The 72,089-nt window shown below is 33.3% G+C and overlaps 4 protein-coding genes across 4 annotated transcripts; all 4 read left to right on the top strand.

The window, feature by feature from the left end:
• The first annotated feature begins 30,552 nt into the window (after positions 1-30,552).
• LOC105333777 (myeloperoxidase) lies at positions 30,553-42,140 on the top strand. Its single transcript, XM_066072250.1, has 15 exons — positions 30,553-30,587; positions 33,116-33,261; positions 34,262-34,382; positions 34,979-35,190; positions 35,558-35,737; positions 36,067-36,112; positions 36,342-36,451; positions 36,655-36,753; positions 37,182-37,268; positions 37,504-37,829; positions 39,214-39,377; positions 39,501-39,713; positions 40,177-40,343; positions 41,083-41,185; positions 41,685-42,140. The coding sequence occupies exons 2-15, from the start codon at positions 33,117-33,119 to the stop codon at positions 41,824-41,826; spliced, it is 2,115 nt and encodes a 704-aa protein (XP_065928322.1). The 5' UTR covers positions 30,553-30,587; position 33,116; the 3' UTR covers positions 41,827-42,140.
• A 1,131-nt stretch (positions 42,141-43,271) lies between these two features.
• LOC117692254 (uncharacterized) lies at positions 43,272-44,748 on the top strand. The gene is made up of 5 exons (XM_034479696.2): positions 43,272-43,431; positions 43,548-43,644; positions 43,791-43,922; positions 44,044-44,108; positions 44,319-44,748. The coding sequence occupies exons 1-5, from the start codon at positions 43,345-43,347 to the stop codon at positions 44,535-44,537; spliced, it is 600 nt and encodes a 199-aa protein (XP_034335587.2). The 5' UTR covers positions 43,272-43,344; the 3' UTR covers positions 44,538-44,748.
• Positions 44,749-47,134: 2,386 nt separating this feature from the next.
• Positions 47,135-48,696, top strand: LOC105325337 (uncharacterized). The gene is made up of 5 exons (XM_020065959.3): positions 47,135-47,325; positions 47,478-47,574; positions 47,711-47,842; positions 47,956-48,020; positions 48,223-48,696. The coding sequence occupies exons 1-5, from the start codon at positions 47,239-47,241 to the stop codon at positions 48,439-48,441; spliced, it is 600 nt and encodes a 199-aa protein (XP_019921518.3). The 5' UTR covers positions 47,135-47,238; the 3' UTR covers positions 48,442-48,696.
• A 963-nt stretch (positions 48,697-49,659) lies between these two features.
• LOC105333776 (uncharacterized) lies at positions 49,660-52,899 on the top strand. The gene is made up of 6 exons (XM_066071212.1): positions 49,660-49,780; positions 49,993-50,362; positions 50,609-50,774; positions 51,169-51,242; positions 51,842-51,972; positions 52,619-52,899. The coding sequence occupies exons 2-6, from the start codon at positions 50,012-50,014 to the stop codon at positions 52,791-52,793; spliced, it is 897 nt and encodes a 298-aa protein (XP_065927284.1). The 5' UTR covers positions 49,660-49,780; positions 49,993-50,011; the 3' UTR covers positions 52,794-52,899.
• The last annotated feature ends 19,190 nt before the right edge of the window (positions 52,900-72,089 follow it).

Raw genomic sequence — 72,089 nt, 5'->3', positions numbered from 1 at the left:
ACATTCTTTAACATATCTACAGCTTCATGCTCAGTATCAGGTTCAATGAATAAACAAGAGTCATTCTTTATTTGCTCAATATATAATCATATTGTGGCAATATGGACAACATATATATTACATAAGTAAAATGATATTTATAGACGTTTGGCATGATACAATATCAGATATGAAATAGAGATACAGGATAACATGCGTAACAAAAACAATTTATGAAATAATGTTGCGGTTTTTAAAAGCTAAATATAGATATATCCCCAGATTACACAAATCTTTATAATTTTGGACACTTAATTTGATTAATTTATAAACAGATGATTTTTCCCAGTTATGTTTCTTAATATATTTTAATCGTATTTCTTTTTACAGAGGACACTTTAAGACAAAAGATTGCTGTTGCACTTTATGATCGAAGTTTCAAAGGGTTCATCTTTTAAATGCATACATCTTCCGGGCTATACTAAATAGATGTTTTGCAGGAGCAGTCAAAGCTTGGACTGGAAAATACTGTTTGACGATCTTTATCTTAGGATATATTAAGTACAATCATAGATTAAATACATAAAGCTTGTATTTTCTACCAGTCCAAACTAATGTACAGTGTAATTAATATACAAGAGAGAGAGAGAGAGAGAGAGAGAGAGAGAGAGAGAGAGAGAGAGAGAGAGAGAAAATAAGTAAGATTATTTTCAAATGGGTTATAATATTGGAAGTGATATTGATTTTCATCATGGATGGACAGTGCATTCATTTTGCTTTTAAAGGTGCATCATGTCTGTCTCCTATTCTATTGTGACATAGCGAAGGGAGGGATTGGGGTGTTTAGCACTTCTTATAACAATAAATTGGTTTGATACTTAGATTATCCTGGGGGCATAGTGTGTTGTTGACACATTTCTTATTGAAGTGCAAACTAATTGGAATAAATTGTTTAAATGATTAAAAACTCTTAAAATAACAACACTCTTAAAAATGTTATGAAATTGTGCTGTTACCTTTAGTAATATAAACAATTCAAAAATGAATTTTAAAAAACCTTTTTAATAAAACATGTACAATTAAAACATTTTTTTCTTAATTAGAATTATTTCTTTCTTCTTTAAAAATAAATTTAATCAAATTCAATTTCAAATATTAATTTATTCATCACATTTTTTAAAGTGAACATGCATAAATATGCATAGTAATGCAAAGTAATGCCATGTAATGCCAGCATTACACTAGTTTTTGGAAAGTAATGCATTACATTAGCATTACTTGTAATGCTAATTTTGAGGCATTACACATTACTAGCATTACTTTGAAAACATGTAATGCATTGCAATGCATTACCATTACATTTAGCATTACCCCAAGCCTGCTGAATTCTGACATTTACATTTTGGCCAAGCATAAAACACCCTAGTAAACCAATCAATTATTATCAAACATTAAAAAAAAACAACATTTTGATATAGATTAACCAGAACTTTGTGGCAGATCACATATAGAAAATAAGTTGTGACATTTGCTTTTATCCATCAATGTTAGCTAAACACGATGCACTGTAATGTCCCACGTACTTTGTTATATTTCAAGTTTCCATCGGTAATCTTTAAATGTTGATTTCACATTTCAGTGTTACATTGTAACTATAATTTTCTTTTGATTTAATTTGATTTAACACTGTAGTTGTGAATATCAATTTGTGATGTACAAAACATTATTTATATCCTTTTATCTTTACTTTGCTGTCCTTCTGTAATATTTGATCGAAAGGTATACGGTTTGTTACAATATCTTAACAGTATTCAAGTACAAATGTTTCTTGTAAATATCAAACTTAGTAAGGGACTAAATCATTATCTTTATATGCGCTTATATTTCGTATTTGATAGAGTCGTTATTGCAAACCTCCATATAATCGTATGGTGTTTGCTTTTAGAAAATCATCTTTGTAATCTGAAAGAAGAAAGACTACTCTACTATAATTAAATGACTGTTAAAAATCTAAGGTTATGATTCGTTTGCTAAGAATTGCACATTCGTTTGCACAGAATACATGATATACATCATCAAGACAAAACTATCAACATCTCAAAAGTCAAATAATGCTGATAAAAGGGAAACAATTACAGATTTGTGTAAGTAAATTGACCGTTTTTCTGTAGAGGGAAAGGAAAGTTTTTGTAAATCTATTTTTCATAGGTGAACTACGGTGGGGAATAATTTCTTATATCATTTTTATCAACTTGATACCACATAAGTAGTCATGGTGTTTTGGTGTTTTTAAAATGTCTTTACAAATCCTATCTATATTTCAATACACACATTTATAACAAAATGAAAAATAAATACCATTAGACAAAACCATCTTAATTTATCATACTAAGGCCATGCATAAATTATCACAATCTTTTTATTGTTTTTTGTTTGTTTTGTTTTAAATACCGTTCTGAATTCATCTGATAACTTAACTTTATCCAAAATATGTATTCCATCATACAACTGTCAGTGCGATCGTACATGTTTTTTTTTTAAATTCCCAAAAACTAAAGGATTACAATCATTACAAAAGTCAAGCATAACCTATACTCCTTTTCATACCAGAATTTGAAGGAATAGAATGGTTTGTTATCTACTTTTATATTAGGGTTATACAATATTGGAATGCAATGATATTTGTATACTAATATTAAATTTGAAAAAATGAGTAAATGAAAAAATCTTTATAATAATAAACTTTAAAAAAAGAAGATTAATTATAACTTTTTTGTAAGATCGAAATCAGAAAAAAGAAGAGAAGTTTGCTCTTATACATCATATAATTTACCCAAATACCATTCATCGATTTGTTGTTGTTTTTATCTATTTTTAATTGGTAACCTATAATTTTCTATGTTTATTGCACAATTTATTGTTACATTATATCCAACGTTTACCTTTTTCCCTCTTTAGTTCTCTACCGGTTTCATCGGAGAGGACTATAGCTTTTTTATTTAAGAGTGTAATTAATGAAATCAATTTGTGATATATACTAGTACTAGTATATCGCTGTCCTTCTCTAAGGTTACATATTTTAACTTGATATTCATATTAAATATTTAATTTAGATATCAAACAGTTAGTAAGTGATTAAGACCATTATCATTGTATTTGTTTCTATTTCGAATTCGATAAATTATGCTTAACAAATCTTCAAAAAATTCAAGACAAAAAATTGTATTTATTGGAAAATCATTGTTTGTAGTTTCTGAAAAAAGAAAGACTACTCTGTTATACATAACCGAACGGGATTGTTAAAAAATTGTGCTATAATATGTTTGTTAGACATGAACATGTATAGATCGTAAAGGCAAAAATATTTCAATATTTTAGAAGATGATTCAAATACGTTTCTAAAAAAGCAATGCTTTATTTTACAATACATGGGGTAGGAATTGCTTTTGTTGACCTTACTATATAATTTAAATGAGGTTAAAAATCAATTATTTATTCAAATGTTTATTTTACTATTTGTTTAAAATGAAATGAAAAAAACCATACAATTTTGTTCCATGTTTAACTCAACTGAGTTTAACCCCATCGGCGAATCTAAATCTTATTATAAATAAAATTTAATAAACTGTTGGTGGGCTGTCCTAGCTATATTACTAATCTTCCTATGTTATATACAAACTACAAAAATTGTTCTCAATACGTTGACGAAAAACAAAGTGAACATTCCTTTTAAACCGTAAAATATGGATCGGCCCCCTTTACTAAAAATAATAAAAAGATGAAGTCTTGGCGATTACAAAGTTCAAATTTATTTCGGTTTAAATTCCGGATTATATGGACTTATCTTTGGTGATCCTGAATCATTTAACACTAATAGGAAAACAATAAGTCCTTATCGACATAAATAATTTGGGTACAATTTATAAAACTTTACATACATGTAATAGTAGAAATCTGGAAACTTTTCTTCATCAAATATATTTGAACATTTTTATATAATTGTACTGAAAATTAAGCAAGAAACTATCCATCTTAATTTAATTTATCTAAAATGTATTTCAATATTATACATTTTTTATGAAGTCATGTGTCAATATATTGTTTCTTTAGGAGCATCTATATTTTTTATTGGCTAAATATTTCGATCGATTTCAAGCAAAGAATTTTTTTTCTTTTTACATCGCAATGAAAGATTGGTTTTTGAGAGAAAATGGGGCCTTTGTCACAAACACATATCAATAAGCCTTTTCCACCCCAAAATCTACCATAAAACATCAAAGGGTCTTAAGTAGGACGTTCAACGCTGTATTTCCAACTTATTTGTCTACTTTTTAAAAATGTTTATGCCTTTTATTACAAAAAATTCCCTTTAAAATTATTTGATTAAAACAGAAATGTGTATTGCTGTTTTAGTTTATGATGGTCCCAAATGTTAAAATATTGTAGAGGTTATGGAGATTTTTGGGGAAAAAAGAGGAGAAATACTCAATTGTTATGAGAGATTTCCCTGAGGCGAAAGCAGATTTTCTGTGCTTTATAATGGTCAGGATGTGCCGACGATAGAAGTATTACACAATAATTAGCCCAACAAAACGGATCAATGAGGGTGCATAGTGTTTGGAAACAAAAAAGGACACGTGTTTTTAAAATTGATATACTGTTCGTATATGTGGTTAAAGACAGTAATTTGCAACCCAACAGATTAACGGACAATTCAATGAAGTTAACTTTCCCCGGATATTGAATCTGTTTTGTGAAATACAGTAAGGCAAATCCTACTATATCGCCAGTTTAACGTAATGAAAATCCTCCTCTTGATCCGATTTTCCAAGGGGGATATTTTAGGGGGAAAGCCCATATGCTAAGATATTAAAGCTGATCAGATATGAAAAGTATTCAGAGATCCGTTTATCGTCAGTTAAAATCATATACATTAAAATGATAAAACTGATAAGATGATAATGTTAGGATTTTTACTCTAATAAAATTGTAACCTGAAATAGATCAGAAAAAATGGGTTAACTGATTGAAATACACGTTTCGTACAAGTCTCAAACAAGTCGAAAGACTGATAAAATTATAAAATCCTATATCGATTTAACTCTACCGGCTGAAACCCAGTGAACAACATCGAATGTAAAAAATTGTCTAAATCTTAAAACTTGTATACAAATTTTAAACTATAAAAAGAAGCGGAATAAATCTGTTGTGAACTTTAAATCATTTTTATATGACAAGGCATACTTATTGCAAAAAAAATAAAATACTAGCACATGGGTATCTGCGGTCTAAAATACGTTAGGTGATCTCTTCTATGCTATGACATGAGAAAAATAATAAATAATAAACATTTTATTCAATCAAAAAAATGTTTCAACGATGAACTGGGGTAGAAATATTTTACTCAGTATAACTTTGTCGTGCATATTCATACCTTTCATATAAAGATAAAGAAAATTGAATTTTTAAAGCTGGGTAAATTGCCATCAAAATGCAAACATGTCAAACTTATTGTTTAACTCATATGTAATTACAATGCATAGTTATTTCAGTTCACATTGTTTTTTGGGTTTTTTTTTAATCATATTCGTTTTCATGTTTTTCTTCTATTCGTTAGATATTATGCTTGCATTTCGTATTTCAAAAAAATGTCTGCTAATAAAATAACAGCAACAATATAATGGAAAAAATAAAGATAATTTTTGTTTTATTATACCTTCATTTTCAGAACTTTATTCATTGGGATAACTGCTATTTTTTCAATCAATTTTCTGATCTGTTAATCAACTATTATGTTCTAACTTAAATGTTCATTTAAATTATTTTTAGTGTATTTTCTGATCTGTTAATCAACTATTATGTTCTAACTTAAATGTTCATTTAAATTATTTTTAGTGTAGCAAATATATTGGACAATGTGCATTTTCATAGACGAATTAGAAAGTTTCTCATACCAAACATTTAATTCCTACTTAACGAATTTGGAAGATAATCAACGTCATTTACATGAAATTACATAAATTTAAATCAAACCATAACTTTGATTACTGGGTGAATAATTACCGTGGGTTCATGCTATTTCAGTGGTACGTGTTACATACAATAAATTCAAGTTCTCTCTTGTGTGGGATGAATTCAAAGGGAATCCACTTAGTACTTATTTAAATCGTACGTAAAGTTCATTCACATTAAAGGTTGGCTAATACATTCAATGCTCAATTTATCATCTAAAACTTTAATGTTTGATATCATCATAAGAAATGGAGCGTACAATTCAGATTCTTCTCCAGTCATATTATTATCAACGACATGTATGCGTTCGTATGATTACGTTCTCGCTATGCGTTTTTTAAAAATATTAAGTGGTAATTATAGTAGGAGCTACATAAGTAATGTAGAGAGTCCTGTATACGTAGTAATTTTCCTCTTCTAATATATCAGAGTTTCGTTCAGTTTGGCAAATTTTGAACAGCCAACCAAGTGGTCAATAATCTAATAACTATAAAATTTTACAAAGTCAAAAAACCTAAGAATTCACATTTGTCTTTTCCCCTCCTCATTTTTATGCCCTGTTGTCAATTTGTATGCCCCTGAGCTTCTCTTTGAAGAAAAAGCCATATTTTATTGCTTTTTCTTTTTATCTTTCCTTTACAATAATGCCATTATCTTTTTGGATTTTGTTGATCGATATTCTTCCGGTTGGCAGTTCAGGTGTTGTTTATGTATAGATGATTTCAATCTAAAAAAAAACCTTTATTGGACATGAATAAAACTTGATACACTGTTTATCTCTAAAGATGAACGCCACGTATAATTCATTTCAGGTAACTAATCTTCATACAAACAGTACATATGTGCCTCTGTCTCATTTTAGTCAATAAATGGATGACTAAAATGTGTTCTTTGGATGGCCGAAAACACTATCGATTGACAATATACATGTACCGTCTTGTGAATAGGATGTTTTACCACTAATGAAAAATTATGTTGACCTACATGTATGTGAAGCACCTTATATTTTTTCATCCCGTTTCTATTATTTGTTTTTAAGGTGGAATAACACACCTGGAAAAAGTCACTTATACTTACAGGACATTTTTTTGATACTAAAAGATATAATGATAGATAAACTGTACAAATGTCAAATAAGCGAAACAAAATTGCAGCTTCGGGATAAAAAATGAATATCTAAAATAATTATTTTTGTACGTTACAACAAAAGTCCCTGCGGATTCGAACTCGGGATGTATGGATCACAAGTCCGACACTTTATCTACCCAGTTATGGAGTAAGTTACATGTTTCAGTCCATAAAATCCTTTTAATAAAACGAAATGTCGTTTCGATCAGCGGTCAGCCATTTTGTGATGATGTGTTATTGCACCATAATACATTCCATTTTCAGGCTAAACAAACTCGACGGCTGACGGGTAAAAGTTTTCACAAAAACTATTTAAAATCATAACTTGACCCAACATACAGAAACGGGTTGTTCGACAAAAGACTCAGGAATAGTCTGGCATAGATAAAGACCCCCCCCCCCCCCCCAAAAAAAAAAAAAAAAAAAAGATAAAAAATAAAAATGAATAGAAAATAAACATAAAACAGCGTTAGCTGATCAAAGGTACAGTAATATGTCACTAAAGAGAAAGAACTATTTTTTTCGCAAAATGTATTTCAAACATGAATCATGTCTAGTTTGTATTATCTATCCTTCAATCTTTAAACTTCAACATTTTACCATTTAATCTTCAAATCGAATATACGTAATTTTAAAAGATAATCAATGTTTAAAACCACTCTAAATAATAAAAAAAAACCAGCAGGTAAATACATCAGTTTCTTTAAAGACATTGGAACACGCATTGTTTGGTAAAACGTAATGCGTTATTCTGTAATGTTACCAGTAGAAGTAGTAGTGATGAGAATTGGTGGTAAATGTTGTTTTCTATATTCGAAATAAGGATTGCAAGGATGTCGTTCAATGAAATACATCTTTCTATGTCTTGAATTAAGTTACTTATGCAATGAAAGACTGGAATTTCCTGCCTTTGTAACCCATCAAGTACCAACTACATGAGTAAGGCGAACTTTTGTAAGGCTGTAGTGACTAAATGCCTTATACTGATAGCTTTTAGGGGAATTATTATTTTTCGTCAGCGTTCAATACAAAAAGATTAAATTTCATGAACTTGAATATATACATGTATATATTTATACAAATTAAAATAAATTACGTCCCAGAAACTAAAACTTTTAGGATGATTTTACTGTCGTGTCACAATGTTTACCATACAATCCAGTATATCTTAAGAATTCTAATGTTACAATCAAACAGTTAAAAACATACTAAAACAATGTTTATTATTTTAAGAGACTGATTTTGCGCATGATATGAACAAGTTGACAAACATTTAAATCCTTTTTTTTACAGGAGTGCTTTTAGATCTTTCTTTAGATGCATACATGTACCTTGACACCTTGCCGTGCAACCAGGAAAATCCTAACAATAATTTGATAAGATAATTTATTTGAATTTGAATATTACATGTAGGTATCCGGCTGGAGCCTCGGCTGCATGTTTTTTGCATATAGTCGAGACAAGAGACAGCATTACATTATCAATAAATTACGTTATTTATAAATTGTTTACTTGTTTGCTTGAATGTGCGTGTTGCTTTTTTTTTTAAACCTTCCGACAAATGAACGGAGAATGAAACACCATCCCGCCCATTCCCTGTTAATGATACATAATAATCGTGGCGATAACTTAAAGTCCTTAACTTTTTTCCTACAAAATTGTAACATTTTCATGTAGTTAAATTGTCCAATGTTTGGATGCTGATTAGTGTTCCGTGTCGCTGGGTTTCTGATAATGAACAAATTCGTTTGAATCCGGAAACAGCATTAAACGGAACAACATTGGCTTTATCTGTTGTCTTAAGCTTGATAAAAAGGGAAATCTATGATGTTTTCCATATAAAATGCAAAATATATTCTTGGTGTATTGAGCCTCCATCCAAAATATCAGATATCCACGAGACTAACTGGTTCATGTATTTACTAACACTGATAAAGATAAGAAGAATGCAGTCCTTCTATAAGACAAAATCTATCTATACTACTAAAATTATGATTTTTTGTGCTTTAATACCAGTCAGTTGGGTGAGAACTGTCAATTGTTTTGTATACAGTACCGATCAGACCTAACCTAACAAAAAGTAAACCCCAACTAAACCCCGGGTTTACCAGAGTGGACCCAGAGTAAACCCAATGTAAACCGAATGTAAACCCAGAGTGGACACAGAGAGTAAACCCCATCAGAAGTATACCCCTGAAAGCAGACACTACATGTGTCTATACAAGGGGCAAGGGTTACAGACAGTTAGATGGTAAGACTAAATACAGGTCGGCTTCACACCTCATTGCGTACAGTTGACCCCAAAAGCAATTCTCAAAAGGAAACTCAAAGTAAACCCACAGTAAACCCAAAGTAAACCCCGAGTGGACCCAAATTTTCAAAAAGTAAACCCAGAGTAAACCCAAAGAAAACCAATTAAACCCGGGGTTTAGATGGAGTTTACTCTGGTGTTAGGTTGGGTCTGATCGGTACTGTATTATTAACATTTAAATTAGCTTAAAATTGCAATCTGGACTTATTTGTGTTTCTACTACCGTTACTAACCTAATAATCAGCAAAATAATCCTAAAATCCGGAATTTTAGCGGGAGAAAACTTTGTGATCCCCAAGACCTGAACTTTTGTTTTATATAGATTTAAGTAAATGGAGCAAATTCACATTTTAGGCATCTTTGCTAGACAAAGATGTTTGATCCCCTACTTTATTCAAGGTCGTTAAGATAGTAGCGGACCAAAAACCTTTGGCTCGCGAAGAAGCATTTCACGGGTTTAGGGTCATGTTGCTGCAAATCAAATTATTTTATAATTATTTATTTTTTATAGATCAAATGACTAGGAGGAATATAGCCTATGTAGCACACAAATGGTTAGTTTCATAGAGGGTCGAAAGTTTTAGGATTAGCTTTACTTTGGCCTCAGAACGTACACTGATACATAGTACGGACGTATTTTGCATTGCATAAAGCGGCGTTAATGGATGTTTAAACGAGTCCTTGACGACACTGTTCTGTTCATGCACAAAACTGTTTCTAATACGTCGTTATGGTACGCATATGTTAACTATGTGAAAACATGAGTTGATTTTAAGAACTTTAGCAGTTGGAATAATCTAACATAAAATTACTAACATTTGATAAAATATTGTTCATGTATTTACAAATACACGTTTTTAATTTCTAACTATAAAATTACTTTATCAATAATATTCAAAAGCAAAAATGAATGCTCTGTCCAACCATGATCTCTGGAAGCTAGAAAATATCTTCCATTACTATAACCAATTTGAAAATAATTTCTCTCTCTCTCTCGCTCTCTCTCTCTCTCTCTCTCTCTCTCGTGAACCTATACATACGTTTTAAGTGTGTGTTTTATATTTGAAACATTTGCAAAAACTCTTTATTAAGCTTTACTTTGTTAAAACTTATTATTGAATTTTTACAAAGCAATAGTAATGGTAAGGCCTTACTTTAAGTTATGGTAATGAAATGCACCAGAACTCAAGAAAATTAAGCAATGGTAATGGTAATTTAATGCCCAAATTCATGAAGAAATGGTAATGTAATGCATTACTGTAAAATGAAATTCGCCCCAAGTCTGTTTATGATATTGCAAAAGTGAGTTTGTAATCCGTAATCGGCTTCGATTTTAAATTTCAAATGCATTTAGATAATACATCACAGTTATCCGAATATACATTCATGAATATAGACATTACATAAAATGACATTTATATAGCTATGTTCTTTAAAAATAAATATTATAATGAATGAAAAAGTTTCAAGCTGAAGCTAATTATCAAAAATACTAGGTATACATTGACATACATGTTCTAGATATTTTAGTAGAAAAAGATTTGATATTTTTTAAGTTTATAAAGTGCAACAGACATTGGAACATAAATGCCATTTATCGATTGTACAAGTTTTCTTGCAGTTGTTAAAAGGACTAAAATTGAACGAGAGGCACACAGGCCTTGACGATAACGTGCATAACAAAGCCGTGAGATGTACCCATATTTGCAGTTTGCAAGCATCATTAAAAAAAGAGTAGGGATGGGGAAGTTAGACGATTTATTATCTTCATCTTTAAAGTAAAAAAAGACCTGTTGGCCTTTAATGGTCAATATTATATAAGCTTTACAGTTTTATATATAATGCACACAACATGCATACAGGTTTTTGCTACAAGCATTCAATATCCAGGAAATAAAAAAAAATTCAGATGATATTGATAAGGAATATCTCATGATTTTCGATGGATAAGATTTTTATCAAACAAATTGGCGAGGGATAGAAAACACACAATTGGTTGGGTAAAAAAAACCCATATACTATCGCAAATCATGAGATAATTTTTTATCATATATTTTTTACCACGTTTTTTTGTTAAACCACAATTTTTTTCTGTACAAATTATGATTGTGAGTCGCACAACGCATTTACTACAAGACGTCAAAAACTTCACGCTTGGAAAAAATTTCCTCGAAGATTAACAATCATATCTTTTTCGAATATATTTTTTCAATTTATGAAAAAATAACATTTAACATTTACGACACTTTTCAACTGAATTATGTTTTCAGCTTTTTTTTATTTTTCGTCAATCAACCGCCCTGACCTTCGTAATGTTTAATTATAACGTCACGTTGGGTAATGGAACTCAGTGTAATATCAAAAAATGATTACATGAGTGCTATCCACCATGTATTTAGGTAAACATGTGATAAAAAATGATATTAAAGAGGTAACCAATATCAGTCATCAAAATAGCATACCCTGTATTGTAATCTTTTTATTTTAACTTTCAGACGATTTTCATTTTCCATTCACTATAAACTTGGTTTTAAAAATCTTAAGTCAAGAAAGGTAAAACCTTTTTTTTTTCTTTGAAAAAATTTTAATGATTAGTTTGAAAATCAAAAGGAAAACAATTTTTAATCTGTACCTAAATTAATCAAAATATTCCACATATATCATTTAGCATTATAAATTTCCATTGAAAATATTGTTTATTGTTTGTTTTAAGAAATATTTCATTTAATTGAAAGAGTATGAGATAAATCATATAGTTTTATAGAGAGTGTTTTCCATCTCATTAATGAAGAACACAATTTATATTGATTTAGGTTCAAACAAAGATTACCATAATGTTGAGGGTTGTGTGAAAAAAAACCCAGATTTGAGGCTTGTATTAAAGTGGGTTTATAAATGCTATTTGAATAAAACAAAATACACATGCTGTTTGTCAGGTCTTTCTGATTAACAGCAGGGATATATTCAAAATTTAACTTAATTCTTGTAAACCTTTTAGTACTTGATCAGCGCCGGTGTTTCACTTCACATTTGAAGTTGGTTAATATATGTACATTTGATACTCGTTTAATAAGATTTACATTACCTTAAATGCCTGATTTAATATCTAACGAATGCAGGGTTAACTATATCTTGGCCCGACAGCTCATCCGACAAAAAAACCCAAAGCAAATGAATAGCAAAAAATATATAGGTTACCCCCCCCCCATCCCCCCCCCCCCAAAAAAAAAAATCCCAAAAATGGAAACACACGCGAAAAAGACACATCTCCTCCTAAAAATAAGAAAATAAAACATTTGAATAACAAGCAACCGGTAGGTAAACATTTTGTGCGCAAAATGTATTTTAAACATTGTATCTTTCTAAAGGTTTACCGGTTTTTTGATAATGCTTAAAGTGGACAACTTACCAACTCATCAATGAAGAACACAATTTACATTGATTAAGGTTCAAACAAAGAATACTATAATTTTGAAGGTTGTAAGAAAAGATATTTAAGTTTGTACCAAAGTGGGTTTATAGATGCAATTTGAATAGTACAAAATACACAAATGTATTTCAGGTCTTTTTTATAATAATCAGTGATATATTCAAAATTTAACTTAAATTCTTGTAAACTTTTAGTACTTGATCAGCGCCAATTTTTCATTTCACATTTGAAGTTGGTTAATATATTCAATACTCATTTAATCAGCTTTCAATTTCACTTTAATGTCTGATGTAATCTTATGAAATGGATAGCAAAATTCAGATAATTGCACAATCAGATTATTTTTACCTGCATATGATCACATTCTTTCATATTTTTCAATTAAATATAAACATGTTAGGAGCTGCACTATAAATACAGGTATTTCCGTACACCTGGTAATCTTCCCCATTGGTCAATAATCTAAATGCTATCAACATTTCATAACCGGGTAATGAGAAATTTGTTGCCCCCTTTGGATGCTTTGCAAACATTCCGCTTCCTTTGAAAACAAAATCAATATATTTCATTACATTTGGTCGCTCCTTTAAAAGAGGGCCATTATTAGTTGTTTTTTTTTTTTGCCACTATGCCGTTCGGTTGGCTGTTCATGCACAATCTTAGGAACCTTTTCAGGACAGCAATAAATCTTTGTACTATTGTTATCTCTATGGAGAAGATGATCTTCCCACATAATCTATTTCCAAATGTCAAAGGTCACTACTCTTCTTGTGAATGTGATGGAAACCTATGTTACTAAGGCCTAAATATGTAGACGTCGCGATTTTGATTTTGCTTTCCAGTACAGTCCGTCATCAGCAATAACAAAATAGACGACTTGGCCCGACACCAAAAAAGTTTTCCCGACAAAAGAACCAAGCGAAAACATAGCAAAAGATAGACCGCTCATACCCCAAACAAAAAAGCCAAAAAGATACACGCCTACAAAAAATACTTTAAAAATTTGAAATAAATAACAAAAAGGACTATGTGCAGTATTGTGCATTTTTGCCCCCAAAATAGAGTTTTATGAAGAGCTTTCAAAATAAGATAAAAGATTGTTGAAATCTTATTCAAAATAAGTGTGAAAAAGTTATCACCACAGTGCCGTCAAAATGTAGAAATGACGTCATGAAGATTGTCTTATTTTGATGAATTGATTTTTGTAGCAAAATAGGGTGTTTTTCGATGGCTTTTCAACTGGGTAACATCGAGAGCAGGCTTGCTCGGTTACCATCTTTCTAGTATGATGTGTATACCTATATGATAAAAAAACATATGTTAATTTGTAGTTAGCAGACCTGTGCTCTATTCTTCTGAATGCAAAATGAAAAGAAATCAAAGTACTGAAGAACTGACGGAAGTTGATTTTGTCGATGTCGATTTATTTTAAAATCAATGATATGCAATTTTGCATGACAAGTACATGTATTTTCTAATTTGAATTACGCTTATTTCTATGAAATGAATTTTTGGACTTTTTCGACAAGAATGTCGAGAAACCCCCATATGAATAATGTTAAATAATATTCAAAGATAAAATTATTTCAATCAAACTATGTATCAGTGATAGAATTATTTCTCGGACATTGTATGGATCCAAGCAATATTGAACTCTAGTCTCGTTCAACCAAACGCTCGGCTGACACCGTAAATCTCCGACAAGGATTTACGGAGACAGCCGAGCGTCGAGTTGAATGAGACTATATTGAACTCTGGTGTAGGAATACATACAACTACAAAAATATTTAAATTGTTCGTACCATTTAAAATCTTATTATTTTCAAGGTATTTATAAATAAGTTTACTTGAAAAACAATGTTTTAGCATACATTACATCGAATTCATCAATTATTTTCCAGAACTACGTCTTGTCAGCAGCAATTATTTGTGCTGAGGTCCAAACACTGTTTCACTTTCGGTTTGTCTGAGTAACTGCATAGGAGAGTTGATTAAAATCAACTCCCAAAAATGAAAATATTTCATTTGTTTATAAAATGAGTGGAATTGGGTCAATAAGGTGATGACATCGGTAAACAGCAAATGAGCAGTTATAACTCAAACCAAAATCAAATTGATAGACAACCTCCGTACAATGATTTGAGGATTTGATTTGTATACGATACTAACAGTAGGGGCATATATTTGACCATACCAAATTTAGTCCTTTGAAAAAAAAAATTAGTGTATTTCAGGAGTTGTGTGGTTTACGAATTACTCTTCAGATCTGCTTTAAGCTTTTTCATATGATTTTTTGGTCCATGCAGAAACTATTATTTAGAAAAGAAAAAATCAAAAAAATTTAGCCTTAAAATTTTATCATTTTCCTATATCTTTATGGAGAGTACTTTGTTTAAATGAGGAAAATATAGAATAAAATGGCCACGACAATTTGGCAATGATTCGACAAGAATTTTTATTAAAGAGATTTTTTGTGATATTTATAAACATATTGACAAACCTAATAATTGTTTTTGCATTTTACAGTTGTGCCTCTGATCTTTTGTTAGATGCATATCTTGACGCTTTGCCGTGCAACCAGGAAAATCCGGTCTATGATTTGATGTACATATGCACCTGACGTCACGTCCGCATGTTTTCAGCATGCTATCGAGACTAGAAACAGTGTGGCATTATTCACCTTGTTTATGCCAAATACGTTTGATTAAATTTGATTGCTGCCTTTAAAAAAAACCAAAAAAACTTGCAGATAAGATTATCAGATCCCGATGTAAAATAAAATTTACCCCACCCCACACCCACACCACCAAATCTACCATCACAACAAATGTAGATCGCCACGTGTACTCGTATGTTTTAACTTTTCTCCCTAGCAAGTCATGAAATTCACTTGAGGTGAGGATGTCCAGTATTTATATGTTTATAAGAATTCGGCACTTCTGCTATTGATAAGGCTGGTTCGAAACGGGAGAAAAAACAAAATGGGACAACACTCGTCTGGACCTACCTAATATCTTTATCATATGAAACATGTATGATATCTCAATTTTGATCCTCGGAATTTTATGTTTATCAATATGCCGAAAACTGGCCTTGCCATAGCATTGTGTTTAACTGGAAAGTCGCCTCTACAAAGGAAGAACCCCATGTTTTTTTAAATATCACGTTGATAAATTTGTCGTCCTTTGAGGATCTTAAATTTTTTTCTATGTAACTTTTGGTATAGCAACAAGACAAGGGAATATCTGTGATCGCATGCTTTGATACTCCGAGATCCGCACCACCGGCCATCCTTTGTTTACATCGCACAGCGGTCATCCAACATGCAGAAGGATAAAACGTACGCTCAACTAGGACCCCAGGTCACCTGCTTATTCACAACTACCAAATCTGTGCACTCCGCTACAAAATGTAGTGCATTGCAACTGCAAAGTGAAACTAGAATAACTAGTACCACTACTTAGCATTTAGAAATGATATACAACAGGCAGAAATGTATTTTTATTAAAGAATACCCCTCTAAGTATTGGATGTACGCTATAGAGGATAAAAAATTGAACATTGACTGTTATTTGAAAGATATATGATATACGTTATATAGACATAAGGTGACCTGTGGTCCCCCTAAGGATATATAAGTTAAATGTAACACAAAATCCTCCTCATTTAAATATCAAAGTACTTCACTTTCTTACTCTGTATACGTAGGTGTAGCCTGTAGAAAGAATTAGTTTCCCTGGACTGGATTGTCACTCATCAAATTAAAAAAAAATATTTAAATTGCTAAAATAAACATAGTAAATACGGACCTTTTGTGAATTGCATCCAAGAAATAAATGAAGACGAGCAAATCGTCACCCCTTTACCCCCCCCCCCCCTAACTTCCTTTGACGACAAAAAATAAGGAATAAATGGTATCGAAATGTGTACCGTTTTTGCTTATTTATAAAATCAAATCTGAACTTTTGTGTTCAGTAGATTAGAGTATAATTTTTCACACACCACATTTTTAACCTGTTGTCTCCTTATAAGTTATGCAATCTCTGGTCTCCCCAATGATGTACAAAATATGGCGAACTCTGGTTTACGTATTTATTATCATCTTAAGTGACACATGTTCCCTCTAACAATTATGTTCTTCCTAATAAACAATATAAATATAGCGCATGATTTTGGTCTAGTAAAAAGACATAAGATAACCTCTGGTATCCGTATTGATTTTCAAAATATAACATTGATTTAGAAGCTAAAGTGACCTCTGGTCTCCTAATAGACATTGGTTTCTTTACAGTGGATGAATTCTGCATGGTAATTCTCCATCTTGTAAAAGAAGGTGGCATCTGGTCTTTGTATTAATGAACAATTTACTACAATAATTTAGGTCTAAAGGTGACCTCTCATCTCCTTATTGATAGTTCATAAAATTTTATCCCTAGTCTCTCTACCGTGGATTACTTTGGTCTCTCTACAGTGGATTACTTTGTTATCTCCACCTTATAAAATGAAATAAGATGACCTCTGATCTCCTTCTTAATTAACAAAATTATTACGACACATATATATATACAATACCTAAAACGAACTCTGGTTTACCTACAATAGATGATATTTTATGATTCTTCATCTTGTAAAATAACATTAACGGATCTCTTATCACCGTATTGATTTACAGAATTGATAATTATACTACATCAATTTCTATCATAAGGTGACCTGTGGTCTCCTTTTGGATATTCCACTTAAGGTGACCCTTGGGTCCCCTACAGTAGATGACTTTTTTGAATCTCCATCTTGTAAAATGACATTAAGTGACCTCTGGTCTTCGTTATTAGTTAACAAAATATAACGACATAGATCGATTACCAAAGGTGACCTTTGGTTTTCCTACAGTGGAAGGCTTGTTGGGAATCTCCATCTTTTAAAATGACATTATCTGACCTCTGGTTAACGTATTGATCTTTGAATTAAATCTAAACCTTTTTGAAACTAAGGTGACCTCTAAATTCCTTTTAGATATTCCTCTTATAATGACCACTCGGTTTCTCTACAGTAAATGACTTCAGGTAAATGTCTTTCTTGGAAAAGAAGGTGACATCTGGTGTTCGTATTTATCAACAAACTAATACATTGATTTAGGACATATCGAGACCTATCATCTTGGTATTCCATTCAAGCTGACCCATGATCTAACAAATGGATGACATCTAGTGAGTATACATCTTGTTTAATGACATTTGGGGACCTCTGGTATCCTATTGATAAACAAAATTATTGCTTCATTAATGTAGGACATAAGGGGACCTCAGGGCTCCTCATGGATATATTACTAAATGTGACCTCTGCTCTCCCTACAATAAATGACTTATTTGAATCTACATCTTGTAAAATGACATTAGGTGACCCCTGATTTCCGTTATTAATGGACAAAATTACAACGACAGACATCACTTTCCAAAGGTGACCTTTAGTGGATGGCTTCTAGGGATATCCATCTTGTTATGACATTAGCTGACCGTTTCTATATTAAAATTATTTTATTGATGAAGGACCTGAGGTGACCTCTGGTCTCCTTATGCATATTTTTACTTCAGGTGACCCCTGATCTCCCTACCATGGCTGAATACCTATCATGTAACTGACATAAGGTGACCTCTGGTCTCCCTATAGATAAGGAAAATAATTATTTAATTGATAGGGGACATGAACTGACCTCTGTTCTCCTTATGGGTGTTTTTGTAAATGACATACGTTGACATCTGGACTTCATGTCATTTTAAGAAAATTAAAACTACATTGTCTTTAGACCCAGGTTGACGTCTGGTAGCCTTTTAGATATTCACTTAGGGTAATCCCTGGTCTTCCCACTGTGGATGGTTTTGGTAAATCTTTACCTTGTATATTGATATTTTGTTAAAACTCAGGTCTCCATATTGAATCAAAGAATTGCAACGTCAATCTAAAACTATTGGTGACCTCTGGTCCCCTTATCGATTTTTTACTTGAGGTGACCCCTGGTCACCCTACCGTGAATAACCTTAGTGAATCTCCATCTTGTAAAATAATCTGAGGTAACACCAGGTAGTCAACGAATGGATAAAGACTGATTAATCTCCATCTGCAAAATGCATCTGCCGACCTCCAGTTTCCGTATTGATTTACAAAATCACTACGACATTTGTGTAGGAAATACATGTAAATAGGTCACTTCTTTTTCTCTCATGATATTTCAATTACTACAGTGGATGACCGGTAGCTCTCAATCCTGTAAAATGACATAAGGGGACCCCTGGTCACCCTAGAATGGATGACCAATGACTCTCCATAGTGTAAAATGACATAAGGTCATGACTGGTGACTATCTGTCCTGTAAAATGACATAAGGTGACCTCTGGTTACCCTACAGTAAATGACCGGTGACTCTCTGTATTGTAAAATGACATAAGGGGACCCCTAGTCACCCTACAGTGGATGACCGGTCACTCTCCATAGTGTATAATGACATAAGGTGACCCTTGGGCACCCTTCACTGGATGACTGGTGACTCTCTATCCTGTAAAATGACATAATACAACAGTGATAAAAAAAACTTACTTTACCTTTGGTCCCCTTATGCATATTTTAAATAAGGTGACCCCTGGTCTCCCTACGTTGGATGGCTTTGGTAAATGTTCACCTTGTATATTGAAATATTTGTTAAATCTGGTCTCCGTAATGACTCAAAGAATTACAACATCAATCTAAAAACATTGATGACGCCACTTATTCATTTTTCACTTAAAGTGACCCTTGGTTATCCTACAGTGAATAACCTTAGTGAATCTTCATTTTGTAAAATGATCTGAGGTAACACCAGGTAGTCAAAGAATGGATGAAGACTGATTAATCTCCATCTGCAAAATGCATCAGCCGACTTCCAGTTTCCGTATATATTGATTTACAAAATCATCACGACATTTGCGTGTAGGCATATATGTAAAGAGGTGACTTCTCTTTCTCTCATGATATTTCACTTAATGTGACCCCTGGGCACCCTACAGTGGATGACCGGTCCCTCTCCATCGGGTAAAATGGCATAAGGTTCACATAATCATAACGACATTTATGTGGGAAATACATTAAGGAGGTGACTTCTCTTTCTCTCATGATATTTCTGTTAAGGTGACCCTGGTCACCCTACTGTGGAAGACCGGTAACTCCCAATAGTGTAAATAACATAAGGTTACCCCTGGTCACCCTACTGTGGAAGACCGGCAACTCTCCATGGTGCAAAATGACATGAAGTGACCCGTGGACATTCTTCAGTGGATGACTAATGACTCACCATCCTGTAAAGTGACATAAGGTGACCTCTGGTCACCCTAGAGTAGATGACCGGTGACTCTCACCTTATGTCATATAACATGATGGAGAGTCACCAGTAATCCACAGTAGGGTGCTCACGGGTCACCTTATATCATTTTGGAGAGTCACTGGCCATCCTCTGTAGGGTGATCAGGGGTAAAATGACATACGGGGACCCCAGGTAACCCCACAGTGGTTGACCGGTGACTCTGCATTGTGTAAAATGATATAAGGTGACCTGTGTCATTTTGCACGATAAAGAGACACGGGTCATCCACTGTAGGTTGAACAGGGGTCACCTTATGTCATTTTACACGATAGAGAGACACTGGTCATCCTCTGTAGGGTGACCAGTTGTCACCTTATGTCATTTTACGCCATGGAGAGTCATCGGTTATCCTCTGGAGGATGATCGGTGACTCTCCATTGCGTAAAATGACATACGGGGACCCCTGGTCACCCTACAGTGGTTGACCGGTGACTCTCCATTATGCAAAATGATATAAGGTGACCTGTGGGCACCCTGCAGTGGATAACTGGTGACTCTCCATCCTGTAATATGACATAAGATGACCCGAGATCTCCGTATTGATATAAAGAATTAAGACAACAGTGATAAAAAAAAACTTAGGTTACCTCTGGTCCCCCTAGGCATATTTCATTTATTCATTGCGTAAAATGATATACGGGGACCCCAGGTCACCCCACAGTGGTTGACCGGTGACTCTGCATTGTGTAAAATGATATAAGGTGACCTGTGGGCACCCTGCAGTGGATAACTGGTGACTCTCCATCCTGTTATATGACATAAGATGACCCGTGATCTCCGTATTGATATAAAGAATTAAGACAACAGTGATAAAAAAAACTTAGGCACAATACATCTGGTCCCCCTAGGCATATTTCATTTATTCATTGCGTAAAACGACATACGGGGACCCCAGGTCACCCCACAGTGGTTGACCGATGACTCTGCATTGTGTAAAATGATATAAGGTGACCTGTGGGCACCCTGCAGTGGATAACTGGTGACTCTCCATCCTGTTATATGACATAAGATGACCCGTGATCTCCGTATTGATATAAAGAATTAAGACAACAGTGATAAAAAAAACTTAGGCACAATACATCTGGTCCCCCTAGGCATATTTCATTTATTCATTGCGTAAAACGACATACGGGGACCCCAGGTCACCCCACAGTGGTTGACCGACCCTGCAGTGGATTACTTGTGACTCTCCATCCTGTTATATAACATAAGGTGACCCGATATCACCGTATCACCGTTCCCAAGTTGAATCGTCCGGATAGGTGAAGCGTCCGGATATCTGAAATGTGTCTATTGTTGTCATGAATGATAATGTATTTGTATGCAATGGCTCCCAGTGTTGATACTAGTTTTTTTGCCTTTCATACCATATAGCAACACATGCTAGAGTGAACATTTTTAAGAGATAAAGAACTCTGCTTTATTTTATTATTTTGTCATGAAATATTAACCGGACAATAATGATAACCGAATCTAGCTGAATTCTTTCTTTCCAAGTGTGATATGTGTGTGATACACTGTTGTTCGCAATTTTCCAATTTTTGAAAGTGATTTGGGAAGTCAGTGTATTTATACAAGCTACTCATGAGGGTCTAGCACGTAAAAAAGGTATGAAACTTAATTGACAGGGGTAATCTTTTGTACTGAGTAGGGTATCATCAAATTTTACCGTCCGGTTAAATGAAGCAAGATTAGTAGTAAATTAGTGTTTTGTGGTAAAAACAGACCGTCCGGATCCGGAACGCGAAATTCCGGATAAATGAGACAAAATAACGTATAAAAAATCTGTTCCCAAATAAAATCGTCCGTAAACTGAAGCGTCCGGTTATCTGGCGTCCGGATATCTGAGGCCCCACTGTAAAAAATTAAGACAACAGTGATAAAAAAAACCTTAGGTTACCTCTGGTCCCCCTAGGCATATTTCATTTATTCATTGCGTAAAATGACATACGGGGACCCCAGGTCACCCCACAGTGGTTGACCGGTGACTCTGCATTGTGTAAAATGATATAAGGTGACCTGTGGGCACTCTGCAGTGGATAACTGGTGACTCTCCATCCTGTAATATGACATAAGATGACCCGAGATCTCCGTATTGGTATAAAGAATTAATACAACAGTGATAAAAAAAAACTTAGGTTACCTCTGGTCCCCCTAGGCATATTTCATTTATTCATTGTGTAAAATGACATACGGGGACCCCAGGTCACCCCACAGTGGTTGACCAGTGACTCTCCATTGTGTAAAATGATATAAGGTGACCTTTTGGCACCCTCCGTGGATAACTGGTGACTCTCCATCCTGTAATATGACATAAGATGACCCGAGATCTCCGTATTGATATAAAGAATTAATACAACAGTGATAAAAAAAACTAAGGTTACCTCTGGTCCCCCTAGGCATATTTCATTTATTCATTGCGTAAAATGACATACGGGGACCCCAGGTAACCCCACAGTGGTTGACCAGTGACTCTGCATTGTGTAAAATGATATAAGGTGACCTGTGGGCACCCTGCAGTGGATAACTGGTGATTCTCCATCCTGTAATATGACATAAGATGACCCGAGATCTCCGTATTGATATAAAGAATTAATACAACAGTGATAAAAAAAAACTTAGGTTACCTCTGGTCCCCCTAGGCATATATCATTTATTCATTGCGTAAAATGACATACGGGGACCCCAGGTCACCTACAGTGGTTGACCGGTGACTCTCCATTGTGTAAAATGATATAAGGTGACCTGTGGGCACCCTGCAGTGGATAATTGGTGACTCTCCATCCTGTAATATGACATAAGATGACCCGAGATCTCCGTATTGATATAAAGAATTAATACAACAGTGATAAAAAAAACTTAGGCACAATACATCTGGTCCCCCTAGGCATATTTCATTTATTCATTGTGTAAAATGACATACGGGGACCCCAGGTCACCCCACAGTGGTTGACCGGTGACTGTGCATTGTGTAAAATGATATAAGGTGACCTGTGGGCACCCTGCAGTGGATAACTGGTGACTCTCCATCCTGTTATATGACATAAGATGACCCGAGATCTCCGTATTGATATAAAGAATTAAGACAACAGTGATAAAAAAAACTTAGGTTACCTCTGGTCCCCCTAGGCATATTTCATTTATTCATTGTGTAAAATGACATACGGGGACCCCAGGTCACCCTACAGTGGTTGACCGGCCACCTCTCATTGTGTAAAATGATATAAGGTGACCTGTGGGCACACTGCAGTGGATTACTTGTGACTCTCCATCCTGTTATATAACATAAGGTGACCCGAGATCACCGTATTGATATAAAGAATTAAGACAACAGTGATAAAAAAAAAACTTAGGTTACCTCTGGTCTCCCTAGGCATATTTCATTTATTCATTGTGTAAAATGACATACGGGGACCCCAGGTCACCCTACAGTGGTTGACCGGTGACTCTACATTGTGTAAAATGATATAAGGTGACCTGTGGGCGTGACCATGCCAATATAAGGTAACCTCTGGCTTTGGTAAATCTTCACCTTGTATATTAAAATATTTATTAAATCTGGCCTCAATATTGACTCAAAGAATTTCAACATCAATCTAAAACCATTGGTGACGTCACTTATTCTTTTTTTTACCTAAGGTGATCTATGGTTATCCTACAGTGAATAGCCTTAGTGAATCTCCATCTTGTAAAATAATCTGAGGTAACACCAGGTAGTCAATGAATGGATGAAGACTGATTAATCTCCAATTTGCAAAATGCATCAAATGACTGGTGACTCTCCATACTATAAAATGACATAAGGTGACCTCTGGTCTCCCTAAAGATAAAAATTATTACTCCATTGATTTCAGACCCACGTTGACCTCTAGTCTCCTTGTGAATGTAATTTGATATTTAGCCTTTTTACAGTGATTGACTTTTGGTGAATATCCATCTTCAAAACTACATTAAGGTGACCTTTGGTCTCTCTATAGATTCACAAATTATTACCTCATTGATCTAGGACCTTAGATGGCCTCTGGTGTAATTTTGAATAGTTTACTTAAAGTGACCGTAACTCTTTAGACTAACAAAATTATTTTATTGGTTAAAGACCTAAGGTTACCTCTGGTCACCTAATGTATATTCCACTTAAGAGGACCCCTTGTCTTCCTACAGTGGCTGAATTATGTTGAAGCTCTCCACCTTGTAAAATCTTGTAAAATGACATAAGATGAACTCTGATCTCCCTATAGGTGAACAACATTTTTATTTGATTGATTTAATACCAAAGGTGACCTCTAGGCTCCTTACAGTGGCTGACTTCTGGTGAACCTCCATCTTCAAAAATGACAAAATGTGATCCCTGGTCCTCTTATAAATTATTAAAATTATAACAACATTGATAACGGACCTATAGTGACCTCTGGTCTTCCTTTGGATAATCTATTTAAAGTGACCCTGGATTCTCTACAGTGGATGCCTTCTGGTGCAGCATTCTTTACACATTTTTTAAAAGATAGAGTTGGGTTGTGAACGTTAAAACATCAGGTCTACCTTAAATTTTAGAAATTATGTTTTAAGCTATAAACTATATCTTTTTGTAGAATTTTATTATAAAGGAGATCAATATAATATAAAAATGATCACGATCATCGAACCTCCTTAATATGTGCCCTCCAGTCTCCCTAAAGATTAACAAAAAATTATTACTTCAAAGATCTAGGACCAAAGATGAACTCTGGTGTCATTATAAATGGTTCACTTTAGATAACAAAATTATTTAATTGGTTACCTAAGGTAACCTCTGTTCTCTTTATTGGTGTTCAAAGTAAGGTGACCACTAGTCTCCCTACAGTTGCTTCTGGTGAATTAATCTCTATCTTCAAAAATGCATAAAGGTCAGACCTCTGGCCTTTTTTTGGATTTTTCACTTAATGTGATCAATGGTCTCCCTATATAGATTAATAAGGTTATCATTTCATTGTTTAGGACCTTGGGTGACGTTTGGTCTCCTTATTGAAGTTCCACTTAAGGTTAAGGTAGTCTCCTACAGTGGCGAACTTTTAGTGATTATCCATCTTCAAAAATAGCATTAGGTGAACTTGGTCTTCCAATATATTACCAAAATTATAACAACACTTGATTCAGGACCTAAGGTGATCTCTATTGATATCGTTTTTATAATGATCCCTTGTTTCTCTACAGTGAATGGCTTCTGGTGAATCTGTATCCTTAAAAATCTATAAATCTCTAGGCACGTAGCATTGTTTTTGAAAGTGGGGGGGGGGGGGGCAGAGTCATCCAAAAAATCTTAAAACTCTTGACAAGCAAAAAATAAAAGTTCCTCAAAGTCTTCAAAATCCTAATCCCTGGGGGACGGGGGGGGGGGGGGGGCAGCCCCCCCCCCCCTACTGGTGCTACGTGCCTGGACCTCTAATTTCCTTATAGATTAATTGAATTCATAGGTCCTAATATTATATGACCTCTAGGCATATTATGAATATTTCACTTAAAGTGACACCTGCTCTATTAATTACCGAATTATTTTTTCTCTCTTCATATTTAGGACCTAAGGTAACCTCTGGTCTCAAACAAACATTCCACTTAATTTAACCCCCGGTCTCTCTAAAATGACTGACTTCCAGTAAATATTAATCTTGTAAATGGTCATAAGATGACCGGATAACATCTCCCCATTGATATTACACATTAGGTGACCCCTGGTCCCTTCAGTGGATCACTTCTGACGAATCTCAATATTGTAACTTTTGTTTCCGTATTGATTAACAAAATGATTACGACATTGTTTAGGACGTAAGGTGACCTGTGGTCTCCCTATGGATATAGAAAAAAAAAAGAAGATTTACATTCTTATCTTCACTTGTAAAAGAGTTCCATTAGTGCTCATTAATACACTCATTTTGGAGAACTATTTTCGGGTGACCCAAGGTCCTAGTTGAGCGTACGTTTTATCCTTCTGCATCCAACATGCATCTAATAATAGCAGCATGGAATGTCGCGTGGCATGTTTAGTTGTGTAATCGCCAATACACCCTAGACTTCACTGATATTGTAAAAGTTTGCCATTTGTTCTGATCTCGATTAAGTAAACCAAAAACTCGACGTTCTTTTGCAAAACCTGGGATCTTGATAGAAACTTAAGGATACCATGATCTTGCTATTTTTATAATTCGAGCGTCACTCAACATGAGCACTAGGGGCGCTTACAAAAAGATCATGAGATTTGGTGCATCCCTAATAAGCGCTAGCGCATGCGCTTAGCGCTTAAAAATGACAATATTTCATTTGTTTGCAAAATTAGTGGAATTGGGTCAATAAGGTGATGACATAGGTAAACAGCCAATGAGCAGTGATGACTCAAACCAAAATTAAATTGATAGACATCCTCTGTACAATGATTTATGAGGATTTGATTTGTATACGATACTAAAATTAGGAGCATATATTTGACCATACCAAATATAGTCCTTTGAAAAAAAAAAATTAGTGTATTTCAGGAGTTGTGTGGTTTACAAATTACTCTTCAGATCTGCTTAAAGCTTTTTCATATGATTTTTTGTCCATGCATAAAATATGATTGAGTAAGAAAAAATGAAAATATTTTAGCCTAAAAATTTTATCATTTTCCTATTTCTTAATGAAGAGTTCTTTGTTAAAATGAGGCAAATATAGAATAAAACGGTCCATCTTTTTTGCAATGTTCCGTCAAAAGTTTTTATTTAAGAGATTTTTTGTAATATTCATAAACATATTGACAAACCTAATAATTGATTTTGCATTTTACAGTTGTGCCTCTGATCTTTCGTTAGATGCATATCTTGACGCTTTGCCGTGCAACCAGGAAAATCCGGTCTATGATTTGATGTACATATGCACCTGACGTCACGTCTGCATGTTTTCAGCATGCTATCAAGACTAGAAAAAGTGTGACATTATTCACCTTGTTTATGCCAAATACGTTTGATTAAATTTGATTGCTGCTTTTAAAAAACCCAAAAAAAACTTGCAGATAAGATTATCAGATCCCGATGAAAAATTAAATTCACCCCACACCACACCCACCCCACCAAATCTACCATCACAACAAATGTAGATCGCCACGTGTACTCGTATGTTTTAACTTTCATCCCTAGCAAGTCATGAAATTCACTTGAGGTGAGGATGTCCAGTATTTAGATGTTTATAAGTATTCTGCACTTCTGCTATTGATAAGGCTGGTTCGAAACGGGAGAAAAAACGAAATGGAACAACACTCGTCTGGATCCACCTAGTATTTTTCTCATATGGAACATGTATGATATCTCGATTTTGATCCTCAGAATCTTATGTTTTTCAATATGACAAAAACTGGCCTTGCCTTAGCATTGTGTTTAACTGGAAAGTCGCCTCTACAAAGGAAGAACCCAATGTCCCAATCTTTATGAAAGGAGAAGCCAGAAAGACAGCATGTTTATTCATATGGTTACAATATACTTTGAATGTTTCCCGCAACCCCATTTTATACTGCCGTACACTGCGCCACAACATTCGAACCTTATATGCAAATGAGATCTTGTCCATCCATAATTATGACTTGACGCATATGATTTTGGTCAGTAGTAAACGTTCACTTATATTTGTGACCTAGAGCATGGCAGCGTTAAGATCGTAGCTGCTACGTAGGGCTAGGTAGTTGAACGGTAAGATAGCCTAGCCTAAATATTTTATGCTAAGTATCAAATTCAAGATGGCCACCTTGGTAACCACTTTGTAACCAACTTAAAATCTATAAACTTAGTGATATTTTGTTCATTGTTTTTAATTTCATACATTTTTAGCGGATTGGTAGTAAACCTTACACATTAATTTGTAAACAATGAACATATTGTGTTCTACGTCTAATATATTAATAAATTATGTATGCATTTAACGAGGAATTTTAATGGGTTGGGGGGGGTGTTCTAAAAACAGTCTTAAATCTGAAATTCTTACTTTAAACTGTGACAAAAATTGTAGTGAAATTCGACCTAAAGAACAGAACTTAGAGATGCGACACACTTAATACCGACGAACTGGTTTGAAAGTAGATAAAAAAAATTGTATTTTTTTCAGTCAGCTGCAACAAGAAGAATTTTGCATGTTAATGCAACGTACGTGTAGATATTAATATCCATTTCAAATTATATTTTTCATTGAAGCCCGTTTCTCAGCCATGCTGTTTTTTATTTCAAAGTTACAGAATAAGTGAAAAATGCAATTAAGAAAATATTTCGGCACAGTATATACAGTATGAACAAAAATATGGTTCTACACATTAAGCATTGTATCATTTTAATGTGTAAGTGTTAATTTCCGCGCTTGCGCGGGGTATAATCTGGTTTAATATAAAATGTTAACTATTTTCTTGATTTAGAAAGCCTGCTTCCGAAATATCAGATATCCTTGAGTAAACTGGTATTACCTGACATTGATTAAGACATGACAAGATTATGACAACGATATGTTGTACCATCGTTCACCGGAATTTGCATTTCTTTTCTTTTTTTAAATTATTAATATTAAAATGATTTTGATAAAAACAGTAACCAAGAACCCAGTTCAAATTTCAAAGAGGGGAACAAAATTCAGTATGCAATGCATAGTATTTTAGCGGATCAAGAACTACAGCTTAAGTTTGAAAAGAAATATTAATTTAAAAATCCCCAGAATTAACCAATAAGAGTTATTTCACGGGTTAGAAAAATAACAATCGGATAAAAAGCGAAATTATATTTATTATCTTATAAGGAAAGCTTTGCAACATCATTATTTGCATTTTTAGTTTGACACTACCTAAGCAAGCATTTCTACTTATTGTAAAAATCATATAGACCCTTATTATGTAACATGCATTTGATGCATGCTTATACATGTATGCAACGCTACATTGTTTTAAGTACATTATATTTTTTGTATGCATTAAGGTTTATCAATTTAAAAATAGATCTTTGAAGCGCAATAAATTTGAGAGTCTAGACCTTCTTTCCTCTGTTCTGAAGAACAGCGTTTACCCTTCCTTTGCAAGACAAAGTTTTAAATTTGTTTTAAACGTTACCGATACTAGAAACAATATAATTAAAGTAGCTTCTACATCTGTATGTCTCCTTTTTGTTTTGTTTTGTCACAATTTTTCGATTCTGTTTGTGTTTATTGCATCGTCTGAAATTTCTGATCTTTTGTGGAAAGACACTCCCATATTCTTGATGCTAGAATGTGTATGTTTATAGTTCTGCATTGAGCATGCATTGATGTGTTTGAATAACACCTTTAGAACAACAGGAAGACTTTATCAGCTTATCTGTACATTGTTTACTTGTTTTCTCGTGCAAAGAAAAACTTGCAAATACCTGTAAACAGAAAAAAAAATCCCCATCAAAATAAACGAAAAGTATCGATACGTACATCAAACACTTAGTTAAGAGGGGAAAATTTAAGATTTATGAAAAATATAAACGAAATGACACTGACTCAGTCTGACTACCTTATCCGCTGTTGGCTTCGTCGAGTTATACCTGTGCATCGTTTTACGTATCAAGTACCCAAAACATGAACTGGCCCAATATACATTAAAAACACATCATTTAAAAAAAAATCTTTTGCGTCATTTTTGCATTGTTTAATATGCATGAAACTATACACAGTTGAATAAGCTCAAAACAATGATACAAAAGATGTATAAATATTTAAAGTTGACAGGAACTGTAATTTCTATGCAAGAAAGGTGAATTGTAAAATTGCATTTTATTTTGTAGTCATATATTTTGGAAGAAATTAAACATAAAGAGACTCCGATTGGAGTCGATTGATATAATTGCCCTCTTGTACAAACACTGATTTGCTATATATCATACTGTACAAAGAAAAATAAAATAAAGTCTTAGTCACATACACTTAAAAAATGATACCGAAAGAAGATTAGTTGTTTATCATTTATTAAATGAAAATTATAAAAATTATTTTCAAAAGCGTTGTATTATTGATTTCTAACAATATTATTGCTCGAAATCTAAATATTTAACAACCATTCCTACGGCAAGATTCATCCCGGACTATTGTATTCGGTTTACTGAATATGCACTTGATAATAAAAATGATATTCGATCCCACCAATCATTTTCTGTAGCCGAATTAAATATGTTGTCATAAAGCAAATAGAGCATGTGAGAGGAATTTCGGTCTTTTTTTCAATTCGGGTTTTTTTTCTGTATTTTTTGGATGTACATGAATATAAATATCCTTACACAAAAGAAACATTTCATGATTCAGAAACGTACACTACAGAAACAGTTTGAAGAAACTAAATAAGGTAAAAGGTAAGCCATTTTATTTACAAAATTATTAATACCGTTTACAATATATATCTAACGTGATTACGATCATAAGATAAAGCAGCTTTAAATTTCGGATTTTGACTTGACCACATGCATGTGTATAACGCCTCTCATTTTTTGCATTATTCCACGTCTTGCGTCAAATAATTTTTATAAGACCCCCGTCTTTAACATTAATTGTTTTCAACAATTTAGTTAAGGGGGCTGAATGGTCGTGGCCATTTTAAAGTTATTTTTTATCTTCTTTAAAAAAAGAGCTCTATATAAAGATAAAGACAAATAAGGACATTTTATTCCTAATACATTTGAATTTTTCCTTAATTAAAAAATAGTTTAATGTAAAAATTGTTATGAGTAAAATTTTAATGCATATCTGATGGTTAATTTATTGAACACCTTACGTCATTACGACCCATTTAAGTAACTGTATTGTATTGTATTGTTTATTGGCTAAATTCAAGTGAATTATAAGCTGTTGAAACATATGTACATAATTATAAATATATAATGCTACACTCTATCCAATCAAAATCAAACAGTTCGCTATTGACGTTAAACAATATTCTAAAAAAATATTATTCATACATGTACATTCATAGGAGGAGAGACCCTATAAATCAATAAATCAAATGATTATAATAATGATAATAATGATAATAATAGTAATATTAATAATAATAGTGATAGTAATAATACATCAGTTGGATGTACTAGTTATCCGACATCCCGTTTTTTACCTGCCTCACGCAGAAACATTGCGAGATGGCACAATTGTTTGCGATTATGAATGGCAAGGAGTTGAACTAACTTAAACATTGAAGGACGAGACCAGTAATATTTTTTTAAATACAATACCCGTAGACTTTTATAAAATGGACAGATAAGTATGAAATGGAATTCATCCTCGACTTCACCTAAATTACAATATCTACAGATACGCATCGATCTGACAGTTCCATTATAACGGCCTATAACTACCGTGAAAGGGAGTTCTATTGTTACAATATTAAAGGGTCATGGTCACGATTTTGGTCAAAAATTATTTTTCCGATTTTATTGTTAACAATGCTTCAGTAAGGCAATCTTAATAAGCAACTAAAATTTGAGTGTCATTTGCTGAGTTATAAGCAAGTTACAGAGCTTACAATTCTTTGCTATGTAAACAGAGCTTTTGTTTACATTTTGAACGTTGAAGTGAAAATTACAGTTTTAGACCTAAAATGAACGTTTTAAACATTAGGATCATCTCAAATTAAGACATCTCTTCCAATGATTAATTGATTCTGATAAAATCAAATGATCTGCTTCAAATATGACTTCTTTAATTTTTAAATGTCGGTTTTCTATGTAAAAACGAATACACTGTACTTTAAGGGAGTATTTGTACTAAGTCTTTGTAAAACTCTTTATTTTGTTTAATTCGGTAAACGTTGCCATTCGTATCAAGGTGTAACAGGTGTAAAATCCATAATCAGGTTAGCCTGTAGGGCGTGATGATAGGTATCTTATAAATATTTGTAGTCGTATAAAGGAGTATACCTTTTAAAAGAGGGCTGGATAACAGTGTTTTAGATTTTATTATTTCCCTCAGAATAAGTTGAAATATATGGACTTTCTAAAAAAAAATTATAATAGTTTATAGCTATACATATCATATAAAAAAAATTAACATGTTCGACGATAAGCGTATCTTATTGTGACAACTTAATGAAAATTCGATTAACCAAAAAAAAACCCTCTGAAATTATATGTAGGCGATTAGTTATGTTTAATAGCGTCGTATTTTTACAATATGTATGTATATTTATGATCAAAACTTTATCATAACAGAGATTCTATAGAAATTGGTTAAAGTGCATGCGTATAGATAGCGTATGTTTATTTATGTTCATGGAGAAATGTGTTATTAAGTCCAGTGATGAGCCTTTCGATGCCGGGTCAGAAATCTAAATAAAATGCTACTACTGACCACGGTGCGTCAGATCATTAGTATGCACTAGGTCGTTGTTGGCTCTTCCGTGGCGTGGCTAGGACAAGTTGGAAACCCGGATTCTCCACCACTATATCATAACGATTTCAGTAATATTTTATAAACAAAACAAAAATCTCTGAAAATAAAATACTAGTATTGGTTGAACCCTCTGAATCTATTAACTTTACTTTTGAGAATGCGCGAAAGTGTTTTAATTTATCTTACCTGTATAAAAAGAGAAGGCAGAAAGACAGCTTCCAGATGACTACCGGAGAGCTGTGTTTCCCGCACCCTCATTTAATACGCACGGACACTGCGCTACAACATTCTCCTCCTAATAAGTAAATGCGATCAAGTGCATATTAATGATCTGACGCACCGTGGTCAGTAGAAGCATTTTATTTAGATTTCTGATCCGGCGTCGAGAGGCTCATCACTGGACTTAATAACACATTACTCCATGAACATAAATAAACATAGATATTGAATTCATTTCTTAATTAATCATTAAATCATTAGATAAACAGATACTTTTCAGAATGAAGTACTGCCACCTGCTAATGTTGTTGGTGAGCATTATGACGACACATGTTGAAAGTGTCGACGAAATTGATGACATCATCACTGAGGCAATTCAAAAAACATACGACGAACCTCTGCGAAAAACCTGTTCAAGACCGGAAGGTAAGAACATGTGTAATATAAACAATATCTAAACAAAAATATACAGGGAAATTTTCGCCTCCGCTTTACTTTTGCCCCTTTCTCCTTTATTGTTAGAGGGCAAATTCAAAACTGAGCGAATTTAAAACAATTTTTTCACTGCTGTGTTAATCAGAAAAAAAAATATCCATTTTTAACTGTTTCCGGGCGAATTCTACACGTGTGACAACGTTTTCATATGTAGAAAGACAAAAATAACACAGTATACAAGATGTAGATTATACCTTGATATAACTTCACATGGCAAAGAGGCGCTCATGGTTCTTGGTGTCGAATGACTGTATCCAATGAACTGGCATTTCTAAAAGATGAATATTTTATTACAATGAAATTGTTGACTACATTGATGCTAACTGTTTACAGTTTTATTTTCGCCATTCTAGACTTTGTAAAACTTTGTCCCGTCTTGAAATTGCCCAAAGTCATTGCAACAGGGATAACTTTGTCTCGTTATAAATTACCCAGTCTTAAATTCGCCCTCTGACATCTATTGCAAAAGGGGCAAAAATAAAACGGGGACAAATATTTCATAGTATATAGTTTAGTTATTTGTCATTGTGTAAAATTATGCAAATTTTTCTAATGGTTTCTTTTGAGCATTTTAAGTTCGTTCCTCTTATTAATTGTAAACTATGACGCAAACTGGCATAAGTTTTCAACTGTGTTGTTTCAAATACAGAAACTCATAGGTGCACTGATTTTCTATTTTACCGGGTTGAATGGGTAGTGGTATGTTACCTATATGGAACATTGAATATCTAGTATGTCAAAAACATAGCTAACACGACAAAGTGAAAAGAAAAGAAAAACAAGTAAAGCAGCATTTTCCCCCATTTAACCCTTAAATTATAACGAGCTACAAATTAGATACACCAAATACCAAGAAACTTGCCTCTACTACCCTAAAAACTTACCAATGAGTGTTGATTACCCACTGTAATGTAGCTCTCTTTTCCCCTAGTTTCTGAAATACCTGACACTGGGAACGGATTCGCCTTTCTCCAGCAGCAAAGAAACGACGAGGACAGCATTGCTAGGGACGGCTATAAATACGTCAACCTCATCAAGAACATTATCGACAGGTAAATCTTTAAAATTACAGGTAAATCTTTCAAAAAAAGTTTTTATTTCAGATCAGTTGGAGTAAGAAATAGTTGTCAATTCGAAACTTGGTTCAAAGTTAGGCATTTTCGAAACATGGTTCAAAATTCGACATTTTCTACTTAACCTTTGTAAAACTCAAGGTATGTCTTGACAAATGAACATTTTTAAGAAAGAGATTTTTGATAATTTTTAGCAATGTGTATGCATGCATCGAACATAATACCGATAAGATAAACGAAATACTTTTTTTTTTTAATTTTAGTATTTATATAATGCCAAAAAAAGCGTTATGTAAAGAAAACAAGTTTTAAAGACACGTCAAAAATACACCTTAAAGGTTTACATTGTCATGTTTTGCCATGAGAAAATACACTTACATGTACATATCAAACTTATATTGAAAACAAATCTCTTCTTGTTAAGCTTTTTATTCTCTTATTTATTTTTTCATATTTAAAAAGAATTATTTCAATGAAAACGGAAACAATTGAACGCTGTACATAGTGCTCTCGGATACTACGATTTCCATTGTCTTTTTCTCTTGTATAATAAACCCAAATACTTTTTTCTGCAGAAGTGGGCTCTCTTTCACTGATCTGTATGGAAACTACAATTATCAGAAATCGTTCTATACGCAGCTCTGCGATAAAACAACCCCTGCCTGTGATGACTACAAAAGATCAAAGTATAGAAGCGCCAATGGTGTTTGTAACAATCTCAAAAATCCAACATGGGGCGTGGCTCTGCATGCGCATGCGCGGTATCTACCGGCTGTCTATGATGACGGTAAAAATATAAAATTTCACAAAATAAATTTTTCAATGCTTTTATTTTGAGCACAAAAGGCAAAAACTAGTACAATATATAAAAGTGTAATACTTAAATTTGATAAATATGTATTAGTTACATTTACCACGGTGCTGCAAGAACAACAGTACAGAAAACTGCTAATACATAATATTATCGATTATAATAATAATTATTATTCTTCTATAATAACATTTCGAGATTCTTTCATATCCCAAAACATAACTTCATCCATCTATCGTTCAGTTCGTTTCGGCAGTATTTGCTTAATGTACCATGAAATTCAGATACATGAAAAGCCAAGATTCATACAAATATCCATTGTACATAAATATCATAATTCAAGGATACAACATACCTCGCCAGACAAGTAAAAATGGCGGACAGCTCCCGAGTCCACGAGTGATTAGTAACAATGTGTTGTCGGGGGACGCGGAAACCCCGGCCGACGACAAGCGGAACCTGATGCTGTTTACCTTTGGTCAGTTCATTGACCATGACCTGACCTTCACTCCTATAGCTATTGGTGAGCGAATCATAACTTTTAACCTTTACTTGAACCATCGTGGCTATGTTTGTTTAGTTTCATCATCGTCATCATCATCATCATCATCATCATCATCATCATCATCATCATCATCATCATCATTTTCTTCGTCGTCATCATCATCATCATAGTCATCATCATTATCATCAACATCATATCCATCATCTTTTTTTAAACATCATTAATAAGTTTAAACTTTTCCAAGATATATTTTGAATTATCAATACCATCAACAATGACAACACAATTGTCTTAACATAGGAAAAGACTGTGTTAATCTTTATACTTTTATTTTTAATGACTCGCAGGAACGGACGGCGAACATTTAGATTGCTGCGGGGACGATATTGCAGAGTAAGTTACAGAATATAGCTTCAAATGGTTTTTTCGGGGAAAACAGTTCTTTTTATTCTTAGTAATTAAAGACGAAACAAGAAAATACCAACGCAGAAATAAAAAAGAAACCAAAAAAAAAAAATTAAAAAAAATCATATTCTAAATGTAATCAAATTCAGATCTTCAAAATAATACAGGGAAATTGTTAAAGCAATTAATGAGCCCTTGCATGTTGTCTTGATTTCAGCCCAGAATGTTTTGGGATAGAGATTCCCGCCGACGACCCACGCTATACCCACACCTGCATGGACTTCCCCCGGTCTATCCCGGCTCCTTTCAACAGTTTCTGCTCTATAGGTGAGTACAATAAACGGCTAACCAAAGTTTTTTAAAAGGCAGTAAAAAGTAAAAAAGAAATTTATATGTGTTTCTTTATGTGAATACACAATTACTACTAATTACATAATACATCTCATTATTATTACTGCAAACTATAATAGTGATGAGTTTGCTTATAAATGCATGCTGTTTAGGTGTATACTTTCGTTTTCTACTTTCAGGTTACAGAGAACAAGTGAACCGTCTGTCTTCTTACATTGACGGAGGGATGATTTATGGCGACACTAAATCATTTAATGAAAACTTGAGTGGGAAATTGGGTAACTGAATACAGGATTGAAATAGAGCTTCTCTCTCTCTCTCTCTCTCTCTCTCTCTCTCTCTCTCTCTCTCTCTCTCTCTCTCTCTCTCTCTCACCTTCAGAAAAAATCATTATAGAATATCAAGTTATAGCTTTAGTCAATTTAACATTAAGTACTAGTATCCATACTTATACAGCTGTTTAAACAATAGTCAAAGGAATTAATAATAATACCAATGAAATTACATTAAACAATATCTAAAGGCTTCTGAAAGTGACGTTTTCTTATTCTCAATAATTACATGTCAGTGGACAGACATTGCATTCAATAACATACAATGTGTGACCAAAGGCTCTACCTATTCATGTCTCTATTTACTGAAATAATGAATCGTCTTACATTCACATGTAAGTAGAAGTTGTAAAGCTAATCACACTCTGTTTCAGGATCTCTCAGGACCTCGGAAGGCGATTTACTTCCTGATGGAGGCATTTGTAATATCCATCAAGCAGGCGATTTCTGCCAACTTGGAGGTACGGCATCGTAATAATAAAAGAAAGCTTTTTTAAAAGAAGACAACTATTTTTGTGCATGTAAACAACTTGTCTTTGCTACTAAGAATCCGCCAAACTCAAAGCGGTATCATCTGAGTTGTACACAAACTACACTGTCATATTTTGCCCTAGTAAGTGTGAAATATTTTAAAAGGTAGTTTAATGTTTCATTTGCATAGCTATTTCAGATAGTCTTTTTAACCTTTACTTCCAGGCGATGAAAGAGTGAATGAAGCACCGTCTTTGAGCGGACTCCATGTTGTATTCCTCCGCCTACACAATATCATAGCGGAAGGAATAAGAAAAGTAAGAAACTGCAGAAGTCACGAGATCTTCTTGGAGACGAAGAAAATTATGGGCGCCATTATTCAGCAAATTACCTATGGAGAATACCTTCCGGTCCTTTTGGGAAAACAAATAAGGGAGGACCTCGACTTGGATTTACAATCACGTGGTTTTTGGAGAAAATATGACCCGGATGTGAACCCTACCGTGAAAAATGTCGTTGCCACAGCAGCACTCCGGTATGGACATTCACAGGTATTTTATGCAAAGAGTTTTTATATTTTTACCCTTGTAATTATAAATTATAGTCAGTACATATTTGGTTGAGAAAATCTTCATTTAAATGAGTCAATAACAGTGCTGGTGATTGATGGGGGTTAGATATTGTTAATATATTTTCTTTATTTTTGGGTCAGCAGTTTAAACAATAAATTGCTCTGCTGTTAAATGCCCATAACTTTCCTGTCAGGGTTGTTTATAGTTTATATCTCCCATGGACAATATAGACATGTTCGGCTGATTTAAAATAGTTTGAACTGTAACATCTAATAATTATATTTAAAGATATAATAACGAAATGACTATACTCACTATACTATTATGTAATAATACCAATGAAATTACAACAAACAATATCTAAAGGCTTCTGAAAGTGAATCAAAATGTCGTTTACAATTGTATAAATCTTCATTTGTTCCCACTGTTGTTAATGAATGGAATGCGCTTTCAAAGGATGTCCGTGAAAGCGACTCCTGATTTTTTTAATTATGGTGACAGATTTTTTAATATTATTCATACTAGACTTCGTCATAATTGTGTACTAAATAGTGATCTTTTTCGTTGTAATATTATCAACAGTCCACTCTGTTCGTGTGGCAAGCTCGAAGACACTTATCATTATTTTTTCACTTGTAATAAATATAAAGAGGCCAGAAATATTTTGCTTAATGAAATTTTCAATATTGTAAATTTAAATATTGTTAATACTCATGTCCTACTTTGGGGCGACAACGCAATCAGTGTCAGCGAAAACAAACATTTATTTTCTCTAGTTTATCGTTATATCAAAAGTACAAAAAGATTTAGTTGATGTTTGTACACTATTGAAAACTTTTATATTACTGTCATATGATCTGTTGACCTTACATGTTGTGCATACATTATTTTTACTGTATTATATACTTGTATTGGGAGAGGGCGGTCTAAGTTTTTGAACTTGTGCCCAATCCCTGTTGTAATTTTTGTACAATAAAAATATGTTCAAATCAAATCAAATCAACATCTAATAAAAGTAAATGAGCATTAAGATAGCACCATATCGTCCCGGTCATTTTATAATTTTCTACCTCCGGATGAAAGAGAGAGTGATAAGTTGATATGTATTTAGAGCAGCAATTGTTCTAACAACGCATCTTTATTGTGATAAGATATAATTGTAATTTTTTTCAAATTATGTATTTTAATAAAAGGTGTTATATGTAATACGAAACAACAGTTGTTGACAACATACAACGTCCTTAAGTTCGTTAGCAGACGAAAGCTAGTGATTTTTTTTCTGTAATATATGAAATTACAATGATCTATCTGTGATCTGATGCGATATTAATTAGTAGTATTCAATGAATTTCTATTTTATTAGATACCCCCTGAGTTTGGCTACAAGACTATGCAGTTTGCAACAACCCAAACTTTTAAAACGGAAGACGTTTTAATGGACCCCCACATTGTTGTCACGCAAGGCGGAAGCAACATTCCGGATTTGGCGCGCTTTTTATTAGATACTCCTGCTAGGAAAATGGACAGGTACAAATCCAATCGCATAATTTAAATTTTCAGTTGTTTTTTTTTTTGCATTTCATTCATTTCAAAACACGAACCAGTGTAGCTTTCTTCAATGTGGTTAGAGTCCATGCATATGATTTTCAGACAAGTTGAGGATGCAGTGAGAAATGAACTTTTCCGTGACGTGAATGGATTAACCTTTGACCTCATGTCCTTTAACATCCAGAGAGGAAGGGACCATGCCCTGCCTTCCTACAATGCATGGCGAGAATGGTGTGGACTTCCGGTAGCCCAGAATTTTGCGAATTTAGTGGACCATAGCGCTGACGTCAGGACTAGACTACAAAATACTTATGAGTGAGGTTTACTTTGGTGATTTATATCAATATATTGGTTTCCAGTTTACATTTTAATTAACCTTTGTTAGATATTTCTTTACACATTTCATATGTTTTACTTGTACACGTAGCATACATTGTATCTGTATCACTCTGCCCCCTTTTTCAAAACAATTTACACCTTTTTTCTAAAGCATTTAAGTCTAACTTTTTTGGAGCTATTTCAAACATTTGTATTTGCATGAAAATCTCTCTCTCTCTCTCTCTCTCTCTCTCTCTCTCTCTCTCTCTCTCTCTCTGACAAATAGAACGTATCATGTTGTTAACACACTAGAGTACTGTTGATGAATTCACACTTTACGATTTGCGAATTAAAGTTATGCAAATGATTATTCTTTTCCTTTTTATTATAACTAAACAAAACTTACATCCAAAAGAAACGTTTGAAATTCTATATATGACGTTAAAAATTTCCATTACAGTGATGTTAATGACGTAGATGTGTTTGTTGGCGGAGTCACGGAGACACCTCGTGATGACGCACTTGTCGGGCCTCTCTTCGAATGCTTGTTAGGGAGACAGTTCCATGACATTAAGTTCGGAGACCGATACTGGTACGAGACGAATGGAGTAGAGGGATTCCCAAGGCGTAAGTACAAAGTGATGAAAATCTTTTTGAAAGAGAAAAAAATAATTTTCAAACTGCTGCTGTTGGTTAAAGATGGCTGGATGGTTGTGGTAATTTTTAAACTTATGTCTATTTAAAGGGGGCTGGGGTGACTGTCATTTTAGACACTATTGATCTCCTTTAAAAGAAGAGTTCCATATAAAGATAATGGAAAATGATAAAATTCTATACTAAAATATATGAAATTTTTCTTCACCAAATAGTAGTCGACAGCTTCAGAAATCATGCACATATAAAATGTTTCAGCTTAAAACTGATGGTTTTTATATTACATTATATTTTGAAACCCCCCCCCCCTCCTCCAACCTCCTTTATCTAATATTTGTTTAAAAATACAGGGAAAATTGAAATATCAAAGCTAAAATACATGGAATTTTTCGTATGATTAAAATATTGGAAGGTGTACATGTATCTTTTCGGTAATTTGTTGACCATTCAGCTTACTTGAATGACAACCTTTACATGCAGAGTTCAATTGTACTTTGTATCTGCTTGTTCATAATTCAAACTTCTCTTCTGAAGATTTTTAAAATTTAAAATAAACTTGTTTTACCTTGCGAAGCAATATAAAAAATAGACAGTATATATAACTCATAAAGGAATGGAAGTCAGTCATCACGTGCAGTGTCAAAGCAATCTGTTTGTTCTGAGTCATAGTTCTTTTACTATCTTTAAAAGTGTGAGAAAACTATATTTACAGGACAGTTACAAGAGATACGAAAAGTGACTTTATCGAAGATTCTGTGCGAAACCCTTGGTTTGGAGATAATTCAGAAGGATGCTCACTCTTTAACGAGTGCAGAGTGAGTTTATTGCTTGATTTCAGTAGAAAAAATTGGAACAAACTGAATTGTTGCACTATAAAGAAAGTAAATTACCATTGCCTCATTTAAATTAAAGCAAAGAAGATAAAAGTTGGAAAGAATTATAATATATTTAAGCTTCCATATAACCAGGGACGTATATGCTAACATATAGTAAAAACGTCCCTGATATAACTTCCTTGCTTTTATATAGGATAACAAGCAAGCAGACGAACCAGTTCAGAAACGAATTTCACTTTCAACGAATTTTACAATAACACATATTTTGGCATGCCAATGTCCCTTACGTTATGAGCAATGTAGAAACCAAAAACAGTCGAACACACATTCACATCTTGCTGTTTATTTTTTTTTACAGCAATCATTGTCGTGAATTATATATTAAACAGCACATTTACAGCTGGTTGTTTTGTTTACAGCAATCCTTTAGTGAGTTGTATGTTTAACAGCACATTTACAGCTGGTGTTTTGTTTACAGCAATCCTTTAGTGACTTGTTCCTCCCTGCCATTCATCGACTTTTCTCGCTGGAGACACAGAACTTCCAACGTGGGTGGATGGATATGGAATAGAGGTGCCAAAGGGAAGGACAAAGACAAAGGCAAGGGCAAGAAACCGTGATTTAGAAACCCTGAAACTCGTTCAAATTGACACTTGTGTTATATAAATGATTACATGTTTTGTATAACAGGATACTTTATGAGAGAAAAAAATACTTTCCATGGGTGTTGAATTTTGTATCATGTTTTACTTTCATTTGTAATTATCATTCTTCATGCTTGTATGGTTTATTCCATAATGGATCACTTTCAATGTATCTGCTTGAATATTCTATAAACAGGATAAATGTTATTGTTCATCTTCGTCTAATTTTTATTTTTTTTACTCTTATTACTTGAACATATATAATTTGTAAATCAAACCAACTGATTTTTTAAATAAAATATTGATTTTCAAATGGATTTCTGGGTTTTTTGTACTGCCTGTTGCAAAGAAAATAAACAAAGGCGTAATTTAATGTAAAATAAATTACTTAGCTTTAAAATTTCATGGAAGAAGATGATATCGTTACAAAGAAGAGTCATCAACGTATAGTATTACTTTTCATTTAAGAAAAAACACCCTTGATTTATGATTGTTGATTTTCTGCATTAGATCGATGTTGCTGTGACTTTATTTTCTCTTGGTAGCCATTACTAGTCAACATGTTTGACTCCAATAATTATGAAAAATATTAACTATAAAGAGCTAAGAAAAATGTATTGCATTCCTAGATGTTTGTATCATAGGGTCAATAAATAAATACGAAGAAATGTGCATAGATTAGATTCATTTGGTTTTTTTATTTTCTAAATTACATATTATTACCAAAGGTAAACATATTCTAACAATAGTGTTATTTAATTTGAAATTTAAAAACAAATTTAAAATTTTTAAATTTCAAAGAATTATTCGATAAAAATTTAAAACCGCAATTTTAATTGAAGTCACGTCTATTGTTTTTTTTTTATATGCAAGCGATAATCTCTATGATGTCGAATGTCCTATTTCTATAATAAACAAAATTTAAACATAAAGAAATTGAGGTTTGTGGTGATAACCTATCTACCAAATTACGGCTGTATATTGTTTCGTAAACAGATATCATCTATGAAAGATAGATACAATATAGTCGGCATTAAAACTGGCTAAAAAATGGAGCAGCGAAAGGTGGATAATAACAAATAACAGTACGGGTAACACCAAATGAATACAAACTGCATGTAAAAATGAATGATGATGCAAACATATTTAAACTTCAGTTCCCATATCTCTATACAGACCTTGCATCTAAAGGAGTGAAATGTAGCCTAAAATGACCATAATTATAATCACCCAGGCCTCTTGAATGGCAAACAGAAAAAACCGGCAACGTGTAATAGAATCCTATACAAAGCAGGACGATGCATGTAGGAAAAAACTTAATCCGGAAAACAGGAACTTTTTTGTTTGTTTTTTCTCTTTATTCGTGACGTCGTCTTGCCGCGCATCATAATGACATGACGTCACAAACGTTGCAAACTATTATCGTTGTCAATCGACAGATAAACAGACGCTCTTATTGGCAAAATCAATTGCAAGATTCAAATACTGATCAAGATGGAAAAAGGAAGATTCGAGGCACGTTTGCGCTTACTGTTGGTGGACTACTTGTCCTCCACAAACACACGGACAATGACGCCTGTGGTATGTTTGCTATTTATACTTTTTGTTGTTTGCTTACATGTACACAATCTGAGATATTGATGTCGAATTCTGGGCTTTAAAATTTTTTTTTTTTATTTAATGTTATTGTTTTACAGAGGAAACACATTCTGCAGCTGGTGATGTTTCTGTATGGAGAGGAGAATTTTGATCAACTTGGTAGATTCTCTTACTCCAAGAACAAAGAAGTTGCTGGTATGTAAATAATACAATGCTCAAGATTTCATTCTAATCTATGTGACCCGATTCACCTTTTTTTTTAAAGATAAAATTATGATATATCTTAATTCTAACTAGCTAGTAATTTGATAACATAATGATGATATTTATTTTAATTTCAGATCAACAAAGGAAGTACGTTATGTTCGGCTTTCTCTTTATGAAGGCGTTGAAGAAACACACGGTGACAGAGACGGACTTGACCACCCTCCAGAGGATGTGGGGGCAGCACCTCCTGTCCCTGGTCAACAATGGTATGCTACTTGTTCATTAATTCTTACTTGATTTGACATTGATTTTGATTGTAATTATAAAATCGTTATCAAATAGAATGTGTTCGATTTCTTATGCATGTTTTTTAATTCTTTCTGACAGAAATGACAAAGACAGCTGAAAAATACGAGAGAATTCTTCATAACAGCGAGGAGACAATCTTTAACGTATGTATTTAATTGCACGTTAAATACTTATAATGTCTTAAGTTTCTAAAAATGCATGTACTATCAAATTCAAATATACCTATATCTATGGTGATATAAACTACTTTTGTCGGCAATGTTTCATTTTTTTTCTGTTTGATCGTAATTTTCCGACTATGCTGGAATTTAAAGAAATACATATTTATAATTGGATGTTTCTCCATTTTGTAGATCAAAAGATTTCAGCGACATCTGGAAAGAACGGAAGCAAGCGAATCAAATACAGATCTAGAGAACCTATCCATTGGTCACGTGACAAAGATTAAAGTCGGCTCCTTTCGCTTCAGAAGACCCGGATTGGTTGAGAGAGTTATAATGTCACTGAAGAAAAAGTTTGGCCGAGGAGATTCAAAAGACTTTCTGATGCCGAAGTTCCATGGCAGTCAGTAAATGTTGCGTTTTAGTCACTTGACTATTTGGATCTCAGTGGTGGCGTTTTAGTCACGTGGCAATTGAACTTTGTTTTTGTTGTGGTGCTTTAATCACCTTACCATGCATTTTTGCACGTTAACGTTAAGTTAATGTGGCGTTTTAGTCACTTGGGGGTGGGGGTTGTGGCGTTTTAGTCACTAATAAAGTCACTTCAGTTATCTGTAAATTGTGTTTTCTTGCTTTTTCAATGGTTATCTTATTATTGAATTTTATGAAAATTTAAAAGAAAATTGCTTGCTTTGCATACGTGTAAATCTACTAAAATTACAGCTAAACACAGTTATAAAATAATTTGTTTAACAATGAAAACTTAATAAAATTAATGCTCTATTGTGTTTCGGTATAATATATGAACTACAAATTTGAATTTTAAAAACAAAATAATATCAATGGCTTGTCTTATCAATCTGTTCGAGGCGTTATCAATTTATGGGTACTAATATCTTCTTGTCATAATTTTGCGACCTATTGTTCTGTTTTCTGCCACATACTATTAAAATAAGCAATTATTATGAATTGTCAACTTTCAAATATTATAATTTGCTCGTGCACGTGTATAAACGTTTTCTTAAACTGCAAAATGTAATAACTTTTCTTGACTGTAATTGTTATAATTGTAATGTATTGCTGCTTTGTTTCAATCTCATAATTTTAATTCAATGAATTACATACAATGTATATTTCAAGTAATATCTAAAAAATACGACCTACATGTATGATAGAGAAATCCATCATTTTGCAGACATTAATAACAAAAGATAGATGTATTGTAATTCATGATTGATACTGCAGTGTTAAATATGAAATAAAAATAAAATGATATTGAAAGGCATATTGGACCAGAAATCAATTGATTTAAGGTACAAATGCACATGTATTAAACGACTCCTGACCCAACTCCCCACCGCATACACTTAATATTCAGCCAAAAATTACTTTTATTCAGTTATTGAGTTTACTCTCTCTCTCTCTCTCTCTCTCTCTCTCTCTCTCTCTCTCTCTCTCTCTCTCTCTCTCTCTCTCTCTCTGATTTATATTGGGATATTTTTACATCTCTTCTAAATTCGGTAGTACTCGGGACACCTCGCGCAATTTTTCAACGTTATCATTCGGGCTTATTAATGGCTGATGCAATCCAGAACCCCCGTAGACTCTTTATTTTGGGATGTGTATTGAAACCTGAAGCGGTAGATGGGGTGTTTGAAAACAGATAATCTGGACATTTTTCATATTAATGGATGAAAGTAGTTTGAGCATATAGGTATTTATTATTATCGAAATATCAAGCGAAAAGTGGTGGAAGCAAGAACTCGGGACAGAGTATAGCTGAGACCGAATCCTTTGGGGTACTGCTATCCCCTGACGAAATCGAGTTTTAAAAGTGGCGATATAGGCACCGATTTTTGGCGTAAGGGCGCTGTGTTGACCCTACATGTATCATACATGCAGGTTCCGTAAATTTAGATAGGGGCTCTAAACGGTGCCCAAACTAGGAGGTATGCCATTTAGCTGAGACCCGATTCTCGGGGATACCGCTAGGTGTCCCCTGACGGAATCTGGTCTCAAAAGTGGCGATATAGGCGCCTATTTTTGGCGCCAGGGCACTGAGTTGACCCTATGATACAGGTGCCATACATTAAGATAGGGTCTGCATTAGATCGGTACGTTATTGCTGTGACTTTATTAAGGTGTTAAATCTCTATTTTTTTAAAGATGTGGTCTCATAACTGCAACAGTGTATGGATACAAATCACTTGAATAACTCTCTCTGTGGCGCAATGGGTGTAGCCTAGACCTACCGACTCGCAGGTCCCGAGTTCGAATACCGAAGGGACTTTTATTTTCATGAGTAATTGTAAGATTTTAAAAAGTTGATTTTTTCTCCCAAAATTAATTTTTTTTTCCTGTCATTTTCAATTCGAACACATGCTGGAAATCCACATTTTTTTGTAATTTAGAAGAATGGACTTGTATGCAGAACTTTTCCCAGGTATGTGGAGGACCCTTAATATCCAAGAATTGTTCAAAATTTAAATCTGCAAAATGGAAGTCACGGAGGATGCCATATTTTGTAATATGCAAACAATAATCTTTATGGTGTCGAATGTCAAATATCTACAATAGAGAAGAAATAAATAGAAACTTAAACATTAGAATTAATTGAGATTTCAATTGTATTGATAATCTATATGTACCAAATAATGGTTGTATATTGTTTCGTAAACAGATCATCTATGAAAAACAGATATAATGTAGTCCTCATTTAAATTGGCTCAAAAAGATGATGTCGCTCGATGTCACGGAACGAAGAAGCGAAAGGTGAATAACTCATATCTTTATACATAACTCTTCATATAAATGAGTTAAATATAGTCTAACAATAGCCACATTCATTCAGACCTCCTGATTAACAAACACGACTAACCGGCAACGTGTTATAGATTCCATACAAAGCAGGATGATGCATGTGGAAAAAAAACTTAATCCGGAAAACATGAACTTTTTTGTTTGTTTTTTCTCTTTATTCGTGACGTCGTCTCGCTGCACATCATAATGACATGACGTCACAAACGTTGCGAACTATTATCGTTGTCAATCGACAGATAAACACACGCTCTTATCGGCAAAATCAATTGCAGGGATTCTATTACTGATCAAGATGGAGAAAGCAGGGTTCGAGGCTCGGTTGCGTTCACTGTTGGTGGACTACTTGTCCTCCACAAACACACGGACAATGACGCCCGTGGTATGTTTGCTATTTATACATTTTGTTGTTTGCTTATGAGTTTAAAGACCTTAACATTGGTTCATCGCATTGCATATACACAATCTGACATATTAATTTCGAATTCTGGGCTTTTAAAATTAATTCTTTTACTTAATGTTATTGTTTTACAGAGGAAACACATTCTGCAGCTGGTGATGTTTCTCTATGGAGAGGAGAATTTTGATCAACTTGGTAGATTCTCTTACTACAAGAACAAAGAAGTTGCTGGTATGTAAATAATACATTCAAGATTTCATTGTAATCTAGATGTGACCCAAGTTACCCTTTTTTAATTCACGATTTTTCTTAATTCTAATGGGCCAGTTATTCATTATAACCTGACGATAATTAATTTTAATTTCAGATCAACAAAGGAAGTACGTTTTGTTCGGCTTTCTCTTCATGGAGGCGTTGAAGAAAAACACGGTGACAGAGACCGACTTGACCACCCTCCAGAGAATGTGGGGGCAGCATCTACTGTCCCTGGTCAACAACGGTAGGTACATGGTTTAACTCTTATTCAATTTGACATTGATTTTGATTGTAATAATGAAATTATTATCAAAAAGATTGTGTTCGATTCCTGATTCGTGATTTTTTTTCTGGTAGAAATGACAAAGACAGCTGAAAGATACGAAAGAATTCTGCATAACAGCAAGGAGACAATTTTTAACGTATGTATTTAATTGCATGTACAATACATATTTATATCTTTCAAAAAATGCATGTAAATTAATATCAAATTTGAGATATCCCAATATTTAAGGCGTTATAAACTATTTTTGCCAGCATTTTTTATTCTTCGAAGAAACTTTTAAGACCTTAATATTAAACAAAAAAATGCTTATCATAATTGGATGTTTCTCCATTTTGTAGATCAAACGATTTCAGCGACATCTTCAAAGAACAAAAGCAAGCGAACCAAATACAGTGAGCCTATCCAAATCCATTGGTCACGTGACAAAGAGCAAAGTCTGTCCGTTTTGCTTCAGAAGACCCAGAGTGTTTGAGAGAGTCACAATGTCACTGAAGAAAAAGTTTGGGCGAGGAGATTCAAAAGACTTTTTGATGCTGAAGTTCCATGACATTCAGTAAATGTGGCGTTTTAGTCACTTGACTGTATTGATCTAATGCAGTTATTGTGCCGTTTTAGTCACTTGACTATTTGGATCTCAGTGGTGGCGTTTTAGTGACGTGGCAATTGAACTTTGTTTTTGTTGTGGTGCTTTAGTCACCTTACCATGTATTTTTGCATTTTAATGTGGCGTTTTAGTCACTTAGGGGAGGGGTTGGGGTGTTGTGGCGTTTTAGTCACCACTCACCAATAAAATCATTTAAATTATCTATAAATTGTGTTTTCTTGCTTTTTCAAAGATTAATAATATTTTATTGTCAAATTTTATGAAAATTTAAAAGAAAAATGCTTGCTTGGCATACATGTATATTCACTAAAATTACAGCTAAACATACATGTAATTATGAAATTAATGAAAACTTGATAAATTTAATGCTTAATTGTGTTTCGGTATATGAATCACCTTTAATTATAAAAACACATTTATATCGGTGGCTTGCTTTATTAATCTGTTCGAGGCGTCATCAATTTGTTGGTACTAATATCTTCTTGTCGTAATTTTGTGACCTGGGTTTGTTTTCTGCATCAAACTTTTAAAAATAAGCATTGAATTTTCAACTTTCAAATAAATCATAATTTTCACGTGCACGTGTATAAACTTTTTTAAAACTGAAACTGCAAAATGTAATTAATTTTCTTGACTGTAATTGTTATAATTGTCATGTATTGCTGCTTTATTTCTCATCAATGATAATTCAATGAATTACATACACTGTACCAGAGACATAAATAACACTATTGTCTCTGATGTACATTGCATATTTCGGGTATTACCTACATGTAGGATACAGAAATCCATCATTTTGCAGACAATAATTAGAAAAGATAGATTATTGTAAGTTAATACTGCAATGTTAAATATAAAATAAAATGATATTGAAAGGCAACTTGTACCATAAATCAATTATTACAATATGTACATATATATCATGTACTGGGGCATGTACAGTCACGTACATGCATGTATTAAACGACCCCCCCCCCCCCCCCCTCCCCAACCGCAAACACTTAATACACAGCTAAACATTACTTTCATTGAGTTATTGAGTTTGCTCTCTCTCTCTCTCTCTCTCTCTCTCTCTCTCTCTCTCTCTCTCTCTCTCTCTCTCTCTCTCTCTCTCTCTCTCTCTTCGAATATAAATCCGGAATTCGTTGATTCAAATCAGCCGGTTTTTCATATTTAGTGTACTTGTACTACTTCCTGTTGTTTTTCGACCGGGATTTTTAACTTCCACTTATAGCCTAGAACTGCGTATTTATCTCATTTGACATTGATAACTTGGATCTTTAGAGTGAGAGGTAAATCTTACTGAATTAAGTTTATGTTTTACCCTGCTTCCATAGAAGTGGGTGTTGCATGAAACGTCGATACTTTGTACTGGTGATAAAATTTCTCTCTTACATAAGTTAGGCCTAACCCACGCTTCAATCTACATTTATATATACAACAACGTGCGCGGGAGAGTGAAAGCTACTTATTTACGTGTGTTTGTTTTTATTTTCTTTTAAAGAAATAGCATATTAAAAAACATGCCAAAGAGGAAATCTACTGAAGTGGGGAAATCCCCTAGTTCAGGTACCAAGAGACAAAAGACAGCATCCTCTGCAGAAACAAAATCAAAAAAGAAATCTCCAAGAAAGACAACAACACCACGGAAATCGGCCTCAATTAATACGGCATCACCAAAGGAAGTTGTGAAGAAGAAAGCATCGCCCAAAAAATCAGCCTCAACGAGAAAAACCTCTTCAAAAGCAGCCAAAGGAAAGAAAACCTCACCGAAAACCGATGATGATGATGATGAAACTGATGGTAAAGTTTCTTCTAGCAAGCAAAAGAAAACCTATCCTAAACTTGTGGACCCTGCAACAAACAAAGAAACGGTAAAGAAAGATTAATTAAAAACAATTTGGAAACTACAAGAAATAATAACATTATGACTATTTGTATTTTTTTATCTTTGGTCAATGTACATGTATGTAGATGATGTAGGAAAATAAACAAATATCATTAAAATTTCCCTTGTAATATATAAAATTTAGTCAACACGTTTGATAATCATTGATTTCTATCAGGCATTAAGTACATGTATAGGCATTGAATTTTTTGCTCCACTATTATGTCAACAGGTTGGCCAAATTAAATATTCAGCAAAAGAACCAACCAGAAACAAGAAAGGAGAACTTGTATTTCCTGATTTCCCAGAATTCCATCCAAACATGACACCGAAGGAAGTTCTCCAAGCAGGCAGTTTTGGAGGGACTTATTTTCGTCCAATCTATTCATCTGTTACTGGTATAGCTATTTAATGATCAGTCAATCTAATTAAACTAAAACACCCCAAAATGACATTTTATTTATCCAATGAAGTAACCACTGTCAAATTTTGGCTGGTAGTTCCCTCAGAGAAACCTAATTGCCAGTGTATTGAAAAAAAAAGAAGCATGCATACAGATGCTAATTATCCCCTCGCGCAACCTGTTGCAAGGGGGATATAGCATCGCTGCTGTGCATGTGTGTGTATGTATGTGTGTGTCCATTTCAGCCCTTTTAGCAAAATTCAGAGAAAACCCTCGTATGCATGTGTATCAAACTTTGTACACTTCATAAGGATGTTTAAAGGACAAACATTCATAGTTTTTTATATGGTACACTATATGTAAATTTACATGTTATTTTAATTTTTCAGGTAAACAGTACAAAGACGAGGCGTTCCTAGAGCTGCCTAAAGATTGGACAGAAGGACTAAACATCAAGAAAAAGGTTTGACATAAAGCTCAAATGTCTTCATTTTTCTGGTCTTGAAAATTTTAAATGTTACATGTACATATTTTTCTATGTATCTTCATACTAGTACATTCAGTATTTAATTTAAGAAGTTTTACTTTTGATTACACAGTAGACAAAAGATATTTTCATATGAAGGAAAATTGGGCAATAAAATAACTGGCAAAACTTTTTCTGTATATGCATGTACATGTCAGGGTTGTATCTACATATGTAAGACCAGGGGGCGGGGACTTGCCCCACCTATAACGCTTTCACTTTTTTATTTCTTCCTTCTACTTCAATTTTTAGAGACAACCCTGATATGTATACAGTACAAATATTTGTTTTCCCTGTCAACACTTCATGTATTACTGTATACATTCTTCTTTTCACACGGTGTAATTTTAGCCTTTCTACACTTGCAAACAGTTTGACACATCTTGAATTTGCCAGACACAGTTGTGTTTAAAGAAAGATACTATGAGACAATGGTACTCGTCCAGCCTTAAATTCGCCCGCTAGCAACGAGGGCGAAAAATAAAGCTGGAACATATATTTCCCTGTATACAGTATAATGCATTGTGTCTTTGCAGGTAACTTCCTCCAAGTACGACGAGGGGGTGAACACCTACAAGGTCAAGTGTGGGGGAAGCCTGGAGATGTGGGAGGAGAGTGGCTGGATCCACAAACAGGACCCCTACGGCTGGTTCCAGTGGTACTGCAGGTAAAAACACACAGGTGCTGCTCAGGTGTGATAACAAGTTGATGTGCTTGACTCGTTGTGTTGAAATCAACAAGTTTTAAAAGAGAAGTAAAGTAAAAGAGAAAGTAAAATAGATTTAAAAGAGAAGTATTTTGATGTAGGTTAAAAATAGATAAAGAATCACAATATTGCCACAACATTATGTAGTATAAATCTAAAAAAGAAATGGATAAAGTATTGCATTAGATCCAATATTATTATATGTAACAAGCAGCTGTGGCATTTCTCTATCCACATGGCACATGTAATGGAGATTTACAACTCTTTATAGGAGTTGCAGCATAAAGTGGCTTACCCTGGCTTGAATTAAAAGTTCCAATCCATCAGAAAACTCTGAATTTCATTTTCATGATAGCATACACATATTTTACATCATGACTGCATGAAACAAGCAGTCATTTATACTGTTAGCCTTTCAGGTACATGTATTAAGTGAAATCACAGTATGAGTAAAAACACTTGCCAGAATGCTAGTGGTTAGAAATAAAAGACATGCATCTGAAATTCCTATCCATGTTCTTGATGTATAGCATATTTTGATCAAATCAATTCAAGTATTTCAACTTTGACATTTTCATGAACATGAGTTTTCTCCCCTTTTGTCCAGATTCTACAGAGGTCGTAGGTCAGCTGATGATGAACGACAGGTGGGTCGGTGGCTCCGTTGTGCGGGCCCCACAGGGCGGTGGAAGAACAACCTTATCATGAAGTGTTACCGGGGCTGGGCCCAATACAATGACCCCAACATCTCTCCCGTGGTCAGACAGACCCTGCAGCACTGAGGGTACCGCCTGACGGAGGACAATTATCAGGCCAAAGTCAAACAGTTGACGAGGAAGAGAGTTGTGTAGACAATCCAGAGAGAGAGAGAGAGAGAGATATTTTTGTGGATAATACAGAGGTGTAGACAATCTATGAAGAGAGATTTAAGGGAAAATGTGGTGTAGAAAATCCAGGAAAAGGGAGAATGGTGTAGAAAATCCACTTAGACTGTGAAAGGAGAAGGATGTTTTCCTTATGTTGTGAATGAGATGGATGGTTGGAAGGGCATTCAACGTTTTAAAAGTGTATTAAAATGAACCAGGGACAATTAACATCCACAGAAGAGATAATGATCGGATTATTCATTGTAGAATGTCCAGAATGATCCTTGATCCTACTGAGAATAATGTTAGTTAGAGATAGAAATAGGTAAAAATTTATTTTTGTTATACCATATACCTTGTATTTTTGTAATACTTTAGTGTCAAGAAATTAGAATATAGGAATTTCAATTTATTAGTTTCATGTGCATATAATGTGTATTCTGATTGTATACAGGTAAAACTGGTTGTTAACATGTCATTTTTTGGTTTGCTTTATTTAAAATCTAATACATGAACTATATACAATCATGGAATAAATTAAAAAAAATGAATGTACAATAAATTTATCAAAACATTGATTATGTTCACTAACTGTACAGGGTATTTTTATATTATATGATTAAAAAAAAATCAATGTTACAGGTTGTTTTAAATGAAAATGTTTAAATGATATAAATAAAGCTTAAATTTTGCTCTTGGATTGTATACATTTTCATGTGCATTATACCATGATATTCTCTGATTTTATTGGCTTTAATTTTATGTACATCAGAATATTTTATAAAAAATACATGGATTTTTAACCAAACCTATTATCAGTATTAAACATTTTATAAATGCATGTTATAGTGATTTTTATCACCACATTTTATTAAGTTAAGTATTTTTAGCTCACCTGAGCCAAAGGCTCAAGTGAGCTTTTCTGATCACAATTTGTCCGTTGTCTGTCGTCGTTGTCGTTGTCGTCGTCGTCGTACACTTTTCATCTTCTTCTCAAGAACCACTGGGCAGATTTCAACCAAATTTGGCACAAAGCACCACTAGGTAAAAGGGATTCAAGTTTGTTCAAATGAAGGGCCACGCCCTTTTAAAAGGGGAGATAATTAAGAATTATTGAAAATTTGTTGGTATTTTTCAAAAATCTTCTTCTCAAAAACTATTAGGCCGGTAAAGCTTAAACTTGTGTGGAGGCATCATCAGGTAGTGTAGATTCAAGTTTGTTCAAATCATGGTCCCCGGGGGTAGGGTGGGGCCACAATTGGGGGATCAAGTTTTACATAGGAATATATAGAGAAAATCTTTAAAAATCTTCTTCTCAAAAACTATTAGGCCAGAAAAGCTCAACTTTGAGTGGAAGCATCCTCATGTAGTGTAGATACAAGTTTGTTCAAATCATGGTCCCCGGGGGTAGGTGGGGCCACAATTGGGGGATCAAGTTTTACATAGGAATATTTAGAGAAAATCTTTAAAAATCTTCTTCTCAAAAACTATTTGGCCAGAAAAGCTCAAATTAAAATGGAAGCATCCTCAGGAAGTGTAGATTCAAGTTTGTTCAAATCATGGTCCCCGGGGGTAGGATTGGGCCACAATTGGAGGTTCAAATTTTACATAGGAATATATAGAGAAATCTTTAAAAATCTTCTTCTCAAAAACTATTAGGCCAGGAAAGGTCAAATTAAAATGGAAGCATCCTCAGGAAGTGTAGATTCAAGTTTATCATGGTCCCCGGGGGTAGGGTGGGGCCACAATTGGGGGATCAAGTTTTACATAGGAATATATAGAGAAAATCTTTAAAAATCTTCTTCTCAAAAACTATTTGGCCAGAAAGACTCAAATTAAAATGGGAGCATCCTCATGTAGTGTAGATTCAAGTTTGTTCAAATCATGGTCCCCGGGGGTAGGTGGGGCCACAATTGGGTGATCAAGTTTTACATAGGAATATATAGAGAAAATCTTTTAAAAATCTTCTTCTCAAAAACTATTTGGCCAGAAAAGCTCAAATTAAAATGAAAGCATCTTCAGGAAGTGTAGATTCAAGTTTGTTCAAATCATGGTCCCCGGGGGTAGGTGGGGCCACAATTGGGTGATCAAGTTTTACATAGGAATATATAGAGAAAATCTTTTAAAAATCTTCTTCTCAAAAACTATTTGGCCAGAAAAGCTCAAATTAAAATGAAAGCATCTTCAGGAAGTGTAGATTCAAGTTTGTTCAAATCATGGCCCCCGGGGGTAGGGTGGGGCCACAATTGGGGGATCAAGTTTTACATAGGAATATATAGAGAAAATCTTTAAAAATCTTCTTCTCAAAAACTATTAGGCCAGAAAAACTCAAATTAAAATGGAAGCATCCTCAGGAAGTGTTGATTCAAGTTTGTTCAAATCATGGTCCCCGGGGGTAGGGTGGGCCACAATTGGAGGATCAAGTCTTTAAAAATATTCTGGGGAAAGTTTTCGGTCCAAAACTCAGTACTTAGTGTGAAAGCACACGTTATGAGATTAAAGGTAGATTTAAGTTTGATGAAACCATGATTCCCTAGAGAATAGTGGGGCCACGAAATGGGGAGGGGGGGGGGGGGTTAGGAATAGAGAAAAATCTTCTTACAGGTACAACAACAAAAGGGGCTTGGTATTTACCAAAAGATAAGAGGTGGATAAAAATTGGCAGATTTTCAATTTTTTTTTAGCAAGATCTACTGTACCGGTACTCAGTTGTCAAGATATTTTGATACTGTAATGCTAATTTGATCAGAATTAAGGCAATTGTTGCTCAGGTGAGCGATGTGGCCCCTGGGCCTCTTGTTTAATTTAGTTTTTTCTTTTTTTCTAATTTGCATTTGAACAACTGTATAACTACTGTAGTAAACTAATTATGAAATGAAGTAACAAGGAAAAACATGTGATAAGAGGTATCAATTTAGTACTCATATTTTTAATGTTAATTTTTTTTTCTGTGCTTCTCAGGTGTTTGTCTTACGGGTGTGTTTTTCATTGTCAATATTCAGCATTCAAAAATAATAAACATTAAAATTGTCAAGGCCAGTATTGTTTATTTACTGATGAAAGGGAGACAACTTTCATTGTTTATGACTGGTCCTTTAGGTGCGCTGATTGCTCTTTATATCAGTTGCCTCATAGGAGGATTTGATGACCATGATATCAAGATGTTTTTAGCAGTAAAATTTTGTTACAAGACAGTACAGTAAATGTGTACCTGATATGCATATGTCTTCGTTGTTAAACCAAATATTTTGGTAAAATGCCAATTATATATTTTTTTTTAATTTACATAACCATAATTCAATATTTAAGGCTAGCGATGTAGTGTATTTATATACACTGTGTGTTTCCATAATGATAGTAATATTTCTGTGGTAACATCATATTGAACTATTTGTAACAACAATATGATAATTTTATAAATTAAGCTTTGATTAGTGCATTTGTCGGAAAATCTTTAAAACATCATCCAAACAATCTGATGTAATCTAAATTCTTGAGTTTCAGGATGATTGCAATTAAAAATGTCACTTTGATATTTATTTAGCAGATATTCAAAGTATTATGACTTGCAAATATTTGTAATGTTTTATATTTGAGAAAAAAAAATATCATTTATATTTTCTGTCGACTTTTCCAGTCATAATTCCAAATGAATCGAACATGTACGTTGATTTTTCAAGGATCAATAATATATGATTACTAAAATATTTTGCAAAAGGAATGCAATATCTTGATGTTCAATGCGCTGATCTTGGTCGATCAAGGCGTTTTACACTTAATTTTCTGTAATACTGTTCTGTTGAAAAATATATATGAAAAATATACAGGGCTAGTTAGAAAGTTGAAATTTATACAGAAAATTTCTTTAAAAATTTTGAGGTATTTTTGTATGTTTTACTTTTTGATTTATGAGTAATTTAAATGAATAAAGATGTGTTGAATTCCCTGTTGTTGAATGCATTCATGAGTTTGATTCAAACAACAAAGTTGTTGGTGATGTTTTTTTTATCAGTGTAATTATCAAATATGAAATAAGAAAATGCTGTTAAGAAACTCTAAAATTATAATACAATGTCATTAATGTATACATCGCATCATCTCTGTTAACAACGCCTTTAACATATCAAAACCTATATTATTATAACAATGGTTACCATTAATAACCAAACTTTCACTGAACAACAATCCTAGCGATGCATACAAACCCATCATATGGGTCTTCAAATTTGCTGCTTTGGAAAAGTTAAATCTCTAAATCTGATTGCAATGTCCTTATATCTGAATCTTATCAAAAAGACGTTGCTACAAAAAAACTTAATAACAAAAAAAAAATGTTTGCTTGGATTAGAGAATGCATTTCAGATATATCAAATACTATATATCCCCCATATCTTATATAAATATTTCGAGTTGATCTAATTTTGAGTGAAACCCCAGAATAAGAGATCCTGTGCACATGGTGTCATTAAAGAGTTAAGACGAGGAAAGACTTTGCAAAGTAAAAGAAATCTTCGTAATGTTCCAACAGTATGGAAACAACGACATTTTTTCTACAATGTACCCTCCAGTTGGTAATCTTTACAACTTCTTGGAATGTCACAGGTAAATGAGTACAAGTAATAGGTTGACTGGTATTGCAAAATTAAAGAAATAACTTCAAAACTACGCGAGAGAAAAACTTTCAATTAATGACGCAACAAACGAAAGTATCGTTTTTGCATAGCAGTTTTCCCCTAGCTTACTGTAGTAGCTTTCCCCCACGAACAATTGGCTGTGAAGTTGTCTTTCTCCCCGGACAAAATACTATCTATACATGTGGTAGATTTTTCACCCATGGCAGGGTTTCTCTCTACGTATTTGGTTCAGATTTGATGAAAATATGAATGAAAAATCGGCATTAAAAGCAATGTTTTGTACATACAATGTACATACTAGTACACATGCTACATTCGTCTGTTTACGTTAAGGTATACGTTTACTCAGAATGAAAAAAAATTCCACTGATGATAATGAAAAAACTCGATTGTGTGTTAAAGACCTATCATTGTAGTGCTATTTTCCACTTTCAAAAAAGTAGGTCAATGACCTACTTTTTGAGATAATGGCCAATGAATATTTTTTGAAAATATAAGAAAAGTCCCAAAATTTTTATACCATGATTGAAATTTTCTTAATTGTGAAAATAATGGAAATTGCTTAACTCTTTTAAAAATGAAGTACAGTTTATGAATGGCAGTGACACTGAACAGACACAAAGCATTAAGTTTTCATCCACAATTTTTTTGAATATTCCAGTCCGAATTTCCTCTATTAGTTTTCAAATTCCTACCCTTTTTTGATTCAATTTTACAAAAAATTGAATGATGATAATACTAAAACCTTTATAGCTTTAAACTAGGCATATTGACCTTACTCTGCTGGTATAAAAGTTATATGAGGTCAATGATCAAAATTTTGAGATATGGTGTCTTTTATCGTTTTTAAACATTTTTCAATATTTTTGTAGTGTGTGCCATTCAAATATCTAAATGAAAAAGTGAGATAAAACCAACAGAAAATATGCAAAATTATGTTCACTAACAAATAAAATCTGAACTTTGAATATTACAGTACTACCAAAAATATTAAAGTGAAAAACAAAATCTTAAAATCTTAGTCCGAATTTCCTCTGTTTTGCTAAAAGTCCAACTTTGTTTGAGCCTAATTCCATGATAAAGTAAAAATATCGAATGGTTTGTCAATAATAATTCATTTCATAAATACTTTTAGTGTTTAGAACAAATTTTACTCATGACATTGAACTTTTTAACAATCCGGATTTTGAGAACTCAAACCCTGAGTAAACGACGTCCTTAAGTTGCTTTTTGCTGATTAATTTTTTATTTCATAATTTTATATAGATAACATTTAGATATGGTTTATGGAATACTTAACTTACATAATAACTTTACAGATCTATATAAAACCTTAAAGTATAAAATGTTATGCAGTCACATGCATTGACGTGTTCTGAATTTGATAATGAATTTTTTTTCTATAATTTTTTGAATAATTTAAAATCTACAGTATTTAAATAAGAACGTTTCCAGCCCATTCGTCCATCTGCTCGCAGGCTAAAATTGAACAAAGACTGGTGTGTTGTGATCGTCTTTTTAGATGCAACAAAGAGGTGAGGCTTTAGATAACATTTTACGACACCCTTGCTAGAATGCTTACAGTATCGTCATCCTAATTTATTCTAAATAATTCAGTTTAAAGATTATTTTAATTTGAAATATCACCGATATTTACTGTATACATGTTGTATGTAGCAGATATATTAAAAATATTCTATTTTGAATTTGATACGTAAATGCCTATAGTATTCCATACAATGTATACCAGAGCAACAATGAATATCAATTATCTTTTAAGGTGTTTTTTATATTCATAAATCAAAATGCTTTTATCTGTTAGTAGATTCATAAATCAGAAAATGGTTCTTAAAAGTCTATTCTACTACAGTTATTGCCGAGATCAAAGATATGCCGCGGACAGTTATTCTCCGATATACCACGAACGTTATCAGTAAATTATCAGATCAGAAATACCTATTTGTTTCGTACTGATCATGAAAGTACAACTTCAAACCGTAAAAAGTTTTATAACTATGTCAATTTCACGTGTTAGTTCCAGTCAAAACGATGTGTATTGCCTCAAATGTTTATTTTTAAAAGATCAATGCGGCTGTTCCTAGGACCTCCCTAGCACATTTTCACTGCGTGTTTTTACTTAAAATATATAACATATAGTAGCAATGATCGAATTAAATTGCCCTTAAAATATAAGGAATTTGATTCAAAGATATTTTATAAATAAGTGAAGAGTATTAAAAATCCAAAGAAAAATTCTGTCGTCTGCATCCGATTCCTTTGATCGATACACATGTAAACATGAGTAACAAAACCGTTGGGGTTACCCGGAACAGCCGTCAAAATGACCTAGATCGACTCTCTATAAGAGAAACGATCTGAAGAAATACTAGGCTGTTAGTAGAATAGAAATAAAGTTCTTGTTATCGTGAATGTTGTAGGATAACCTCCTCGGTCTCGAAATGTTGTTTAAAATATAAAAGCCTCGGCTAACGCCTCGGCTTTTATATTTCAAAACAACATTTCTCAACCTCGGAGGTTATTCTGCAACATTCACGAAAACTCGTACTTTATTTCTTAAATAGTTAATGAAATATCATAGCCAAGCTATGGTGCAAAGGAATGCGATATATTGATGATCTACGTGCTGATGACAGATCAAGGCGTTTACAATTCATCTCTGTAACTCTTCTGTTGAGAAATCTGGATGCCATACATGCCTATTAAGAAATTTACCATGTTCTACATGTAAAACTATCAAAAAGTTACAATACACATTTTATAAAATGTCTTAAAATTTTGAGGAATTTGATGTCTGTTTTTCCTTTTAATTTATGATTAATGTAAATCGATGAAAAATGTGACGAGGTCACTGTTAGTAAGTTTAATGAGTGAGTTTGATACACACAAAGTTATTGTTGAACTAAACTAAATTTTACCAAATACTGTTAGGAAACTTTAGAATTGAAAACCGTCTGGTTATATGATAATATTATTTATATACAGAACACAACCGCTCTGTCAAAGTTGACTATTGATTATTTGCTTTCAATGAAACAAAATCTCATTAACCATATCAAAAGCTTTATGTACCATTGTTAACTATTAATAACCAAACTTTCATTGAACAACAAACCTACCTGTGTTTACTTAAGCGCAAACTATGGCTCTTTAAAGGGGAGTCCTTTTTACGAAGTTGGTCATTTAGACGTTGCTACAGAAAACGTTATGTCAGAAAACATTTGCTTGCATAAGAGAATGCATTTCAGATCAAAGTACTGAAGTACTGACGGGCCGGGAGTTGATTTTATCGATTATCATTTATTTTAAAATCAACTTATCCTGCATGGCAATTAATTTCCAGTCTGTATTTGAATTAGGTTTTTTTATTATATGAATTTTTAGACTTTTCCGACGAGAACTTCGAGAAACCCCATATGAATCACGTTGTGTAATATTTAAAGATAGATTTCAAACTATGTATTAGTAATCGAAACAATTCAAAGAATCGCATAGATCCAGGCACTATTGATATCGAACTCTAGTCTCGTTCAACAAGACGCTCGGCTGTCTCCGCTAATCTCCGACAAGCAAGAGAGCCTATATCTGCTTGTCGGAGATTTACGGAGACAGCCGAGCGTCTGGTTGAACGAGACTTTATTAAACTCTGGCGTAGGAACACTTGACACTACAAATACGTCTAAAATGAAAAGCCAGTTGGGATTAAAATCAATGTTTTGTAAGTAAATATACCCAGGTTATAACCGGTATATACCTACATTCATCTGTATACGTCAAGTTGCTGAATTTACATAATTATCTAATAAATGTACAAGTTAAAGTAAGACATGTTATGCAGTCAGATGCATCGACGTGTTCTGAATTTGTAAATGAAATTTGTTTCAAAATTTCTAAATAAAACTTCGTTTTAAAATATTTAACTAATCTCGTCACACGGCCACTCGTACGTCATTCTATGTTCGTGTGCAGTCTTGTCGAGGCTAGGTCTTTGCTTAGGAGAATCATTAAAAAATAAAAGGAATGTTATGTTAAGACATGTTTTTAACATGTATGGTTATGTGTTTAGGTGCAAAAAGAAGCTAGGCTTTAGATTACACGTATATATAATAATAAACGAAAGTTAAATCTAACTTACATGTACTATAGATTAAATTGATTTTAATATTTTATCCAGTTTTTTTTTTCTTTTAAAAAAGACCATTGAGATATCATCATGTTGATAAACGTGTGAACATAAATAAGTGGACGTATTGGATGGATAAATAATAGGCGGATCAAAATGTGTAGTACCAAATGAATGTTTTTCTCTTAATATGTCTTTACGGATATGAACAGTTTTCTTATCTCTTCGATCAATTTTCTTCCCTAATTCTGAGGTGTACTTTACCTAGTTCGACCCAGTAGGACATCTTTATCGCCTAGCTGCTGTAGATAATTCAAATTTTGAGGAAATCAAATTTTGGTTTTAATTCATTTTTTAAAGAACGAATTCACTTATTTTTTCATTATTTGCAAAGAAAAAACAAAAGCGCACCTGGAACTCTCTCAAAAATTTGTGTTTTTTAAAAGATAATTTAATAAGGCAATGAATCTACACAATAAGTTTAAATGGACCACTTTAAAAGAATTTTTTCTATCATTTTTACTTTACCTTACGTAATGTAATTACCATATAAGTGTAAAATTTTTAATGATTATAAACATTTTCGATCCAAAGTATTATCAATTTATAGCATGTTATAGGCACAGTCTCTCAATGTTCAAGACAGTTAATCTAGTCCGTGACAAGCACATGCTTCGCGGTGAACGTTTACCATATGATCACCATCTGGTTATACTCTGAAAATTTTACTTAATCCTTAAAATACTAAATGACAGTTATTATAGCACTGAATGATTTATTTTTGACGTCATCGTGTCAATAACTGCCGTCAGGTGAGCAGACAAATTGAATAACGCGCGTTAGCGCGTTATGATTATTTGTCTGCTCACCTGACGGCAGGTATTGACACGATGACGTCAAAAATAAATCATTTAATGCTTATATTAACATTCCCTTACTGAAGAAATCAATTGTTTACTTAAATAAATCGACATAAAGTGCAGATCACGGAGGGAGTAAATTAGTAACAGCAAGAACAGCTGATTTGTAAAACCGGTTTAAACTGGTTACCACAGAGACTTTTGAGATGAGATCGACGAGCATGAAAATATAATCCATGAAAAATAACTATTGAAATGTTGCTTTTAACACTAAAGTCAACTTTTTTGTTGAATAATTATAAAACATGGTGTTTTGACAACATTTACGAAATAAAATTTTTAACCGATAACACAGAAATCACTGTTTGAGAACTACTTATGTAAATTACTTGTAAATTCATACGCAGTAAATAGGTGTTGCATTTAGAGGCATTTGAACATTACATTACGGAATTTAATGGAAAAACACAGTAGAATGTAAATATACTATTTTCCGTGTGATGAATATGAAGCTACTACATACATACACATATAGAGTATTAGTGGTGAGTAACGTTTTTCGTACCCCCTCCTTTTTCAACTTTTTATGAATGTCAAAGTAAACTGTATTTGTTAGCAGGTTAGCACCTGAAATGCTAGTGATGTAAATCATCCGAAAACATCTTTGATATAAAGATTGTGATCTAAGATGTCTGTTTATTTTATTTGTGACCTATGTTGCATGCAATTTCTTGTAAATATGGGGGCCCCAAACAGAAATGATAATTTTCCTGAAATTATTGCTAAAATTTGGCATGGAAATTGATTACTTTAAGAAATCAAGCAAATATTTATAGTTTTAACTATTATTTACTTATGATATAAAATCAGTATGAAGTTAAACATATGTAGTGACTATAAAAGTAATATCCATGTTAAAGTTCAAAAACCTTGCTTTACTTATGGCTTCAAATGCCAGTGCATAATGAATACAAAATGTAAAGATTGTTACAAAATTTTGGAGTAATCAAATTATAAGGCTAATAATAAAGTACTAGTAATGCCATCTGTCCAAAACTTTACATACAAATAGACATACATTTAATGTCTCATATTAAAGTAAAAAAGTGGTCACATCCCAAAAGATTGAGAGATGATATGACATTTATATTTAGCTAATTTTAGGCAAAAATTAGAATAATTTTTTCTTGACTTCTATGAAATATAAGCTATACTTGCCAATTTTTTTTATTTTTTGATAGAAATATCAAAATATTGTTCAAATATGTTTTTCATAACGATATGAATACATCGCAGTACACAAATGTCAAAAATAAAATAGTTCCATTAGTAACTAACGTTAGTAATAAATAATTGTTTTATATTACCACTGTTTATTGCGTTCCTAAGCTGTTAAACGTGATTAAGATGTCCCTACCCGCAAAAAATCACTTCCCTATGTCAGAGAGAGAGAGAGAGAGAGAGAGAGAGAGAGAGAGAGAGAGAGAGAGAGAGAGAGAGAGAGGGGGGGGGGGCATGACTAAAATGTTCTTAGTCGATGACTTCTTATAAGTAAGCAAATTCAGAACGTATTTCTAACGAATGAAAATAAGTTTTCTTTTTACCTTTTTTGATCCACAACTTGCACTCAGTTCAATCGATAAGAATAAAATATACACAAAATAAGGACCATGACAGTTATGGATTATAAATTACTGTATTGCACTTCATTATTGATCATGCTCATAAAATTATCATTAGAATAAATACTAGTATATAATTTAAACGAACCATATTTGCAGTTTCTGTCAGCAGTGTATATGCATGTAAAATACATACTACTTTATTAAAATAATTGACTCGAATTTTTGGGCTTTAATAAAGAAATCGGAAGAAAACTGTCTTTTGTTTTATATATTTTAAACATCATTGGTACTTGAATATTACCAATTTGTTTTTATTTTTTAATTAATCAAGCTTCGCTAATTAATAATAAACGAAAATTCCTCAAAATATTCTGGAAATCATCTGGAATTTTTGGATTTTACAACCTAGCACATTACAGTCACGCTAAATCACGGAATGATCTTTAGTTTATGTTTCCTCAATATCACAATCACGATAAACCCAGAAACGATCATACAAATACGTGTACATTTTCATAGGAAAATATATATTCTGTTTATCAAAGAAAATACAGGATATAACTCTAACACAGCGAATTTACTGTGAAAATTCCAAAGAGTTCCGAATGTAAACATGGTGTGTAACGAAGCGTGTAAAAAATGTTGCTGAAAAGTGTTGAATGCTTCAATAATATGAATTAAATTTAAGATGAAAGGTATTTACAGCCTCAAAATGGTTTGTTATGTAATGGATAAATAACGTGATAGCGTTGAATAGTTTACAGAAAACAATCTCTCCGAGGGCCGAAGGCCCGAGGAGGGGATGTTTTCTCTAAACGATTCAACACTATCGAGTTATTTATCTTACTTAAAAATGAAGTTCATTTGTACTTGCAAGTTTATATCCTACTTTGATTTTTGTTAAAAGCAATGACCCATTCATATATCCAACTGTGCTGTAATACAAAAGCACCTAGCTCATTTATAATTCCAACAGTACCATACACAATAGTCTTACCAAACACACCTTTTATTCATGGACGAGTGAACAGGTGCTCATATTAAAGCTGACATGAATTCATAAAAGCATTTGGTCGCCATATTAGTTTCGGTCGCTCCTCTACTGCCACTGGGGTATATATACTGGTTGAGAAAGTTACGGTCGGTTGCTTTCCGACCGAGGCACTCACGTTGCACGGACTTCTAAATGCGTGAACTACACATTGTAGTAAAATGTAGTAATAAAGAATAAAGAAAACAACAATCAATGAAATACAAATATATTTATTCTTTGAAAGGATGTCCAAGATATCCGTATTATTTTTGCACAGACAGTGCTGCCTTACTTCGCATGCACATCGAACACGTGTGTCGTTCATACAGAGTGCATAACGTCTGCATCTTCTTGAAAACCCCGGCGACACTACATCCAACACAGTAGATAAATGATCATAGTAAATCCAAGAAAGTAACAACGTTTCCATCCGTTCCTACAAAAACACTCCGTTTATAAAATCCATGCGATAATTGACATTGCTCGATCTGCCATAGTGTGGTTTGCGCATGTGCGATGTTATAACATACATAGGGAAACGGTCCAGACTAAATTATCGAGGAATTTTTGAAGTATCTGCGCCTGGATTTCAGTCTCTCTTGTTTCGTCGTTTATTTGATATATCTTGCCAGTGAAGTGGTTGTCATATTATTTTTGTTCAAAACGCGTTTTTACAAGTCTTTTCGTCCAAGGTAACGTGTTCGGGTGTATGAAATTCCTTAATGCGTTGAAGCAAGACAAGGGCTTTCGGCCTTATATAGGGGGTGTGTAGCGATGAGCAGAACAATAGAAATCGACAACTAATATGGCGGTAGTCGGAGATAAAAGGGAAATAATGCGTATTTATGAATTCATGTCAGCTTTAAAGAAAACCCTTCCGCTGTACTGAGCAGACATACATTTAGGTGATGAATTTTTTAACGCAAAATATAGAAGTCCACAGTTCCGGGAAAGGCACGGATACCGTTTGAATGATATTTTATAATTGCAATGACAAAGGAAAAATCAGAATTTTGACGTAAATTAACAGACGATGATTTGTGAAAAAATTTGATAGGAGTCTTACGAAGTCATAGTGCGACAGTTAAAACTAATGAAAAGGAGTGTAATGGTTCAAGGCTCAAAGAGGAAGTCTAAAAGTGTTTATGGAATTTCATTCGTGGCTTATCGGATGCACATGTATGGATGACAAGATTCTGTGTGATAAATTTGGATTTATGTTGGAAATACACGTTTTCAACATTTTGTCATTTTTATTTGTTTGATGCACTGTTGGATATTTGAATATCCAACTGATGGGCGGTTGGATATTAAAAATATCCAACTGCCCATCAGTTGGATATTTTTATATCCAACAACTGCTGATTGAATTGTGAAAATAAACGTTGACTAAATACAATGGGTGACGTCATAGAAGTTTTTTAAGAATAATTTGACTGTTACTTTTAATGCAACTTCATTAATGTTCTGCAAAATCGTTTCTGAGTGATTCTGCAATTTTCTGCTACATAACGGGTATATGGGAGGCATTTTAACTGACCTGTCCCGGGACACAGTTAGATTTTTCCTACTAAGCACAGTGTAGTGAATTAATTGCATTATTGTAGGCTTAAAGCTTGGTTATTTGTGACGGTGAACATTTCTATATTTTTATATTTTACGTAATTATGATACAATTAATAATATTCGATATTTATCAAATTATTTCACATATTTAGCGAAAATATAGAGAAGTTTGCATGTAAGTTAAGAATTTCTAGAGTGATGAAGTGTTTAGAATTTAGCGTTGCGTGAAATTTACCAGTTATTCTAGCATAAACTGTTTATCAAGAATTACATGTATGTAAACTCAATGACTTGTTATTCTTGTTCAATTCTTTTTTGAAAGCTTAAACATTTATTAGATACATGTACTTATATAAATTTAATCGTAATGTATGTTTATTCTTTACTGATAAAAGTAACAAGTGTATTTAAAGACCAAATATTACAATTTTAGAGAGTGATCGAAAAAAATAGAGCAACAACTGATTCCATAAAGAAAAAAATTGAGAACAATATCAATGGGAAAAGTATGCCAAAGAAAGGGGGGGGGGAGTAACGGACAAAGAGGAAAAGTAGGGAGGAGGAGACTCGGGAGTTTTTTTTAATAAATGTTTTCTTCATGAACTGCAAGAGAAATAAAACTGTTACAGTTTAATTAAATTTACTCTTTTCAATTTTCTCAGGTTTTTTGCCTTATGTTGAAAGAATACAGTAGCCCAACAATGGCCCACTTATGTCTGTTACATTGGCCCAACGATAAGCCAACAAGTTGGTCCGCTTAAGGGCCGATAAGCAAATTGCCGTTGGCCCAATGTTCAATGCATACCGTAGCCCAACGCAATAAAGAGTGCTGGCCCAACAAGGTCCAATGAGTCCTGCTATCTGGGATGCATGACAAACTCTGACTTCGTCATATCTCTCTAGTACAAAATTTTATCAACATATCTAAATCATCAGTGGCATTTCGTGAATGACAGTATAATGATTCTTTATAGAATTGTTGTGCCAAGTACTCATGTTTATATGAACTTAGTTTTGGTACTTTAGAGCAAAGCATTGCAAGTGAATCAACAAAGGCTAATACACACTTAAAAACCGTGTCACAAATTCCTAATCGATTAATAAGATATTATGATATTTCGGTAAAGTTAAATATTTACTCTGTCATTGTAAGCTATCAAAATAACACTGTCACTGTCAAACCCTTTTTAATCAAAGTACTGAAGTAATGAGAGCCGGGCTTTTTTGGTGTGTCTTTATGCATATTGGGTAGTAAAGTCTGAAAATCTCTCTCTCTCTCTCTCTCTCTCTCTCTCTCTCTCTCTCTCATGCTTTTAATATCGCTAAAGCATCAGAGAGCGACCAAATTTTGTAAGCGGCTATAAACAAAAAAATATGTCTGTCTAGTAGAAGTTAAAAAGTTCAACAGTTGCTGCCTTGAATTTTGCAACAAGCATTATATATTCAATCCCCATTTCTTCATCGCGCAGCAAAGTAGTTCATGGAAATTCATGCGCATTGTATGTGTCCAAAATGCATAGTAATGTTTTTAAAACACGTTATTAATAAGAAAACTAAAAAAAAGAAACAAAATGCCAACACTTTTGACAAAACGTGGCTCTTTGTGTAACTATTTGGTATAGCGGAAGCTTTACTTTGACGCTGTTTGGTTTTTTGTTTACTTTTACTTTCAGCAGAGCCCGGCTAGACATTTGCTAACTAAAAGGCTTCTTTGATTGTAAAAGCATCTACACGTAAACCCCAGTCATTTCAGGTCCATTGTAAGATATCCCTGTGAAATTTTTCCGCTTTTGAATCAGCAGTAATTGAAATATAAGACTAAGAGAGGTAGCTTATTTTTTTTTTAGATTTTTAATTTATGAACATCTCAATGTAAAATAAAACAACCGGATCCAAAAATGTTGACCCCGAGACATTTGTGGCCAAAGTCTAGCTTATACCTGCTCAGTTCTTTAAAGCTACAAATTGAACCAACAACCTAAGTCTGGTGACGTTAAGACACAAAAAATACACTACGGTATCTGTTTCATAAACTTTAACAAAAATATTGCCAAGTTTGAATAATACAACCTTTTTTTTGCCCTTGAAATCATGCAGTTAAAGGATGGAAGAATAAAACTAAATTCGCATCAGACATATTTGCAACAAATCTGCCCAATGAAAATAAGATATCGTTATTACAACAGCCTTTAATCTCATTTTGTATTTGGAATGGTTAACAAAATGGCAACGTGATTGGTTCGAAACACTTTATCGTTCAGGTCCGTGATATGGCTTATAAACCTCTTGTATAATGTTTTGAAATTAGATCCACCCACATGAAGCTCTAGATCTGCGATGAAGAACTACTACTAGGTAAGTGGGTTCCAGATCGAAGTCGTGAATTCAAGCCCCGGCTAGGCGGTGGTGAGCTTCAGTATGGCGATTTCCCTAGATAGATAGATAGATAGATATTCTCCATTATTGGACGGTATTTATCAATTTAAGAGCTATCGCAATCGTCTTAATTAATATTGTTTCAAAACTTGTTTTTTTAAGGATTAAAGAATTTTTTTTGGCCCAATAGAATTAAAAAATGATAATTTGTTAATATATTTCAAATTCATATCATTCTTAAAATATCTTTCATCCATCGAGAATTAGATTAACATTTATTTATTATTCTCTCTCTCTCATATATATATATATATATATATATATATATATATATATATATATATATATATATATATATATATATATATATATATATATATATAATTTTTGTGAAAGTGAAATGTTATTAAGTTTAGAAATGAAAATCAAAATAATCATAAATGAAGATTGTATGATTTTTATTAATTAAAATCCACCTACATTTGTAAATATAAAACTAAAACAAAAAAATTATTCTTTTCAGGCAAACTGCTGGACAAAATCCCTCAAAAATCTGAAAATATAAACAATACTTGTTGATTAATGAAGAGAAATTGAATGAAATTGAAAAAGGAAATACTGATTTATTGCACAAATCATGGTATGAAATATCCTGTTTAAGAGTTGTCTTTCTTTATTTTACATGGTCTCAAATGTCTTACGACCAATTTTTTTATCAATAAAAATCAAGAAGAAAAAACGAAAATTCAAATCTATGCAAAATATGTAGATATAAGGATAATAGTGCATATGATAATGTTTGAACAAGTTGAAGCTGAAAAATTACGTTTTTGATGAATGCATTATAATATATATTTAACTCTTTAAAACAAATTGTTAGCAGTTAAATTGCCTTTAATTTTTTTAAAATATACAATAGAAATTATAAACAACAATCATTCGCATATTATTACATGTATGTGTGGTAATTAAAACATGCTTCTTTTCATGATTCTGTCGTTCACTGATTTGGCTTGCAAATCCGGGCTTCCTTTACTACTGCTACCCATGCAGCTATATCTATTTTGATGAAAATACATTAATTTAATATCAGAGTTTTAATGCAAGTCTTATACTGCAAATGTTTTACATTTGGGAAGTTAGGATCAATTCAGGAGATCGCATTACTGTACTTTCGTTTTATATTCATCATACAGTCGTTACCGGTAACGAATATTTGCCATATCGAAAAAAATTTAGAAAAATTATTGGAGAAAAAGTTAAGGTTAAAAAATAAATCATAGCTATGTAATTATGATACAGAAATAAATATTCTATCCGTGTGTGGAGTTGTTTGACATTTGCACGATTATTTATCGTATTGTTTACAAATTAGAAAAGGTGACCAAGATTTGAGCTGCCGGTGTAACGACGAAAAGTGACCCCGTAGAATATTGACCCGGGGTCAAATTTCTACGGAGAAAACTGACCCAGGGTCAGTATTCTATGACAAGTAAGGTCCTTTTTCTACAGTTGAAAACCATTCCAGACCTGTGGATCTACGATCCCCCACACGTTGAAAACTGACCCCCATAGAATTTTGACATCACTTAAAAATGCATAAAAAAATTGAAAATAAAAGCGATACATTTAGCATTTATGTTTAGTAAGTGTTGGGTGGGGGGGGGGGGGGGCAGCGGCAGCGAAAGCCTGTGAATGTTTAAGCAGAACAACCGTTTACCCTTTTACATAATAAAACATAACTATCTTGAAGTACTTGTCCGCTTGCCTTGTGGCCTTGCCCCTTCACTTAGCTTTTTAGGGTTGTGACCCCCCCCCCCCCCCCCCTCCGAGGCATATGCATTATGATGTGTTGTTAAGTACAGGCACGAGGCGTCGTTTTTAAAGGAAATAGAACAGACTAATCCGAAATCATGACAAGCGAAAAGAAGAAAAACATGTGGCACAGGGGCCACATCGCTCACCTGAACAACAATTGCCTTAACTTTGACCAAATTAGCATTACAGTATCAATATATCTTGACAACTAAGTACAGTAGATCTTGCTCAATTAAAAAAAAATTGCCGATTTCTATCAAAATTTTTTTTTTGGTAAATATCAAATCCTTGGTTGTAGCTGTAAGAAAAATTTTCTCTATTCCTATATAACCCCCTCCCCCTCCTTTATGGCTCCACTTTTTTTTCTAGGGAATCATGGTTTGATCAGATTTTAATCTTTATAACCCATGCTTTCACATAAGTTACTGCTTTTTGGACTAAAACCTTTCCCAGAATAGTTTAAAAAATGTTCTCTATATATATGTAAAAATGCATCCCCCAATGTGGCCCCACCCAACCCCAAGGGACCATGATTTTTCACTATCTGAGGATGCTTCAACTCCAAACTGAGCTTTTCTTGCCTTATAGTTTGTGAGAAGAAGATTTTAAAGATTTTCTCTTTATATTCTTATGTAAAAATCCATCCGCCATTGCGGCCCACCCTACCCCCAGGGACAATGATGTAGAGAAACTTGAATCTAAACTATCTGAGGATGCTTCAATACAAGTCTAAGCTGTCCTGGCCTAATAGTTATTAAGAAGAACATTTTTAAAGATTTTCTCTCTTTATTCTTATGTAAAAATTCATCCCCATTCTGGCCCCGCCCTTCCTCCGGGGACCAGGATTTGAACAAATTTGAATCAACACTACCTGAGGATGCTTCCATACAAGTTACTGTTTTTATGCCCTTAAAGAGACAGTACGGCGCGTCTTATCAAAAACCCGACTTGAAAAAATTTTCCGATCGGGTTTGGTATTTTTGTACTACTCATGAATGTATAAACTTTCAGTAAATTACAAAGTTCTCCGTGCAATAAATCTAATTATATCATTAAAATTAATAATTACGTATAACCTATCACATAAATACATTGCAACGTGTTCGGGGTTCAGCCTTCTATAATATTACGCATGCGTATTTACTGTAAACAAAACACA

Source organism: Magallana gigas, chromosome 9 (genome assembly GCF_963853765.1).
Source record: "Magallana gigas chromosome 9, xbMagGiga1.1, whole genome shotgun sequence".
NCBI classification, from domain to species: Eukaryota; Metazoa; Mollusca; class Bivalvia; order Ostreida; family Ostreidae; genus Magallana; species Magallana gigas.
Note: the sequence above shows the minus strand (reverse complement) of the source record. Positions and strands in the feature narration are given on the sequence as shown.

Excerpts from the sequence above, each read along its gene's own strand:
- LOC105333776 (XM_066071212.1), top strand. The coding sequence starts at position 50,012 with ATGCCAAAGAGGAAATCTACTGAAGTGGGGAAATCCCCTAGTTCAGGT. Across the intron at positions 51,243-51,841 it reads GACTAAACATCAAGAAAAAG|GTAACTTCCTCCAAGTACGA; the intron begins GTTTGACATAAA and ends GTGTCTTTGCAG. Across the intron at positions 51,973-52,618 it reads TGGTTCCAGTGGTACTGCAG|ATTCTACAGAGGTCGTAGGT; the intron begins GTAAAAACACAC and ends CCTTTTGTCCAG.
- LOC105333777 (XM_066072250.1), top strand. The coding sequence starts at position 33,117 with ATGAAGTACTGCCACCTGCTAATGTTGTTGGTGAGCATTATGACGACA. Across the intron at positions 33,262-34,261 it reads AACCTGTTCAAGACCGGAAG|TTTCTGAAATACCTGACACT; the intron begins GTAAGAACATGT and ends CTTTTCCCCTAG. Across the intron at positions 41,186-41,684 it reads CACTCTTTAACGAGTGCAGA|CAATCCTTTAGTGACTTGTT; the intron begins GTGAGTTTATTG and ends TTTTGTTTACAG.
- LOC117692254 (XM_034479696.2), top strand. The coding sequence starts at position 43,345 with ATGGAAAAAGGAAGATTCGAGGCACGTTTGCGCTTACTGTTGGTGGAC. Across the intron at positions 43,923-44,043 it reads CCTGTCCCTGGTCAACAATG|AAATGACAAAGACAGCTGAA; the intron begins GTATGCTACTTG and ends TCTTTCTGACAG. Across the intron at positions 44,109-44,318 it reads GCGAGGAGACAATCTTTAAC|ATCAAAAGATTTCAGCGACA; the intron begins GTATGTATTTAA and ends TCCATTTTGTAG.
- LOC105325337 (XM_020065959.3), top strand. The coding sequence starts at position 47,239 with ATGGAGAAAGCAGGGTTCGAGGCTCGGTTGCGTTCACTGTTGGTGGAC. Across the intron at positions 47,575-47,710 it reads CAAGAACAAAGAAGTTGCTG|ATCAACAAAGGAAGTACGTT; the intron begins GTATGTAAATAA and ends TTTTAATTTCAG. Across the intron at positions 48,021-48,222 it reads GCAAGGAGACAATTTTTAAC|ATCAAACGATTTCAGCGACA; the intron begins GTATGTATTTAA and ends TCCATTTTGTAG.